Raw genomic sequence first — 72,089 nt, 5'->3', positions numbered from 1 at the left:
TAGAGTGACTAGTTCTATAGATCTTCTCATTCCTGGTTTAATTCTCTCTGGTCCTGTAGTCATGCATGTGTTTCTTCCCTTTGTTCCGGGCCCTGGGGGAAAAAAATGAAATCTCCTGAAGCCAAATCCATCAGCTGACAATGGCAGAAGAGGAGAATTAGGGGAAATGGATGGGCTTTCAAAGCTTTCTCTTTGCCTCTTTATATGCAGTTCCATAAAAGCTAAAAATGCGTGTGGAGAATGAAAGCTGCCAACCGCCCAGCCCCCGCAACATCTGGAACATCTTCTCAGCTGCTTTTCAGCATCAGGCAAATGCAGATTAAAACAAACAAACAGGGAGAACAGAGAAAGTCAACCAGAGAGCAGGAAGCTCTGAAGAGAAGGCAGAGAAATACCCTAGAGAGGAGAGGAACAGGAGAGCAGAGGAACACAGAAGCCTCTAACCCTCCCCTTCCAATTTGGAGATTGCTGAAACTAGAGCTAGAAGGGTCCTTGGAGGTCATCTAGACCAACTCCCTCATCTTACAAACAAGGAAACTGAGGCCCCAAGAGTTTTGATGACTTGTTTAAGGGCACACACGTAGCACTCACTGGTTCCTGAAAGTCTTGTTATGGTCTCTCTATGTTTGAGCAGTCTGAGAGATAATTGGAGAGTAATTGGAGGAGGGATTCATGTGGGGGTGGCAATCAGGGGGACACACGGAAAGGAAGAGCATGATCTTGGGAGATTGGATGGAAAGAATGAAGACTCTTTAGATCAGACAAACGGTGGCTGAAATATTTGTAATATTAATAATGATAATGACAACCACGATGATGATGGTGGTGGTGGTGGTAGTGGTGGTGATGATGGTATCATTGATTGTTTGCAAAAATTCATCACTTACCACATAACTGAGGAAGATAGGATCAGGTGGTGGGAATTATACGTCAAAAGCTAGCCATCCTTCACGACTAAGAGATGGCAATCCCCGTGTTACAAATACAAACTGCCAAATACCCCTGAGAATTCGCCCCACAAAATGTACCGGAATCAGATCATCATTACAGACAGAGTTGTTGCCCATGGAATTACCTAGTCGTAGCAGTGATCCATAAAATTGTAAGGATATTTTGATTAGAAATGACCATACTCATTATCTCCAAACCATGTGGAATGAAAAGCTTTCAAAACCTAGTGATCTGGTGGAAGAATTCAAATCCACGTGGGAGTAGGATGAGTTATATATCATCACCATCATCTCATCTGCTCTTGGAATTGTCCCAAGGATGCTTTCATGGAATCTGCAGAAGATTTATTCAGCTACAAAAGAAGTCATTTTATTTATCTGTAGAATAAAGCCAAGATAGGGCAGTGATGTGGCATAGTGGATGGAGTGCTGGACCTGGAATCAGGAAGACCTGAGTTCAAAATCTGACTTCAGATACTTACTAGCTGGGTGACTCTGGACAAGTCCCTTAATCCTATTTGCCTCAGTTTCTTCATTTGTAAAATAAGCTAGAGAAGGAAATGGAAAACTCCAGGATTTTTGCCAAGAAAATCACAAATGGGGTCACAAAGAGTTGGACATGACTAAAAAACTATTCAACTGAATGGGCCAGGAACTGTGCTAAGTTTGGAGGATACAAAAGGAAGGAAAAATTCCTTGTCCTTAAGGACCTCAGACTAAAGAGGGAAGCCAACACATTAAAAGAATGGAAAAGCATGGAGGGTCCCTGGAGAGAGGATGATGAAGACCTGGAACTGGGAAATTATTCTGTGGAGTTGTGAGTTTCTGAGTTGATTTTATCTTGCACAATGATGAGTCTTAGAAGCTCATGAAATTCAGGAGATCAGTTGAATGGGAAATGAAGATGAAAAGAAAGAGATGACTATCAACCATGAGCATTTCTATATAGTTAGGAAGTACACAACGCTCTTTCCTCACTGTAACTCTGTGTTAAATAGAACAAGTATATTATCCCCATTTTGCAAAAGAGAACACTAGGGCTTAGTGAGACTGAATATTTTTTAAACTACTACAGCAATTTGCATTACTATGTTATTTTAAAATTTATACATTTTCTTTCTGGTTGACAGACTCATGAGGTAGGTAGTGCAAGAATCAGTAGTCCCATTTTATGGACAAGGAAACTGACTTTCAAGGAAATAAAAGGGACTTAGTAGGTGGCTGAGCCAGCAGATCTTGAAGCCAGGTTTCCTGACTCCCAGTTGGGCATTCTTTCCACTTTGAGGCAGCTAGGTGATACAATAATTGCTAGAATGCTGAATCTGAAGGCAGAAACATCTGAATTCAAATTCTGCCTCAGATTCTTACTAGCTACATAACTCTGGACAGATCATTTAGCTGCATAACCTTAGTTTTTCCTTTTGTAAAAATGGGGTTAATACTATCTCAGAGTTGTTGGGAAGATCAGATGAGAAAACATTGGCTATTTCCAAACTTCAAAGTGTCATATAAGTGACATATTAATTATAATTGAGGATTTATTATATTATTAATTAACATTATTGTATTATGTTATTAATATTATTGAGAATGAGGGCAGAATGTAGAGCTTGGACACTCACCTTCAAGGCGTGCAAAGCTAGAAGTAGGTAGTTTGGGACCCAATTCCAGACTCCTTTCTGAGAGGTGCCCAGACTGGGCAGAAATAAGCTCCCAAAGAAGTGAGAGAAACTCAGGTGATTTGCAAACCTATCCTCACCCCTGGAGAAGGTACCAAGCCTCTCCCTCACTGAGCCACAGAGCCAGGATCTAGGGCTGAGGATGCTGTGAAGTTGAGCCTGTGATAAGTCTCTGATGATACTGAGGCAGAGAGCAGCAGATGGGAGGAACTGGGATTCTCAGGTCCTTGTAGGATCCACAGCTGCAAAGGATGTTTTTATAGGCTCAAAGACAAGGAGCTGGAAGACACCTTGGATCATTTCGTAAAACCCCTTCATTTTGCAGAAGAAAAAACAGGCATAGAGTGATTACACAGCAATATTAAGTAGGAAAGCCAGATTTTGAACTCAAATCCTGAGATTAAGTTCATTGTTCCTTCCACTGTCATAACAATAGCTAGAATATATATACATATATATGTATACATATATATATATATATAAGTATTTTAATAATTGTAAGGCACTTTACAAATATTATCTCAGCTGATCCTCACAGCAGCTCTTTAAAGTAGAGGTTATTATTACCCAGGATCACACAGCTAACAAGTGGCAGGACTGGAACTCAGGCCATGACCCCAAGACTAGTAAGAACTCTATATACTACAATATTCTTATATATAATTTGTGATTCTTGATTTTGAATGACAAGGCCTGGGCTCCAGGACTGGTTGTTCCATTTTTATGAGTTGTGTCACCTTGCACAAGTCACTTAATCTATCAGGGGGCAGAAGAGAGACTTTGTTTATAGTCATGCCTTTGTCCTTGATTCTTTGTCTAACTATGAGTGAATCATTTCCATTATCTGGACCTCACTATTCTAATTTGTAAAATTAATGGGTTGGACTTGACCTCTAATAAGTCTTCAAGCGATGTTTTTCTATTCTTTCCAGTGACTGATGCTTCTCTCGTTGGGGAAGGCAACTTCAGAATATTGTACCTCAGGTGGAACTCTACCTGGTAGGTATTTGTATCTGCCTAGCTGTCTCTTGGGTTGTTATGTCAGAATGATCCAAACTGTTCCTTCTCATTTCCTTATTGTGGCATCAACCTCCATCCCTTTTCTGATATTCTAAACCTTTTTGTTATCACCGATTCCTCCTTTTCTTCTCCCTCCCCTGTTAGATCAATTTGCCTTCCACATCCTGATTATTTCTCCTCTGAAACATCTCTCACTTTTGTCTCCTCAATTCATTTGGTACTTTCTTGCCTTGGAAATTCACCCACCTACCCACCCTGGCCTCCTTCTATTGCCCTGTTTCAAATGCTATTTCTTAGGTGAAACAAGTATGAGGAGGTGAGAGGGGCTCAGACTAAGCCATGAAGCCAACTCACTATTCCCAATCTCAGTCCTTAAAGGAGTGATTCCAAGTAGCATTTAAAAGTTATATAAAGACACTATCTGGAGAATCACTGAAGCTTTTGGTCTAAAAAGCCTGACTGATTTTTCTCAGGAGAGCAGAAATGCTGACAGCATCAGTGGGAGGCTTTTCTGAGTTGTCAAACTAGGATAGAACAAAAATCCCATTTTTTTAGGGAAATGAAAGAAGGTGGTTTGGAGCCCAGTTCGGCATTGACCTCCCTTCCTTGTTCTCTGAAAGCACCTAAACTGGGCATAAATACAAGCTTCCAAAGAGAGAGAAATTTGGGTGATTTGCAAATCCATCTTCACCTTTGGATGACATCTTGGGAAAGGTACCAAGTCTCTCCCTCACTGAGCCCTAAAATAAGTTTCAGATTGGCTCCTCTTCTTTTTGGGTCAGTTTATTTCTTCCAGGGATTGTCCTCCTGTTTGACTCAGTTTCTAGGGTTTGGGTTAGGCCCGATTGTCTCTTGAGGAATGAAATATGGGGTAAAAGTAGGACTAGATTGTAGTACTCTGGGAGTGAGTCTGGAGACTCACACTAGTTCTACTCGTGCTCCTATTATTTTCATATGCATTGTCTTGGGCAAGTCACTTCCCCATTTTGATGCTCAATTTTCTTGTCTGTAAAACTAGGGGGTTAGTCACCCTGAACACCGAAGATTCCTTCTAGCCCCAACACTCTATCCTCCACAAGCTAATGTCTCTTCCACCTCTGCCATTGCATATTCCAAGGTTCCTTCCTGGACTGGAATGCTGAGCAGATTCAAGGAAGTTTTCATTTATTTACAAGGAGATTTAATTAGGCAAACTTCATTCTGTGGATTTAATTCATTTCTACCAGTGGCTTCATTAGCTCTTCAAGTGACTGCATCTGTCATAATATTGATGGCAGCTTCATGCTTGTTTGGGGGAGAATGCCTCTGATGGAGAAGCACAGCTTGGGGGCAGCAGGGTGATGTGACTGGAAGACAGCTTGGGGACAGAGGAAACCACTAGAAACCACTAAGCCTAGACTTAGCCTAAATTTCGCCAGGACTCAGGGCATAAAACTTCATGTTACCTTTGTAATTAAAGAAACTGACTGAATTAGAAGAATATGGTATAGTAGGATGAGTCCCGCTACTTACTTTTGGTGTGACTTTGGGAAAGTTACTTAATTGGTCCTTGGTTTCCTCATTTGTAAATTATACAGTCAGTGAAGATGGTCTTAAGTTCCCATTCAGGTCCAAAACTTACGAGATTCTATAAGATCCTTGGCCTGGGAGTCAAGAGACTTGGGTTTGATTTCTCATTTTCTGGCTAATTTGCTGTATGACCTTGGGAATGATTTCTCTGGACATTATTTTCCTCTTCTATTAAATAAAAGGGTTGGATTAAATGATTTAATCCTCCAAAAAACTTACTATGAGTCCAAATTACTTACTCTGTTTAGGCTTTTTTTTCCCATTGTAGAGTGGTGACATTAATTATAACTTTGTTCCTCCCAGGGCTGCTGTGGGTTCAGAGTCTTAGAAATGTAAGTTAATATGTGAAAATATCTTTATTAACCTGTAAGAACTTGATTTGATTGTATTATGCTATTCCTCTGCTCAAGAAGTTACACACTTCTCCATGACTAGTATCATCAAATTCTTTTCCCTGATGCTCAAAGGTCTATCCCTTCTCGCCCCACTGTCTCCTATTCCTTCCTTTACTTTTTATTCATGTTAGCCTACTATTGTTTTGTCTGTATGGTCCTATAGTGTTAACTACTAAACTTAAGACTTCATGGCCACACATGAAGAAAAGATCTGGGGGTCTCAAATGAACCTAAATTCAAAGTAAACCAATAGAATATGACTCAGTTGGCAAAAACAAACAGTAACAACAAAAACAATCTTAATATCATCTTAGGTCAGTAAGTCAAGAAGGATTTATTGGACACATGCGGTGTACCAAGTGTTGGGCTAAGCATTGGGGATACAGAGAAAAGGCAAAAAATATTGTCTCTGCTCTCAAGAAGCTCATGGTCTAAATGGAGAAAACAACATGGTAAGAACTATGTTCATGCAAGCTAGATATTGAATAGACAGGAAGTGTAATTATTGTTTGTTTTTTGAAGAGGGTCATCACAGGATGATGTCTTGACTACTGAGTGAATTGGATTTAAGGAAGCACAAGGTCAACCTCATTCTCTCTTTCAGAGCCATCAAAATCCAGTGGCAAGACAAACATCAAGATGACTGGCAATGATCCCAGATGAAATGGATGATCTTGGAATTTTCCATGCCCTAAGACCTCCACAGTACCAGCTTCCATTGCCTTCATGGCCACTGGCACAATTGTTCTCATTGGCCAATTCTGCCAGAGGAAGTCTTCAGATGCTTGGGGTAGAGATCTCCTTAACTCACTGCTGGGTTTGAAGCCTGCCAATTACTCTCACCCTAGTTTAGCTCATCTGTTGAAATGGTTTACTTGGTTGTGGCTACCGTACATGCTATAGCTTCTTGGAGTCAGGTAAGAGCTGGGTAAAAAGTAGATTCCAAAGGTGAAAGAGCAGCCCTGAAAAGGACTTAGCAAGCCCTTGGGCATATGGGGTGTTTAGGGAGGATTAGTACCTCTGCCTGTATGAGATAGGAATTCCAGCAAAATTTCCAGCAATTGGAAGGATTTGGGGCTACATTAATAGAGGCGAAACTTCCAGGAAAAGAAAGAGGTAATTATCTTGCTGTCCTTTGCCTGGGTCAGACAGCAAATGGAATATGGTTTTTAGAGACTAGAAGGGATAGAATGCCAGGTCTGGAGATGGGGAGGTCTTGGGCTCAAATCTGGACTCAGATACTCCCTAGCTGTGTGATCCTGGACAAGTCACTTAATAACAATTGCCAGACCCTTAATGCTCTTTTGCCTTTTAACTGATACTTAGTTTTGATTTTAAGACAGTAGGTAAGGTTTTTTTGAATATATATATTTTTAAGTGTGACATATGACCTTAATTTCATGGGAGATTAGGAATGGTCTTCAAATGGAGGCTAGATTATCTCTTGTAGCTTTGGTTTTGGTTTTTGGTTGATGCTAAGTTTATTTAAAAGGGGGTTGGGTTTCATTTTCTATTTAAAACTAACTCCCATGTGTTCAGTGCCTTAAGGTTTACAAAGTAATTTCTTCACAACTTGTATAGTATTAATATATTATATTGTAATAGCTAACATTTATATAGCATTTTAAGGTTAAAAAAGCACTTTATAAATATTATCTCATTTTTCTCCTCATAACTCTGGCAGATAGATGCTATTATTTCAATTTTTAAGATAAATAAACTGAGGCAGATTTGCCCAGGATCACAGAGCTCTTAAGTATCTGAGGAAGGATTTGAACTCCAGTCTTCTTGATCCGAGGGGAGCTAAGTGTAAGGGGGAGAGGGTTTTTGGTCAAATATGTTAAAAGATGGTTGCCAGAGCATTGAACAATTATCAATCATCAATTAAGAATAATCTCAAGTCAGGGGGCAGCTGGGTAGCTCAGTGGAGTGAGAGTCAGGCCTAGAGACAGGAGGTCCTAGGTTCAAACCCGGCCTCAGCCACTTCCCAGCTATGTGACCCTGGGCAAGTCACTTGACTCCCATTGCCCACCCTTACCAATCTTCCACCTATGAGATAATACACTGAAGTACAAGGCTTAAAAAAAAAAAAAGAATAATCTCAAGTCAAAATTGACTTTTATGGAAGCTTATTTACAATTAAGAAAAGAGAGAAGAAATAATGAAATAAGAATCTAACACAGTAGATAAATTACTATGATCCTCTAATTAATCTAGGTAGATCTAATTAACTCTCAGTTGAGAGTCAGAGGGCCAGAGGCCTGGAGGTCACAGATTCTATAAAGGGAAGTTCCGTAAGAGAAGTTCTGGAAGATTTAATCTTTAAATTCACCATATGGACTTCTAAAGAAGATATTGAAGGTAGTCTGACCAAGGTTTCAGCATTCCAGCCAGCACTCCTCCATGAACCAGGAAAGCTAGAAGACTGAGCTCAGCTGACTGAGATCTCTTTTTAAAGGGGTCACTTATGGGTCACTTCCTGTGCCTCCCTCCTAATTTGCATGTCCAATCACAATAGACACTTTTCATAGTACTGCCTAAAGGGCAGTCAGTTGATTCTGATTTGTCACCCACTCTAGCACATGTGGGTTATGGACCTCCCAGAATTGGAGGCGCTCTCACCTTTGGTGATTAAATCTAAAGATGGGCAGTGTAGACTTAATCTAATTATCACATAAGTGGTACAGTATATAGTGTACGTGACCTAGAGATTGAAAGATCTGAGTTCAAATTCAGCTTTAGATTTCATGAACTATGTGACCCTAGACAAGGCATTTAACCATCCTCTTCCTCAGTTTCCTTATCTGTAAAATAAGCTGGAGAAGGAAATGGCAAACCACTGCAGTATCTTTGCTAAAAAAAGACAATGGAGTCACAAAGAGTTGGACATGGCTGAACAACAACTTCTTGACTCCAGGTCCATTGTTCTATCCATTTTGACCTTTAGCTTGTATATAAAGTAAAGACATTGTTATGCCTTTTTTATTGAGGACTAGGTTGAAGAGCCCATCAGGGAAGTGACTTACTATATCAAAGAAATATTGGATCATAGCGAAAGAGAATCACTGAGCTAGAGATTCTCTGAGGGACCACAGAGATCACTTAAACGAACCCCCTCAATAGATAGGTAGGTACTACAGTCCAGAGAGAAGTGATGTAATAATAAAGAGAGCCAGCAATCAATGTTAGGCATGGAAGGGGAGAGAGAGAGAGTTTATGAGGGTGAGGCTTTCTTCTAGCTCTCCCTTCTTGCCAAATATGCACTGCTGAGACTTGGAGGGGGTATCACCCTGAAACTGGGTGACTTGGATGGTCGTGCCACCCCACAGGATTTGGAAGTGAGGCTTCCCTATAAGATGAGGTATGGGGGACCCCAATCTGATTCTGAATGAGGGCAGGGTTCACGCAAGCCTCCCCTGAGGTCAGTCAACTTCACAGTGAGTGGTCTGACTCCAAGATGGAGGCAGCCAGACCAAGCTGTGATTCCCCTACCCCTTGTCTCTCAGGCACTCTGGAATGCTATCTGACTAATGAATGTCTTTTATTAATATCAACATAGGGATTGGGGAAAGGGGTGAAGGGAGGAGGGATTTTGAGGTACGCTCTTCTCTATTTCTAAGGGGTCTGTCACTTTGGTGGGAACTTTTGGGATTCCCACTCCTAAGCGTCTCCCCCTTGTCCCTTCTCCTTCTCCTTCTATTTCTATTTCTATTTCTATAATTGTAAGTTAGACTGGAAAGGGTCTTTCAGCAAGGTTGGATAATGGGGGATGAAGCCTAAGAGATGGCTCCCAAAATGGAGTCCCACACTTAGCTGACTCGATGATTGAAATCTTGCTGGGTGAGATGAGATGGGATGCCTTTGACCAGGGAATTGGGGTTTCAATGTCCAAAGAAAGATCCTTAGGAAGCCCTCAGGACTGGATTCGAGCTGAAATGTTTTCCTCTTCTCTCTCTCAGTCCTCCACTGGAAGTTCCTCCTCCTCCAGAGAATTACCCAGAATCCTCTCTGGACCCAACTGTCACCAACAGCCCTTCTTTTGGTTCTTTTTGTCCCATCCCCCATCCTTACAGTGACTAGCTCAAGGTGACAAAGTTAGGAAAAAGAAGAGCTTAGTTTGAGTCCAAGTTCTCTGACTCAAAAATGAGCCTTTGTTCCCTGTTCATTCATAGGGAGGAGGGTGCAGAGAGGAAGGACTCTGTACTCTCCACCAAAGAGGATGGATTGGGATTAGACCCCAAGTGTCGACTCTGACCACCTTCCCTCTCCTAGACCTTTGATGTGAGGAGTTAAGAGATGGAGAAAAGCCAATTGCCAGAACAATAAATAGAAAGAGCTCTCCATTCCTTTGCATACTTCATTGGCTGAAATCAGAGGCTATCATGGCTCCCAGCTGTTAATTGGCTGGTCGTAGGCACCCACTCAGACAGTGAGGGGAGTCAGTTCTCTTCAAAAGTAGCATTGTGTGGAGGGAGGGGGATCTTTTTGGTGGGGACAAAAAGCAAAATACTGGTGAGGAGGAACAGAGAGAAAGGGAATAGAGCAGAATCTAAAGGGGATAATATGATGGAGGGTAATAGAGAGTTAGTAATCATAATGTTGAATGTGAATGGGATGAATTCACCCATAAAATGGAAGCAGATAGCAGAGTGGATAAAAAACAGAATCCTACTATATGTTGTTTACTAGAAACACATTTGAGGCAGGGTGACACACAGAGATTCAAGTTAAAAAGCTGGAACAGAATTTATTATGTGTCATCTAAAATAAAAAAAAATAGGAGTAACCATCATGATACCAGACAAAGCTAAAGTAGAAATTGATCTGATTAAAGGAGATAAGAAAGGAAATTACATTTTGCTAAAGGGTACTATAAATAATGAAGCAATATCATTGCTAAACATTTATGCACCAAATGGTATAGTATCTAGATTTCTAAAAGAAAAATTAAAGGACCCCAAGGAAGAAATAGATAGAAAGACCATACTAGTGGGGGATCTCAATCTTCCCCTTTCAGAACTAGATAAATTATGCCAAAAATAAATAAGAAAAGTAAGGGAATTGAAAGAAATGCTAGAAAAACTAGAGTTAATAGATATCTGAAGAAAACTGAACAGGGATAAAAAAAGGAATAAACCTTCTTCTTAGCAGTATATGGTACATATATAAAGATCGACCATGTGCTGGGGCATAGAAATATTGCAAACAAATGCAGAAAAGCAGAAATAATAAATGCAAGATTTTTTTATCATAATGCGATAACATTATACTTAACAAAGGTCCATGGAAAGGCAAATTTAAAATTAATTGGAAAATAAATCATCTAATTCTTCAAAACTGGTGGGCAAAAACAGGAATCATAGAAACAATTATAGACTTCATTAAAGAGAATGACAATGAGGAGACAACATATTAAACCTGTGGGATATTGTCAAAGCAGTACTCAGGGTTACATTTATATCTCTGAGTGCCTATAGCAACACAATTGAGAGGGAGAAAATCAATGATTTGGGTTTTCAACTTGCAAATTAGAAAAAGACCAAATTAAAAATCCCCAGATAAAAACAAAATTGGAAATTCTAAATCAAAGGAGAAATTAATAAAATTGAAAGTAAAAGAACTATTGAACTAATAAATAAAGCTAGGAGCTGGTACTTTGAAAATACAAAGACAATACTTGTTAGTCTAATTAAAAAATAAAGAAGAGAATCAAATTAACAGTATCAAAGATTAAAAACATGATCTCACCTCTAATGAAAAGGAAATTAAGATAATTATTAGAATTATTTTGTCCAATTACATGGCAATAAATATGACAATCTAGGTGAAGTGGGTGAATATTTACAAAAATATAAATTGTCCAGATTAACAAAAGAGGAAATAGAATACTTAAATAATTCCATCTCCAAAAAAGAAAACAAACAAGTAATCAAGGAACTTCTTAATGTAAGGGGGAAAAGGGATTTTTGGTCATATATATTAAAAGGTGGTCGCCAGGGTTAATTTCCCCAATTAAGGAATATCCTCAAGTTAAAATTGACTTTTATGGGAATTTATTTACAACTGAGAAGAGATAGAAAAAATAAGGAAATAGGACTCTAACACAGTAGGTAAATTGCTATGATACACTAGGTAAATCGAATTAACCCTCAGCCAAGAGTCAGAGGGTCAGAGGCCCAGTCTCTATTAAAGGGAAGTTCCTTAAGAGAAGTTCAAGAAGATTCAGTCTTTAAACTCACCATGAGGAATTCCAAAGAAGATATTGAGAGCAGTCTCACCAAGGTCTCAGTGTCCCAGCCAGCACACCTCCATGAACCAGGAAAGCTAGAAGACTCAGCCAGAAGACTTCCTTCTCCAGAAGACCTTCTTCTCCAGAAGCCTTCACCAGCCTTTCACTAGCCTTCCACCAGCCTTCCTCTACCAGACTGCCTTCATGGCTTTTATGGTGGTTTCCTGTCCCTGCCCCTTTTCACAGTGGCCAATCATAGCTTCCAAATTGTCTAGCACTCTCCAGGGGATGGTCTTTGTGGGAACTAGTTTGCACCTTCTGGAGGTATGAATGCTCATCAAAAGGTTCACAGTTTCTGAAGGTGTGAACATGTGTCTGACTGTTGGAGTTAGAAAAAAGAGTGGAACTCTCCAAGTATCTTGTTGGCTTCTCACCTAGCACTAGGTAGGGTGTCAATTCACTAAGTGGTTTTCAACTTCTCCCACTAGTTCAAGCTTGTGTCCATTCAAAGTTATTGCCAACCAAAGTGCTAACTCCAACTAGGCAAAGAGAACAAAGGATTCCCTTTACACGAGTGTGAACTCAAAGATAACCAAGAATTCCCTTTTATACTAAAAAGAATCCCCAAGGCCAAATGGATTCACAAGTGACTTCTATTAAACATTTAAAGAACAACTAATCCCAATACTATGCAAATTATTTTACAAAACAAGCAAAGAAGGAATTTTACCAAATTCTTTTTATGACACAAATATATATCGATTCCAAAACTAGGCAGACCAAAAACAAAGAAAGAAAACTACAGACCAATCTCCTTAATGAACATAGGTGCAAAAATCTTAAATATAATACTAGCAAAAAAGACTATAGCAAGTTATCACAAAGACTATTCACTATGGCCAGGTGGGATTTATATCAGGAATGCAAAGCTGGTTTAACGTTAGGAAAACCATCCACATAACCAAACCAACAGAAATTACATGTTTATCTTGATAGATGCAGAAAAAGCCTTTGACAAAATACAATACCTATTCCTATTGAAAACACTAGAAAGTATAGGAATAGAAGGGCCCTTCTTCAAAATAATAAACAGTATATATTTAAAATCATCAGCAAGTATCATCTGCAATGAGGATATCTTAGGAGCCTTCCCAATCAGATCAGTAGTGGAGCAAGGATGTACATTATCACCTCTATTATTTATTATTGTACTAGAAATGCTAGCAGTAGCAATCAGAAAAGAAAAATAAATAGAAGGGATTAAAGTAGGCAGTGAGGAAACTAAATAACTCTTTTCAGATAATATGATGGTCTAACTTAAAGAATTCTAGAAAATCAACTAAAAGGCTAGTGGAAATAATTAACAACTTTAGCAAAGTTTCAGGGTACAAGATAAAGCCTCATAAATCATCAGCATTTCTGTACATTTCCAACAAAATTCAGCAGCAGGAATTAGAAAGAGGAACTCCATTTAAAATCACTCTAGACAATATAAAATATTTAGGAATCTATCTGCCAAGTCAACCACAGGAATTATATCAACACAACTACAAAAAACTTTTCACACAATTAAAACTAGATCAAAAAATTGGAAAAAAACCATTAATTGCTCATGGGTTAGACAAGCTGATATAATAAAATAACAATCCTACCCAAATTAATCTACTTATTCAGTGCCATACCTATCAAACTACCCAAAACTTTTTTATATAATTAGAAAAAATATAACAAAGTTCATTTGGAAGAACAAAAGATCAAGAATATCAAGGGGACTGATAAAAAATGTGAAGGATGGGGGCCTACTAGCACCAGATCTTAAATTGTACTATAAAGTAGTGGTCATCAAAACTATATGGTACTGGCTAAGAGACAGAAGGGTGGATCAATGGTATAGACTAGGGGTAAATGGCTTCAGCAAACTCATATTTGATAAACCCAAAGATCCCAGCTTTTGGACAAAAACTCACTATTTGATAAAAACTGCTATGAAAATTGGAAAACAGTATGGGAGAGATTAGGTTTAGATCAACATCTTACACCCTATACCAAGATAAATTCAAAATGGGTAAATGACTTAAATATAAAGAGTGAAATCATAAATTAGGTGAACATAGAATAGTATATCTGTCAGATCTGTGTGAAAGGAAGGAATTTAAGACCAAGTAAGAGATAGAGAACATTACAAAATGTAAAATGAATGAAAGTGAACGAAAGTGAATGAAAATGAAATCAAATTAAAAAAGGTTTTCTGCAAAAAAACAATGCAACTGGGGGGCAGCTGGGTAGCTCAGTGGATTGAGAGTCAGGCCTAGAGACGGGAGGTCCTAGGTTCAAATCTGACCTCAGACACTTCCCAGCTGTGTGACCCTGGGCAAGTCACTTGACCCCCATTGCCTACCCTTACCACTCTTCTGCCTTGGAGCCAATACACAGTATTGACTTCAAGACAGAAGGTAAGGGTTTTAAAAAAAAAACAATGCAACTAAAATTAGAAGGAAGGGAACATACTGGGGTAAAAATCTTCATAATAAGACTCTCTAACAAAGGCTTAATTTCTCAAATATATAAGGAACTAAGTCAAGTTTTACAACAAATCAAGCTATCCCCCAATCAATAAATGGTCAAAGGACATGAATAGGCAGTTTTCACATGAAGAAATCAAAACTATTGATAAGCACATGAAAAAAGTGTTCTAAATCCCTCCTGAATAGAGAAATGCAAATAAATACAACTCTGAGGTACTACCTTATACCTAACAGACTGACCAAAATGGCAGCAAAGGAAAGTGATAAATGTTGGAGGGCATGTGGCAAAATTGGTACACTAATACATTGCTGGTGGAGTTGTGAATTGGCCCAACCATTCTAGAGGGCAATTTGGAATTATTCACAAAGGGCTTTAAAAGACTCTATACTCTTTGATCCAGCCATACGACTACTGAGTTTGTACCCCAAAGAGATAATAAGGAACAATTCTTGTACAAAAATATTTATAGCCATGCTCCTTGTGGTGACAAAATATTGGAAAATGAGGTGGTGTCCATCGATTAGGGAATGGCTGAACAAATTGTGGTATCTGATGGTGATGGAATACTATTGTGCTCAAAGGAATGAAGAATTCTATGTGAACTAGAAAGACCTCCAGGAACTGATGCAGAGTGAAAGGAGCAGAACCACTGTAATGTTGTACATAGAGACTGATACATTATGGCACAATTGAATGTAATAGAGGGAGGAAAGAGAGGTGGGAAAAATTATGAATCATGTTACCATGGAAAAAATTCTAAATAAATAAAACCCAGTATGATGGCAAATGTGATGGGGGCAAGGGGAAGGGATGGGGAGAGGGTGATCTAGATAAATGAACAAAAACTCAGAACCTGTTGGGCAGCGTAACCCAAACACACATTGTCAGACTATGGGATATGTTCTCAGGATGTATGAAACACCTGTTCCCCAGTTTTGTTAATAGAGGTTGGGGGATGGAGAGGAAGAATTGCTCAGACTCTCTAGTGTTCTGGGATAGAAAAGCTCATCACAAATTCAGTGCACAGAATCCTCGAATGTCAGGACAGGAAAGGACTTTTGAAAATAGAACTCAGAATATTACAGCTCAAATAGGGCCTTAGGACACAGAACAAACTACAGAATGTCAGACTGGGAAGGGACCTCATTTCAATTTAATTCAAACAAACATTTATTAAACATCTTTTCTGCATACAATTCTAGAGTTGAACTTGGAAACATAAAGCCTGAAAAAAAATATGATAATTGCTGACTTCAAGAAACTTATAGTCTAGGGCCTTGATGGCAAATCTTTGGCATGTATGCCAGAGGTGGTACATAGCACTCTCTGTGGGCACATGTCCCCTCCCAAGTTCATTATTAGAAAGGCAGAGGGACTTGGGCAGAGCTGCTCCCCTCCCCATATCCATTGTTCCTAATGATACTTTTTCACATCCCCTCCCCTCTGCCCAGCAGTCCAACACAATAGGAGCACACAGCGGGTAAAGTGGGCAGCTCATAGGTAGCAGAGCTGGAGGGGATCAGAGTGCTTGGATCACTCCCCTCCCTTTCTTCATCTGCACTGAAGACATTTTTTCACTTCACCTGCTCCTCTCAGCTACCCAATGGGAGCACTTTCTCCCTCCCCTGTGTGGGGTAAAGGGGGGGCAGGGAGCGCCCAGCATTTAATGGGTGGGAGATGGGGCAAGGCACATGATTTATGGTGGCGGGGCATGGCACATGGTCTACAAAAGGTTCGCCATCACTGGTCTAGGGGAATGTCCACATCAGGGCATATTGAACCCATGGGAATTAGAATTTTGTCTTTTCAGATGAAGTGGTTCATAACTCTGGGCTCATGCAGACTCAATTTGGTCCTGGATGAATTGTCCCTCTAAATAGAGGGACCTAGATCTTTTCTTTGTCTTTTCTGGCCCTTTATTCTCCAGAACCCAGAATCCTGGGGAAAATGATTTAAAGTTGGCTTAGGGTTGGCTCAAGACTTAGGGTGTCTCTAAAAGGGAGGAGAAATGTACTCAGTTCTTTAGTGATAAGACAGCTCAGGGAGTCCACCAGAAGATGCAAGGAGAGAGTTCAGCTAAGGGCTTTGCATGTTCCATGGGTTGTACTCTAGCCAGAATCCATTTGAGAGAGAGAGAGGAAGCTAAAATTCCCATTATACAGGGATAGAATATGAGCTTATAATTCATACTCAAAGAAGATCAAGATGATGTTACTGGTGATGTCTTCTGACTTGAGCATAAATTGGATTTAGGTGAAGTGGAGTTGCATAGTCACCAGCCTCAGTCTTTCTTCCAGTCATCAAAGTTCAGTGGCAAGCCAAAAGTCAAGATGACTGGTGATGCTTCAGGATACAGTAAAAGAACTTTGTGCCTTTCATGTCTGCCCAAGCTATAAGCACTCCACATTGCCTGTTTCAGCTGTGTTTGTGGTGGTTGGAACAAACTGTTCTTATCCATGCCTTCTGCTGGGGAAAGTGCTCATATGTCTGTGGTAGGCACACCTCTAACTTACCAATGGGTTTGAGGCCTTTCAGTTACTTTAAATCTAATTTAAAATGCCTGCTGAGATGGTTTACTGGGGTGTGACCACCATGTATCTGACATCTTCTTGGAGCCACAGATGAGATCTGGGTGGCAGATGGACACTAAAGGAGAAAAGCAGCCCTCACGCCAGAGGTACTAGTCATTCTGAACACCCCATATACCTCACTCAATATATAGTATAGATCAGATATAAAAGGGCAATTTATTTATTTTCTGTACCTGAAAGAAAGTCAGTACATAAAAGACTCGCTTTCATCCCCTTCCTCTAAGAGAAGTCAAGGAGAGAAAATTCTTTATTCCACATTCTGTTGAAAGGAAAAACCAGTAAGAATGAGAGTTATCTTTACTTTGAAAGTTTTTTCAATGGGCACCTCTTCCTGGATCAGTTTTTCTATCCTAGCATAAGGTTCTTTAGCAATGAGACAGAGCCCATGTGGTCCACTAGAAGATGCTAGTGGAGAGTTTAGCTCAGGGCTATGCATACTCTGTAGGTTGTACTCTAGCCAGCACTCATCTGAGAGAGAGGAGGTTATTATTCTCATTAAACAGGGAGAGTATATAGTTATAATGTGGAGTGTGATGGATGCAGAGGATCAATGTGGACAAAATACCAAAGGGCAATTTGAGGAGGGAAATAACCTTTTTTTTTTCTGGGGATGTTAGGGAAGGCTTCACAGAGGGGGCATCCCTTGAACCAGACTTTGGGAAAATAAGAGGATTTCAATAGGTAGAGGTGAGGACTCAGTCAACTCCAGGCATAGGGGAGAACCTGATTGACTAGAAGTCAGAGATAGTATTTTATTAAGTTGCTTCAGTTTATCTGGAACCTCGAGTGTAAGAAGTGTAAAATAAAGCAGGACACGTAAGTTGGAGGGAGGTTGTAGAGAGTCTTCAATATCTAGTAGTTGCTATGCATTGTCATACAAAGTAAATTCCCATACTAGTCACAATAAAAGCCTACCTATGAAAGGTAGCTGGCACAATGGATAGAGTGCTGGGCTTAGAGTCAGGAGGACCTGAGTTCAAATCTAGTCTCAGACACTTACTAGTTGAGTGACCCTGAGTGAGTCACTAAATCCACTTGGCTTCAGTTTTATTCATCTGTAAAGTGATCTGGAGAAAGAAATGACAAACCAAATCCAGTATCTTTGCCAAGATAACCACAAAATGGAAAGAAGAAGGAGGAGGAGGAGGAGAAGAAAGAAGATATTTAATATCATGGGGTTTTGGCACTGAATGTCCTTGACATAAAAGGTCAGAGCTGAAAGACAATGTAGAAGTCATCTATTATCTAACTTTCTCATTTTACAGAAGAGAAACTTGGGATTCATTGAAGGGAAGGGACTTACTCAAAGTCACATGGCTAATAAATGAGAATTAAGATTCCAGCCTGGGTCTAGCCAGATCCATTTTTCTTTCATCATAGTGTTCCTTTTCTCTTCTTTAACTGGCCATCACCAAGTGATGGCGTGATACAAGAGTAGTGATGGTGAGCTCGATACTCCCAAAACAGACCATCTAACTCGAAGTTTTTCCTTACGTTGCACTGAAATTTGCCTTTCTATTATGGAAAATGTAGATACTACAAACAAAAGTTATCATCAAAGTTTACTTTTTAAAAACATGGACTCAGAACTGAACACAATGACACAAATATGGTCACAAATTCCAACAGGACAACCATCTCCCTCATTTTAAGATGAAAAAAAATTCTGGAGACTATATCTTAATTTACATATATATATATATACATATATATAATATTTTTAAAAGCTGGTCAGAGAAAGAAAAGGCACCAGCCACATATGACTGGCTGTTCCCTTCTCAAACCTCCTCCCCATGCCATCTCTTGTCCAAGATGGCACTCTCCTAGCTGCTTTCCCCAAGCCAAGTGCATGCCATACTATTGGTGCTTCAGTGCTCACCTAGCCACCTCCTCTCTCCATGATTCTGGAGCAAAAGAGAGCTTTCCTCAAGTCCCTTTTAATCTACTTGTGACATCACTTTTCTGAATCCCTCTGATTTGGCATACTCCAATGTTAGTATAGATCAGAAGTGGATCTTCTGGGTGCCAGGAGTCATGTGAGACAGGTCTCCTGGCAACTAGGGAGCCAATAAGCCTCAGGAATCCCCCCCAAAGTGTGCAGGCATCCTCCCACCCCCATAATTCAGTCAAATGGTGGGACTGAATTGCAACCTAATTCTAAAAGAGAATAGATTATTTTCAAACCCAATATCATACTTTCCTCTTTTAAACTTTAAAATCAATCTAAGGGTCCCTAGAAAAAGAAAAGGGGTGCTGTCAGGGTTAAGTTCTCATACTTTAATGATGACTAAGATGAAATCCTTTTCTTGAATGTCATGTTGCAATATTGACTCATATTGTACTTGGGATAGCTAGGTGACTCAGTGGATAGCGCTCTGGTCCTGGAGTTGGGAAGATTTGAATTCAGATCCTATCTCAGACCCTTAGTAACTGTTTGACCCTGGGGAAGTCATGTAATCTCTTTCTGCTTGGTTTTCTCCTATGTAAAATGGGGATAATAATAGCATCTACCTCCCAGGGCTGTCATGATAATTAAATGAAATGATAATTGTTAAGTCTTTAGCACAGAGTCTGACTCATGAAATAGGTGTTTTTGTTGTCTTTCTTGGAGTCTTTATTGGCAGGAGCCAATATGAAGGTTTTCACTTTTCTCTGATACTTTTCACTCAGGGTTAGAGATAGGGAAGGGAGGAAGGTAGAAAGATTAAGGGCTCTCTACTCTCAGTTCTCAATTTGGCCCAAGTAGTAAGTTAAGAATCCTTGCCTGCCACATGGGAGGCCCAGGCTCAATTCCTAGACAACCAACAGAAATTTTTAAGCAGCTGAGTGGTGTAGTGGATAGAGTAATGTGACTGGAGACAGGAAGTCCAAATCTAGCTTCAGACACTTACTACCTATATGACCCTGGGCCTGTTACTTAACTCCATTTGCCTTAGTTTTCTCATCTATCAAATGAGCTGGAGAAGGAAATAGTGATCCACTTCAATATTTTTGCCAAGGAAACCCCAAATGGGGTCAGAATAATTGGACATGAATGAACAATTGAACAGCAACAAAGCAGCCTAAGAGAGACCATCTTTGGGAACCTAATCAGGTCAATTAAGTATATGATCATTTCCTTCCTTTGCACCCTCCTTCAAGTGTTCACCAATAGACAGAGATCAGAAGTGCCTCTCTCCCCTCACCCTCCAGGGACAGAAGAAAGTGCCCACAAAACTGACCACTGACTACTGCAAAAGTGGTACTCTGACTGAGTTCTGTCTGTTCTCTGAGAAACTACTGTGCTCTGAAGCTCTAGTAAGGGACAGAAAAGATCAGTTAGAATCACCAGCCTCAGACGAGTGTCCTGTGTTTATCAGTAAGCCAGTGTATTTTTTTGAGGGGGAAGAGATCTTGATGGATGAAACAGGTAGACTCTTTCTAAACTCTTCCTAGGCTGTATCCAAGAACCACTGGGCTTCTTGGTTAAGAGATGATTCTCTTTCTGACCCTTTAGAAGTAATTAACTTTAGAATCTAAACACTAATCCCTGCAGGAATAGATGTCTTAGAACTGTGGTGGTGCATCTATGGCACACATGCCAGATGGGGCACTCAAAATCCTTTCTGTGGGCATGCACGCCATCACCCTCCAGCACAGAGTTCACTGGAGTTTGTTATTAGAAAGCCAAAGGGATGCAGGGCTGGACTGTTTCCTATACTGAGGAGATTTCTCACATCACCTTCTCCTCTTAAAGGTTTACCATCACTTCCCTAGGAGATCATAGGCAGAAGAGAACTTAGATACCATCAAAACCAACCCACCCATTTTAGAGACAAAGAAACTGAGACCTGCAAAGATATTAACAGAGAAAACAACTTAGAACTAGAAGCAGCTTTAGATAGAGATCATTCAGTTTCAAACCCTCTCTCTACTCTTCCGTTTCTCACTCATTTTATAGTTATAGAAAAGAGGGTCAAAGAGTTTTAGGGGCTTGCCCAAATTTACTCCACGAGTTAGTGGAAAACTTGAGAATTTATTTTGGATGATTGAATTAGAACCCTGGGTTTAGAAGACACGTATCTTTCTAGAGACACACTGTGTCTGTCACGTTGGGTGATTGCTTTGCCTCTCTGGGTCTCAGTTTACTTGTCTGTAAAATGAAGGGGACTGATAGGAAGTAGTCCATTTCTAAGGTCTCTTCTGAAATGCTTTATGTTTTTAAGGTCCTTCTAGCTCTCACATTTTATGTTTCTAACATTCCTATGTTTGGCAATCTAGATTCTATGATTCTGATAGATCATGCTTTTATATGTCTTATAGGAAGAGTCCAATATGATTCAACCTTTAGAAGTCCCAGTGTAATAAGGGGTTGGAGGTGGTTTTATCTTGGTACCTTAAAGTATTATAATATTTTCCCCATTTATGAGTTTTCTAAGGTTTTTGTTTTACGAACTATGAATCAGCAATATTTTAAGATTGTACCACATACAGGGGCAGCTGGGTGGCTCAGTGGAGAGAGAACCAGGCCTAGAGATGGGAGGTCCTAGGTTCAAATCTGGCCTCAGACATTTCCCATCTGGGTGTCCCTGGGCAAGTCACTTAACCCCCATTGCCTAGCCTTTATTACTCTACTGCCTTGGAATCAATACACAATACTGATTCTAAGACAGAAGGGAAGGGTTTTAAAAAAATAAAGATTTTACCACATAGCGAAAGTATACATGTTGGAAAATAATCCATATAAAATGAATATAATAAATATTAAATGGTGTACCTTTATATTAGTGTTGGCTATATTATTTTGGGTTGGACAGCAATAAAATATACTTTATTCTTTACAAAATTACCACATTCTTTGGTATAATAGTTATAACTGCATATAGGATGAGAAGTTTTCTAAAAGTCTGAGCCACCCTTATGTTCACCATGCTTGAGATGCTCGCCTCCCTTTTCTCTATCTCCCACTTTCCTGGCTTCCTTTAAGTGTTGGCTGAAACCCTACCTTCTGCAAGAAGCCTTTCCCAATCCCTCTTAATTCTACAGCCTTTCCTCTCACATTACCTCGAAGCCACCCAATCTATCTCTCATTTAGACAGTTATTTGCATGTTGTCTTTGCCATTACTTTGTGAGATCCTTGAGATCAGGAGTTGTTTTTAGCTCTTTGTATCTCTTGTTGCTATTGTTACTATTCTGTGGTTTTTGAGGAAGACCCCCAATATCGGGATGCTGCCCTGACTTGCAGGTGAGTTGGGTTTAAGTGAGACACAGATGTGCTAAGGCAAAATTAGCCTTCCTTCCTCTTTTTTTCCAGTCATTGAAGTCCAGTGGCAGGACAAAAATTAAGACAAGCGTTGATGGCCCAGGATGCAGTGGAAGATCCTGGCATCTCTGATGTCTGACTGAGCTTTAAGCACCTCGCAGTGTCTGCTTCTGCTGCTTTCCTTTCTGCTGGAACAAATTGTTCTCATTCACCCCTTCCGCCAGGGGAAGTCTTCACATACTTGGCTAGATGCTGCCCTAACTCACCAGTTAGTCTGAAACCTGTTAGTTACTGTGATCCTGCTTTAGCCCCTCTGCTGAGACAGTTTTACCCAGGATGTGGCGGTTGTGGATGCTACAGCTTATTGGAGCCACAGATGAGAGTTGGGTGCCAGGTGGACACCAAAGCAGATGAGCACCCCTGAAAAGGGCTCAGCAAGCCCTCAAACTAGGGGTGCTAGTCCTCCCTGAATATCTCTACACATTGCCTGGCACAAAGTAGGAAATTCTTATCATATTGTCCTTTAGATCACATTAGTGCTTTGTGACCTTGGGAAAGTTATCTTACCTCTCTCATGTCTTGGATTCTTCTATAAAATGAAGGTGGTGGTCCAAATGACCTTTAATGTCCCTTCCAGCCTGAGATCCAGTGTCCCTATGTTCCAAATTCCTCTGGGGACAGTTGTTATTTTTAATTCTTGCTGCATTCAGTGACGTAAGCAGACAATCCGCATAGGGGAGGGTTCCTAGCCTATTGTCACGGAGGAATAAATAAACAGCCTATGGGGGAGTAGCAGGACTGATGAGGGTGACCTTTGGATTGCAGGCTGATTAGAATGTATTGACCAAAGCTGGTGACCTTTAGAAGAAAACAGGTAACGGCTTCCTTAAAGAGAGCCATGATGAATTTTCCTATTAAATATCGCTGCATTTGAGGAACCGCTGAGAAAGGCCAGCCGGGGAATGAAGAGATGGTGTTGACTCATTTCCATAGCTCTGAACAGCCCTGAGTGGTTTCCAAGGCAGAGATGCCAGAGGAAACAATCACCGGGATGAGGGACTAACCTGCTGCGAGTATGAAGGAGAGATGAAATCAACCATAATTGAACCAAGTAGCTTTAGAGTCAGGAGACGTGGATTTAGATTCTCTCTTAGAGACCTTCTATCTGTGTGACCATGGGCAAGTGCTTTCCCCTTTCTCAGCCTCAGTTTCCTCATTTGAGGATATTTGTGATCTCATAAATCGGGTTGGGGGTAGGGTGAGAAAGGAATTGAATCATATGATCTCCAAGCTCTCCTCTAGCTCTAAAATTTTTGTTCTAAGCTTTCTTTAACTTCTAACATCCTATTCTACATTTTCTATTTACCATTTAACCCTAGAGGCTTGTTATGTTGTACTTTGGCATAAAAGGACTTCAGAAATTCTACTTTGGGGTGGAGGTGATGATATGAATGATAGGCAGGTAGGTGGCCCAGTAGATAGTGTGCCAGTCTTGGATTTAGGAAGATTCCTGAGATTCTTACTAGCTATGTGACCCTGGGCAAGTCACTTTGCCCTGTTTGCCTCAGTTCCTCATCTGTCAAATGAGCTAGAGAAGAAACAAACCACTCCAATGTCTTTGCCAAGAAAACCCAAAATGAGGTCATAAAGAGTCGGATCTGAAGGGTTCACATCCTTAAACATAAGGCCAAGTGCCAAAAGACCTAAATCTTCAGCAGAGGTCTCAGTTGCCACATCTAACACACTAGGACAAGACTTAACACAGAGCTCAGGGCAGAGGGGTCAGGTACTCCACCTGATCAAGGTCTCAGATGTCATATCTAATTCAACAAGACAGAAGACTTAGTGCAGAGCTAAATGCATGTCTCATTTGTGAGCTATCTCCTGGGAGTACTTTATGCCTAAAACACTTTACTTAAATTTGGAGTCAGGTAGACCAAAGTTCGAATTCTGCTTCAGGTACCTACTAGCTAGGGACCTTGGGCAATTCACTAAACCTATTTCATCCTCAGATTTCTCATCTCTGCATGAGGATAATAATGGCACCTATTTCACAGAGCCATCACGACAATCAATCAAAGCACTTTGCACACCTTAAAATTCATAATGTTTGCCTACTGTGGCACCTCATTACCTACATATTATTCTCTATTCATTGATCATGTTGTTTAGTGTTGGTTGCTTCCAACATGGTGGGCAAGAGGAGTCAATAGGTTCCTTACTCTCTCACTTTCACCCCAGACGTTTTCAGTCCTTTTCTTCTATCACTCAAGCCTCTTCTCTCTTTTTTTTTCAATTTTTTTTTCAATTTAGAATATTTTTCCATGGTTACATGATTCATGATACCACCCCCCCCCTTCTGCTCTTTCCTCCCCTGTCCTGAATCCAATAAACAGTTCCGCTGGGTTATATATGTATCATTGTTCAAAATCTATTTGCATGTTATTCATATCTCCAGTAGTGTGATCCTTTAACATCAAAGCCCCAATCATATCCCTATCACATTACATGATCGATCACATATTTTTCTAATCCATTTCCATTTCTACAGTTCTTTCTCTGGATGTAGATAGCATTCTTTTTTCCTTAGTTCCTCTGGATTGTCTTAGATCATTGCATTGCTGCTAGTAGAAAAGTCTATTACATTCCACTATACCACAGAGTATCCATCTCAGTGTATGAGGTTCTCCTGGTTCTTTTCCTTTTACTCTGCATCAATTCCTGGAGGTCTTTCCAGTTCACATGGAATTCCTCCAGTTCATTATTCCTTTGAACACAATAGTATTCCATCACCAGCAGATACCACAATTTGTTCAGTTATTCCCCAATTGAAGGGCATCCCCTCATTTTCCAGTTTTTTTGCCACCACAAAGAGTACGGCTATAAATATTTTTGTACAAGTCTTTTTCCTTATGATCTCTTTGGGGCATAAACCCAGTAGTGGTATCAGCCTCTTCTCTCTTGAGGTTCAATCCTTTCAACAATATCGTCTCAAGTACATCCTTGTTGCTGCTATGTGATAGCGTCTAGCTCAATCTTGCTCTTTTCTCAAGGACTTGGCTCATATTCTTCTTTTTTATTTCAACCTTTTCCCTCATACTTGAGGACTCATACATGTTACTCTCTTGTTGAACTCCACTGAACTGGACTCCAAGTTGATCAAGCTAGGAGTAATGAGAACAAACTTGGCTCAAACCTAACTGAGCTTAGGAAGAGTCTCTGAGATGGTAGCTACATCTATATATGCCAATCACTAGCCAGAGCCCATTTGGTTCAAATACAGCCTTAAAATCTTCCTAAATGTGTAGTCCTGAGCAAGTTAATTAACCCCTATTTGCCTCAGTTTCCTCATCTGTAATATGGGAATAATAACTGTGACTCTCTGGATTGTTGCCAAGTGATATTGTATTTGTACAGTGCTTAGCATGGTGTTTGGAACATAGGGGTTTATTAAATGCTTGTCCCCTTCTCCTTGATAGCTGTTGTTCCTTTGATGCATTGGTTTCTCTTTGCCAAAGAATATGAAGTACCCTTCCTCATTGAACAGCCTGCTTTGAACCCACAGGGGAACTTAGCTGTCCCATGCCTTTTTTCTCCAATACTCGTGGAGTCTTTTTCTCCACTTGGGCTACCAGCTCACAGAATCATGGAAACAGTTATAGAACCATAGGATTTCAGAGTTGGAAGTAGCAGTAGTGGTGACCTACTCCAAACCAAGCAAGTATCCTTCCTATAACATTCCAAACATAGGTCATCCAGGCTGTTTTAGGACACCATGCTGTATTGGACTGAGCTCTGGGCTTGGAATCAGGAAGTCCTGGGTTAGACTATCATCTCCAAACCTTGCTAGTTATGAGACCTTGGGCAACTCACTTAGCTACCCTGCACCTCATGATTCTTTATTTACAACAGGAGGAGATTGGGCATAAAAATGACTGATCCCTTCCATTTCTAATTTAAGACCCCATGTTCTACAAGAGGCTATGGACTTCCATGGATTATCAGGCCCAATCTGCTTTGAACAACTCTAATGATTACAAGACTGCTTCTCATCCAGCTGATAACTAATCAATCAGTCAACAAATACTTATTTATTTATTTAAAACCATTACCTTCCATCTTGGAGTCAATATTGTGTATTGGCTTCAAGGCAGAAGAGTGGTAAGGGCTAGGCAATGGGGGTTAAGTGACTTGCCCAGGGTCACACAACTGGGAAGTGTCTGAGGCCAAATTCAAACCTACGACCTCCCATCTTGAGGCCTGGCTCTCAATCCACTGAGCTACCCAGCTTCCCCCAACAACAAATAATTATTAAGTGCCTACTATGTGCCAGGCACTGTTCTAAGCTCTGAAGCTACAAAGAAAGATTAAAAACTGTGCCCTCACAAAGCAAACAATCTGATAGGAGAGATGACATACAAACAACTACAAAAATACACTATAGATAGGATAATTTAGAAATACCCAACAGAAGGAAGGAACTAGGCCTGTGGAGTCAAACAGAATACATCTAATCCTTTTTTGCCCATACGGTTCCTCACAGACTGGAAATCAATGGTTATGAACCCCTTTATTTTGTTTTCAAGTTAAATATCTCTGATTTTTCCTCTGATCCTTATGAGGCAGGTCTTCAGTCTCCTTCACCAACCTGGTAGAGTCTCTCTGTTTGACAGTTTCATTATTAAAAGATTGTGCCTAGAACAAGAGACAATGATGCCATCTAACCAGGGCAGAGGACTACTGCCTCTCATTCTTAACTGTATGACTCAGTGGATACAGTCAAAGATCCCATTAGCTTAAGTAGAAGATATGTCCAGGAACCAGTTTGATGCAGAAACTCAGTATTATCCAATAACTCCTCTTTTTCTGCTACTACCTCCAGAACCACTCAGCTTCTCTTATCCTGGAGTCACATGGATCCTTAAATGTCCTGCTGATACACAGGGAAGGAGGTTCAAGACTTAGGGATTCCTTCCTGTCTCTGAACCTCTCAGCTCTGGATTCTCCATTTACCCAGCTCTAGGTCCCCTTTCCCTTTTTAAAAATTCCAACCACTATAGTTTGAGTCTATGACTCACATGACATTATTGATTATCCTCAATGTGGTGTCAATGGGTCAATGAATGTGATGTGGCAGCTAGAAAGGCTAATTTGATATCAAGCTGCATTAATAGAAGCAGCACTTCCATGAATAAGATGGTGGCAGTCCTGATGTGCTGTGCCCTGGTTTGAGCAAATCTAGAGCAAATCTATTCAGTGATGGAAGCCATGTTAGGAAAGAAATGGATAAGCTAGAGAATGTCCAGAGAAGACTAATCAGAATGTCAAAGAGCCATTTTGTCAGAGGACTGTTTGAAGGAACTATGGAAATTTAAGGAAAATAGAATACTTGGGCTGCTAGATAGCTCAGTGGATTGAGAGCCAGATCTAGAGACAGGAGGTCTTGGGTTCAAATCTGGTCTCAGACATATCTTACCTTTGAGACTTTGTGCAAATCACTTAACACCTACTAACCCTTACCATTCTTCTGCCTTGGAACAGTTATACAGTATTGATTCCAAGATGGAAGGGTAAGAAGGAAGGAAGGAAGGAAAGAATGAAGGAAGGAAGGAAGAAAAGGAAAGAATGAAGGAAGGAAGTGAGAGAGGGAGGAAGAGAAAGAAAGGAAAGGAAGGAAGAAAGGAAGAAAGAAAGAAAGAAAAGAAGGAAGGAAGGAAGGGAGGGAGGGAGGAAGGCAAACACTTGTGGTAATATGCTAGTTGCCTTCAATTATTTGAAAGGCTGTCATGTAGCAGAGTAATGAATTATGTTCAGTTGGCCCCAGAGAATGAAACTAGGAGCAATGAGTAGAAGTTACAAAGAGGCAAATTTGGGCTTAGTGTCAAGGGAAAAAATAATGACAATAATTAAAAATCCTCTTACTTCATGCAGCATCAGCTCATGCAGGTCCTTCCATGACTTCAAAGTCATCTGCTTTCTCCTAATTGTTGGAATTTTTTTTGCAAAGACAGTGGAGTGGCTTGCCATTTCCTTCTCCAGCTTATTTGATAGATGAAGAAACTGAGGCAGCCAGGATTAAGTGACTTGGACAGGGTTACACAGTAAGTATCTGAAGCCAGATTTGAGCTCAGCAAGATGAGTCTTCCTATCTAGTTAGTATTCTGTCACCTTCCTATACCACAACTTATTCAGCTATTTCTTAATTGATTAGTATCCTTTTAGTTTCCATTTGTTTTTGTGTTGTTTTTTTTGCCACTATAAAAAGAGCAGCTATAAATATTTTTGTACATAGCACTTGCATCACTGGGTCAAAGGGCATTATGGCAGAATCCATCAACTCCACATCCTGAAGGAGCTCCTTCCACTTAACTCTTAGGAATCATAGACTCTTCGAGTTAGAAAGCATTTCAGAGACTATCCACTTCAACCCCTTAATTTTTCAGAAGAGGAAATATAGTCAAGAGAAGAGAATGGACTTGGCAATAAGGGCAAAGTCAGGGCTTTGAGTGAAGAAATCTGTATTCCAGGACTCCATCTCTAACACTCCTCCTAACTCACTGTGAATCCTTGGACAGATCATTTCCCTTTCAGGCCTCAATTTCCTTAACTGTCAAAAGAGGAAGTAAGCCCTTTCAAGCTTCTCTACCATTCTTCTAGGTGATGAAAGCTCTACAGAAAATCGATAAGAGAGTCAGAGTGAGAGACAGCATGTGTAATGGAGAGAGTGGTAGACCTAGCTAGAGTCAGAAGAGACCTATGTTTGAATGCTGGCTTTGTCACTTACTAGCTGTGTGATGCAAGTAGAGTAACTTCTCTTCTTAGAACTTCAGTTTATTTATATGTGAAAGGGAAAGATTAAAACTCTTGTTTTTCTTACTTCATAGGGTTGTGAGGGAAACACTTTGGTAGCTCTACAACACTTTAACAATCATAGAAATGGAAATTGCTGTGGCTTTTGCTATTTACTCCTCAGTGCCCAGTTAAGGCTAGGGGTTGAAGAAAGAATGAAGTGAGAGAATGCTCAGGAAACTCGTTGGCAAATCTTAAAGTGTTACACACACACTAGCTCTCATTATTAGGTAAGTAGACAGTCAACAATTAATTGAATTGATTATTAATTTTATAATAATATAATAATGAATTTAGTTAATTCTTAATGAGTTATTAATTAAATTAATGATTAAGTGCTTATTATGTGCAAGGTTTTATGCAGTGGGATAGAATACATTGGGGATGAAAAGAAATGCAGAACTCAGTGCCTGACCTCAAGGAGGTTGCAGTCTAAAGCATGCAAACAATTCTGTACAAATAAGATATCTACAGGATAAATTGGAGATCACCAATAGAAGAAAAGCACTTGCATTAAGGAAAGGCCTAGGAAAGCCTTCTTGTAATGGTGAGATTTAATTAAAACTTAAAGGAAGTCTACCTGCTTCTTTTTTTAATATTTTATTTTTTTAGAAAAATTTTCCATGGTTACATGATTCTTGTTTTTACTTTCCTTTTCACCCCCCTTCACCCCCCCATAGCCAACACGCATTTCCACTGGTTTTAGCATGTGTGATCAATCAGGACTTATTTACATATTATTGATAGTTGCACTGGTGTGGTCCTTTAGTGTCTACACCCCCAACCATACCCGTATCAACCCATGTGTTCAAGTTGTTGTTTTTCTTCTGTGATTGCACTCCTGCAGTTCTTCTTCTGAATGTGGGTAGCATTCTTTCCCATAAATCCTTCAGAATTGTCCTGGGTCGTTGCATTGATGCCAGGATAGAAGTCCATTACATTCAATTTTACCACATTGTATCAGTCTGTTCTGGCTTTGCTCCTTTCACTCTGCATCAATTCCTAGAGGTCTTTCCAGTTCACATGGAATTCCTCCAGTTTATTATTCCTTTGAGCACAATCCATCACCAACATATACCACAATTTGTTCACCCATTCCCCAATTGAAAGACATCTCTTTGTTTTCCAGTTTTTTGCCACCACAAAAAGCACAGCTATAAATATTTTCGTACAAGTCTGTTTATCTATGATCTCTTTGGGGTACAAACCCAGCAATGCTATGGCTGGATCAAAGGACAGGCAGTGTTTTAGAGCTCTTTGGGCATAGTTCCAAATTGCCATCCAGAATGGTTTTGATTTCTTTATCTGAAAATTGCCTATTCATGTCTCTTGCCCATTTATGAATTGGGGAATGGCTTGATTTTTTTATACAACTGAGTTAGTTCCTTGTATATTTGAGTAATTAGACTTCTGTCAGAGTTTTGGTTATAAAGATTTTTCCCAGTTTGTTGCTTCCCTTCTGATTTTGGTTGCATTGTTTTTGTTTGTACAAAACCTTTTAAATTTAATATAATCAAAATTATTTATTTTACATTTTGTAATTTTTTCTAACTCTGGCTTGGTTTTAAAATTTTCTCTTTCCCATAGATCTGACAGGTATACTATTCTATGTTCACCTAATTTTCTTATAGTTTCCTTCTTTATATTCAAGTCATTCACCCATTCTGAATTTATCTTGGTGTAGGGTGTGAGATGTTGATCTAAGCCTAATCTCTCCCATATTGTTTTCCAATTTTCCCAACAGTTTTTGTCAAATAGTGGATTTTTGTGCCCAAAATTGGGCTCATTGGGTTTATCATAGACAGTCTTGCTGATGTCACTTACCCCAAGTCTATTCCACTGATCCTCCCTTTTGTCTCTTAGCCAGTATCATATTGTTTTGATGACCACTGCTTTATAGTATAGTTTAATACCTGGTACTGCTAAGCCACTTTCACTTTTTTTTCATTATTTCCCTTAATATTCTTGATCTTTTGTTCTTCCAAATGAACGTTGTTATAGTTTTTTCTAATCCAGTAAAAAAAAAAAAGTTTTTTGTTAGTTTGGTAGTTATGGCACTAAATCGGTAAATTAATTTTGGTAGAATGGTCATTTTTATTATGTTAGCTCGTCCTACCCATGAGCAATCAATGTTTTTCCAATTGTTTAGATCTAGTTTTAATTGTTTGGAAAGCGTTTTGTAGTTGTGTTCGTATAATTCCTGTGTTTGTTTTGGTAGATAGATTCCTAAGTATTTTATATTGAATAGGGTGATTTTAAATGGCGTTTCTCTTTCTACCTCTTGCTGATGTGATGTGTTGAAAATATATAGAAATGCTAATGATTTATGTGCATTTATTTTGTATCCTGCAACTTTGCTAAAGTTGTTTATTTTTTTCTATTAGCTTTTTAGTTGATTCTCTAGGACTTTTTAAGTAGACCATCATATCATCTGCAAAGAGTGATAGCTTAGTCTCCTCATTGCCCATTTTAATACCTTCAATTTCTTTTTCTTCTATTATTGCTACTGCTAGTGTTTCTAGTACAATGTTAAACAATAGAGGTGATAGTGGGCATCCTTGTTTCACTCCTGATCTTATTGGGAAGGCTTCTAATTTATCCCCATTGCATATGATGGTTATTGATGGTTTTCGATATATACTGTTTATTATTTTTAGGAAAGGTCCTTCTATTCCTATACTTTCTAGTGTCTTCAATAGGAATGGATGTTGTATTTTGTCAAAGGCTTTTTCAGCATCTATTGAGATAATCATGTGGTTTTTGTTGATTTGCTTGTTGATATGGTCAATTATGTGAATGGTTTTCCTGATGTTGAACCCTCCTTGCATTCCTGGTATAAATCCCACCTGATTATAATGAATAACCCTCATGATCACTTTCTGGAGTCTTTTTGCTAGTATTCTTTTTAAGATTTTTGCATCTATGTTCATTAAGGAGATTGGTCTGTAGTTTTCTTTCTCTGTTTTTGATCTACCTGGCTTTGAGATCAATACCATATTTGTATTAATAAAGGAATTTGGTAGAACTCCTTCTTTGCTTATTATGTCAAATAGTTTGTATAGTATTGGAATTAGTTGTTCTTTGAAGGTTTGATAGAATTCACTTGTGAATCCATCTTGTCCTGGGTATTTTTTCTTAGGGAGTTCTTTGATGGCTTGTTCAATTTCTTTTTCTGATATGGGATTATTTAAGTATTCTATTTCTTCTACTATTAATCTAGTCAATTTATATTTTTGTAAATATTCATCTATCTCACTTAGATTGCTATATTTATTACCATATAATTGTGCAAAACAGTTTTTAATGATTGCCTTGATTTCCTCTTCATTAGAGGTGAGGTCTCCCTTGTCATCTTCGATTCTGATGATTTGGTTTTCTTCTTTCCTTTTTTCAATTAGATTGACCAATACTTTGTGAATTTTGTTTGTTTTTTCAAAGTACCAGCTTCTAATCTTATTTTTTAATTCAATAGTTCTTTTGCTTTCAATTTTATTGGTTTCCCCTTTAATTTTTGTAATCTCCAATTGGATTTTTAGCTGGGGATTTGTAATTTGTTCCCTTTCTAGTTTTTTAATTTGCATGCCCAGTTCATTGATCTTTGCCCTCTCTAATTTGTTAATATATGCACTCAAGGATATAAATTTCCCCCCGAGTACTGCCTTAGCTGAATCCCACAGAGTTCGGTAGGGTGTCTCATCATTGTCATTCTCTGCAATGAAATTATTGATTGTTTCTATGATTTCTTCCTTAACTAACTGGTTTTGGAGAATCATATTATTTAATTTCCAATTAATTTTTGATTTGCCTCTCCATGTGCCCTTACTAATTATTATTTTTATTGCATTATGCTCTGAGAAGCTTACATTTATTATTTCTGCTCTTTTGCATTTGTTTGTGATGTTTCTATGCCCTATTACATGGTCAATCTTTGTGAATGTACCATGTGCAGCTGAAAAGAAGGTGTATTCCTTTCTGTCCCTATTTATTTTTCTCCACATATCTATTAAATCTAATTTTTTTAGGATTTCATTCACCTCTCTTATCTCTTTCTTATTTATTTTTTGGTTTGATTTATCTAGATCTAAAAGAGGAACATTTAGGTCTCCCACTAGTATGGTTTTATTATCTATTTCCTTCTTGAGCTCAGCCAGTTTCTCCTTTAGGGATTTGGATGCTATACCATTTGGTGTTACATGTTGAGTAATGTTATTTCCTCATTGTCTACACTGCCTTTTATCAGGATGTATTCCCTGTCTCTTTTAATCATATCTATTTTTACTTTGGCTTTGTCAGAAATCATGATTGCCACTCCTGCCTTTTTTTCCTCGTTTGAAGCCCAAAAGATTTTCCTCCAGCCCTTGACCTTAAACCTATGTATGTCTACCTACCTCATATGTGTTTCTTGTAGACAACACATGGTAGGATTTTGGTTTCTAACCACTCTATTTGCTTCCGTTTTATGGGCGAGTTCATCACATTCACATTCAGATTTACAATTATCAGTTTGTATTCCCTAACATTTTGGTATCCTCTCCTAGTTCTACCCCTTCTTATCCTATTCCCTTTTAAACCAGTCCAGTCCCCCTTTTCCCCTCCCCTGATTTATTTTCCTTTCCATCCCCTCCCTTATTATTCCCATCTTTTTATTTTTAAGGCCTAATGAATTCCTTTCCTCCTCTCCTCCCCTCCTTTTTTTGACCTCCTCACTCTCCTGCTCCCCTTGGTTAATCTCTTCTGACTTTCTCAGTAGGGTTAGATAGAATTCTATATCCCAATGGATATAGCTACTCTTCCCTCTCAGGATTAATTCTGCTGAGAGTAAGGTTTAAATAGTACCTCTTAATGCTCTCTTCCTCTCTTTCTTATCCATCCCCTCCCCTTCGCATGTTCTCTTTGTGTGGTATAGAATATCCTATTTTTCTTATTCATTCAAGTTTCTCTTGGTGTCATCTACTATTCACCCCCCTCTTTTTTCCCCACCCTGTCTCATCTTAGACCATTTAGTGCTCTAAACTCTCCCTAGAAGAATAATTCTTCTAATTACTATAATAGTGAATACAGTTTTTGAAAATTACACTTAACATTTCTCCATATAGGAATACAAATAATCTGATCTTATTAAGCCCTTAAAGAAGCAAATTTAAAAATAAGAGTTTTCTTTCTTTCCCCTCTGCTTCTTATTTACCTTTTCATGTTTCTCTTGTTTTTTTTTTCTGATTGGATATCAAACTTTCCATTTAGTACTGGTCTTTTCTGTGCAAATACTTGGAAATCTTCTATCTTGTTGAATGCCCATACTTTCCCCTGGAAGTATATAGTCAGTTGTTTTTTTAAACCCTTACTTTCTGTCTTGGAATCAATACTGTTTACTGGCTCCAAGGCAGAAGAGTGGTAATAGGCATTGGGGGTCAAGTGACTTGCCCAGGGTCACACAGCTGGGAAGTGTCTGAGGTCAGATTTGAACCTAGGACCTCCCATCTCTAGGCCTGACTCTCAATCCACTGAGCTACCCAGCTGCCCCCTTATATAGTCAGTTTTGATGGATAGGTGATCCTTAGTTGTAGACCCAGTTCTCTTGCCTTTCTGAAGATCATATTCCAAGCCTTGCGGCATTTATGGCTCTCATGGCCAAAAAGGTTGCCGACCCCTGCATTAGAGACTGGTTTTTGGCTAAGATCTTTTGGTTTTCCTTTTCAATCTGGTCTAACTGGTTCTTCAAGGCCTCCAGCTGGTTGTTTCTGGTCTTCAGTTTGCTTATCAATTTATTTGATTTCTGAGCCTCACTTTTCATTTGCGAAATTCTGCCTTTTAAACTGTTATTTTCTTGCCAGATCTCTTCCATCTTTCTCATGATCTCAGATTTGAACTCTTCAAGATCTTGTGATCCATTTTCATATTTTTGGGAAGGTTTGGATGTCTTTAATTGTCCTCCTCTGTTTTCTGGTTTTTTTTTTTTCTGTGTGGAAGTCATCAAGTGTTAGAGTTTTTTTCTTTGTCTTCTTGTTTATTTCTTGGGCTTTGCTTGGCATCATTGTGCTTTATCCACCAGAAGTCTGAGTAAGGCAATCTGATCCTCTTTGTATGGAGTTAGGGAGCAGTTTTTGCCTGAGGCTACTTTGTGAGTCTCCTGGTTTCTCTAGGGACCCTCCTGGGGTCTCTGGTCTAGCTGTTTTCAGGGTCAAGCCCCTGTGTTCCTAGCCAGCTGCCCAGAGTTCAGAACTTGGCCCATGTTTGCTCCTCTACCTGGGGTTTTCCCCTGAGTCTGAGCACGATGGACTCTGCTGCTGCTATCTCTCTCAGCCTCACTCCTGTGTCCAAGGTCTGATTTTTCCAGCCACGTGGGGTTTCAGGTCTTGCTTCTCTCAGGGGCAAGCTCTTAGTGGTGCCAGTTAGCTGCCAAGGGGCTAGACTTTGTGCCCTTGTTCACTCTAACTATGGAGCACAGCATCTGCCTCTGGTACTGTGGGTGGGGAAGGGGTGATCCGCTCACATTTTGATGGGAGCTATTTCCCCCCCTTATAGAGCAGAAGTGCCCAAATCCCATGTACCTTCGATACTGCGCCCTATTGTGGGGTCCCTTCTTTCATCTGGATTTTGTTTTCTTGTCCTTTGGAGGTATGCTATATCTGTTTGTAAGGAGAGAGGGTTGCCCTGCCTCTACTCTGCCACCATCTTAACCCGAAAGTCTCTCTACTGGCTTCTAAAAGGGAATGATTCTTTCATTCATGAACAAACTTTTGGCTTTCCTAACTACCAGCAGAGTTCTATTTCCCTAATTTACAAAATTCTTTTTTTTTTCTCCAACTGTTATTTTCTATCTTAGAATCATACTAAATATTGGTCCCAAAGCAGAAGAATGGTAACAGCTAGGCAATAGGGGTGAAGTGACTTGCCCAGGGTCACATAGCTAGGAAATATTAGGTCAGATATGAACCTATGACCTCCCATCATTCTCTATCCACTGAGCTGCACAGTTACCCCTATAAAATTCTTTCTTTACCTCAGTGATTCCCAAAGTGGGCACCGCCGCCCCTTGGTGGGTGCTTCAGCAATCTGGGACAGGGGCGGTGATGGCCACAGGTGCATTTATCTTTCCTATTTATTGCTATTAAAATTAAAAAAAATTAATTTCCAAGGGTGCTAAGTAATATTTTTTTCTGGAAAGGGGGCAGTAGGCCAAAAAAGTTTGGGAACCACTGCTTTACAACAACTGTTGAAGGAAAAGAGCCTTAAGTATCATTTACCTCCTTTTACAAAGAAGGACATATCCACAGAGATACCATAGAAGATAACACAGAATTCTATAATTCATGTGATCCTGGGATTTAGGGGTCAGAAGAAACCCTTGAGTCCATCTATTCTAAGCCACAGATAAGACGAATCTCTATATAACATGCCTGGCAGACGGCCTCCATTCCTAATAGGCAACCCATTCTTCTTTTGGACAGCTATAATTGGTAAGAAGTTTTTTCTGGTATGAAGCCTAAAATTGCCTCTTTATAACTTCTACTCATTGCTTTGGATTCTGCCTTTGGGACCAAGAAGAAAAAAAGTCTAATCCCTCTTACACATGGGAACTCAGTAAATACTTCACTATGGGTATCCTGTCCTCACCTAATCTTCTCTTCTCCAAGTTAACCATCCCCATTTGCTTCAATTTATCTGTATATGCCTTGGATTAAAGGTCTTTCCAAATCCTGACTAGCCTCCACATTTTGATGTTGTTTAGTCTTTTTGGCCCCATTTAGGGTTTACTTGGCAAAGATACTGGAGTGGTTTGCCATTTTCTTCTCCAGCTCATTTTAAAGAGGAGAAACTGAGGCAAACAGAGTGAAATGACTTGCCCAGGGTCATACAGTAAATCTGAGTCCAGATTTGAACTCAGGGAGGATGAGTCTTTCTCCAGTATTCTCCTCCAATATTCCTGGACTCCAGTCCAGGGCCAATACTTTATCCACTACACCACCTAGCTGTCCTTCAGAAACTTTCCATATAATCAGTGTCCTCCTTAATCATGATGCCTGGAATTGAAGAAGATTGTACTCCAGATGGGGTCCAATGAAGGTAGAATACAAAGCAACTGTTATTCCTAGGGCTTCCCTAGGGTCACACAGCTAGAAAGAACTAGAATTAGAAATTGATCTCAGGTCTTCCAACTTAAAATCAAGGTTTTTGGAGGAATCAGGATTCCAGGATTTCATTGTTTTAATTATGGCTCCTTCTGGAAGGAGCAGAGAGTTTCAGGGTCCATTCCAGCTCTTTCAAGATATAGGCTTTTTCCTGTGGGGTGATGCTTGCCTCATTTCTTGGAAGGAAAAAGTGAGAGCTGGGATGGTCCCAGAGTCACTAACCTCAGGAGGGAATTAATTAAACAATTATATTACCCTGCCTTCACTTCTGACACTGCACAGCTGACATTAATTGGGCCACAATCAAGATAGTAATTCAGGTTAATTGGCACCCGCTGTCAGCCCCTATCAGCTGTTTCAATATGCTGCTGTCATTTAAAAGTAATTAATTACTGACGGCTTTATTGGAGGGGGGTGGTTGACAGCTGACAGTGTGGGGAAGTTGGGGGTGGGATTGTGAGAGGCAAGTCCTGGCGACTGGCAGACTTAGATATCATTGAGTCATCCAATGGAGGAGACCTTGGAAGAAGACTATTAGCCCTGGGAGAAACTTTAGCAGAGTTGTACATAAAGTTTGGGCTAATGCAGTTGAACACTGTGGGGAATGTATTAGACAGGATGGCCCTTGGAAATGTTCATCAGGAGCCACCCAGGTCATACTCTGCCTCCCTTATCTATCATTTGGTTCAGCTCCTTTCTTTGCCAAAGGAGGAACTTGGTGCTCAGAAAAGTGAAATGACTTGTTGAATGCCACATAATCGATGGCGAAGCTGAATCTAGAACCCAGATCTACTAACTCATAGGCCAGTTCTCTTTCCATGACAGCTTTATCTCTGTTCCTACATCTCCCCAGTGGCCCTACAAGCTGCTGAGGTCTAGAGGAAACACTTCTGATTACTTACCTTTCAGGTACTTTTTTCTAAATCTCAGATTCAGCAGGGAGACATAAGCAAAATGGTGATATTGGATGGGCAAAGCTCCAGATTAGAAGGAAGAATATCTTTTATATCTGCCCCACTTCCCCTCTACTCCTTAGCCCATGGACTCCCTAGTGCAAGGACCATGATTTCCCTAATCAGAATCAGAGACTTTCTGAGGACAGGGGCTCTGTATCCTTTGAGGATTCCTAAAGGCAAAGCATGTATCTATGCTATTATCTATCTCTTCCTGAAAGGCTGCTGGGTGTCCAGGGGAAAGAAGATAAGAAGCCTTGGAAGGTACAGGCGATTAGTAGGAAGTGTGATCATTAGGGGATTGTAAGTCTGCACTCTTTTTGATGACCCAGAGACATCCCAGCCCAGCCTGGTGTCTCCATCCATCCCCAAAGCTCTCCCCAAGCTGGCCAGGTGACAGACAAGTGGCTATTTTTAGGCTCCCTTGGGTTGGAGGATCAGAGGTGTGAGGCCAGTTGCTGGGGAGGAAACATGAAAAGTGGCTGGTGTTTTTCTTGGCCAGATAGATTGTCTTCCCATTCTGAGCATCATTTAAGCAGAACACACCACTCTGATGATTGCCAGCCAAGAAAGAGTGAGGCAATAACATGGTGACTCATCAAATGGACAGCAATATTTTAGCAGATCTAGCCATCAAACATCCTTTTTAGCTTCAGACTTCTATACTTCTAAGGCTTTAGTTTTAACATCATATTCTGAACTGTGGAATTCTGTGATTCTAAGTTTCTATGAATGTATGATTCCATGACTTTAACATTCCATTATTCTATGATTTTCATGTGATTTTGATTCTGAGTTTATGACTAAAATTTTGTTATTTTTATATTCTAAGATTCTAAGGACCTATGAGTCTAAGATATTTGATTCTATATTTATTTCTGAGATTCTAAAATGAATACATTTCATAATTCTAAGTCATTATTGTTGTCTCTTTTATTTTAAGATTCCATCTATGACTAGTCTATCAATCATATCACAAATTTAAATTGAATAATGACTATTTATGTTTAAGGAGCTTGGGATTTAGCCCTGTGAAAAATTCAGAAATAATTAGGTTCAACTCTCTTCCTCCATGAAGTATACAGTGTCTTGGGAAAGTTAAGATATTAATCTAAACTATCATAATAGAAAGTCAATGAAATAAACTAACAAAGGTTAAATAGCAAATAGTATAAAAGATAATAGACTCAAATCTGGTTTTGGAGGCTCAAACTATAAGTGTTTCATCAAGTCTGACAAGGAAGACCTCAGAATGGGCTAGATTAAGTAATCAGGGAAGATTTTCTACAAGACATGAAAGCTCAGTTCCTTCTTGAAGAATGGGTAGAATTTTGATATTTGAAAGGATAACCATAATAATTAATAATAACACAGTACAAAAGATAATGGCAGAAACTATAACATATCGCTAAAGTTGAACACCTAATTGACAAGGCTCAAGTTGGTACATCTAAAGCTCACTTTCTTTAGTGGACCAACCAACAGTAAATTCACATCTCAGGCATCAAATTCACAGGCATCTAAATGTCCTAGACTTAATAGTATGCATAAAAATGTTCTAGAGAATTTAACCAATTGACTTTCAAAAATTTAAAAATTTTTTTTATTATTAGCACAAACTGAATTGTTGCCCACTATCATTTGAACCCAACACTGATCCATTAAATCTCAAGAACTTAATAATACTCCTAATGTCCAAACAACATTTAATGAATAATTGTCACAATATATAAACCTACCAGATGAGACCAAAATAGTGTGAAAACATAATGAGGGGCTTATTATGCCTGTTGTCTTCTCTACTACAAGATATTTTCAGGGACCCTATGGAAGATAAAATTATGTTCTAATACTTTTATTCAAGTATAAACATTTAATTCCATGTAAAAATTCCTAGACTACTAAACAATAAATATGTCCTAGAATATGTCCTAAAACTATTTCTGTCTAGCCTTGCCCCAGAAGGTGAGAAGGATAAGATCACACCATCACCAACAATAATAACAGCCATTAAGTCCAAAATATTCTTTTTTTTCAGTCTTTTCACTTTGTTCTATGCTTCTTGACTATCTCATTTTATTGTTGAGTTCTGAAGGCTCTATTCTTTTTCAAGGAGTATTCTACTTGGGCAATGTTTATAATTTCTGTTCTAAGTTATTTGTTTTCCTTCCTTTTTTCCCTCAAGAACTCTAATCATTGATGACTTGGAAGAAAATAGTTTCAGTTGAATGATGAGGTTGACAGTCTTCTTGTTCAATTCTGAACTGAGTAGAGAAGTTATTTTTCTTTCTCTCTGGTTTTCTTTATCATTGTTACTTCTGGTGCAATTTTTAGAATGTTTTGAAGGATTAAAAAATTAAGTTAAATTTTTCTTCAATGAACAAAAACCAGTTTCCTTTTCCCCTTCTATAATGCGGTAATATTAGCCTGGGAAGGCAACCTATGATATCATGATTATTGTAAACAGTAAAACAGCTCTGTTATACAACTGTCCATGAGAAAACAATTACTTATAGGAAAATTCTCATAAACATCCCAAATAACCATGACCCATTTCTTGGTAGGAAGCCTTGTTTGTTCCATTCCTATGTAAGATCTGACCTGACCTGAGTGTGGTGCAGGGAACTGCCACTATCCTGCTGCTGCCCCCAAATGGCCTCATCCATGAAATCTTTCTAATAAGACCTGTTTACTATCCTTCTTTATTTGGTATCTTAGCATTCTTTCAGAAGTAGGATTGTCCTTTTAGACGGCCTGTGTTGATATAACTCCTCAATCAGAAAAAAAAAACCCAAAACAAACAAATAGTGAAATAAAACCCTTGGAACAAATATGTGTAGTTAATCAAAACAAATTATGCTAGGATATTATGGGAAAGCTGAGCTTTTCTAGGACCTTTAATACTGCCATCTAAACCAGAAATCTCCATGACTACACATGACATGGACTGAAGACATGAATATTTATTTTATGTGCCAGTACTATATCAGAACAAAACTGAAAACAGATAATAGACAAAAGTTTTATGCTGATTTTTGTTAATTGTGTCCTCAGCTCCAAGACACATGATAGCATATTAGTGACCAGATCAGGGTAAATATAAGGAATGACTTCATCCATAAGCCTAGATGAGATGAAATAAAAGGAAAAAAGCCAATCAAGGATCTCCTAAGATTTGAAGAGGGAAAAAGTAGAGAACCTGGAATCACTAAAGATTTTCATTTAAAGCAAATTCCAGATAGTATCCTAATAGAGAAATGGATGCCAAAACACTCTATAAAATGATTTTGAAAACTAGATGGACATACTTAGAATGGAATTTTGAAAGGTCTTAAAAAATTAACAAGTCTTATTTTTGGCAGAATATCAGATCTATTATAGCAAAATTGTATTATTTTAAAAAAAGTCATAGAATAATCATGAACAAACACATTCTCCCTGATAAGTGTTAAGGAAAAAAAATGCTCAGGATTTGTGTACAGAAATATGCTTGTGGTAGTTGCCATGGTAAGAAACATAGGAGGAAAGGTTGAGCTATCAAGGACAAGTGTCAAATATTTCCAGAGCAGGAAATGATTTCTGTGGGCTTTTGTAGATCTGTAGAAAGTCAATGGAAGATTACATCAAAATCTAGCTAGTATAGTCAATCGAAAATTTGAAAGCCATGTTGCCCAATTAAAGACAACCCAAAAGAAACACTTAGAAAAAAAATCAAGATAACAAAAGCATATTGGAAATGCTATATTCACTTAATTAGCAACTGAAAGCAAAAGAGAAAGGCTAACATGATAAAAGGAATCAATGCAACCCAAAGAAGAAAATAACTAATTCAAGATCCATCAAAATGTTTACAAGTTTGAGAAATAAAGAAATAAGAAGGGATGAGAGAGAACTCCCAAAGGAGGAAGGTGTGGAAAGTTTTTGGTCATCCATAGTCAAAAGAAATCCAACTTAACACAAATATAAGTTGGATAAAAAAGATACAGGGGGCTGCTAGGTGGCTCAGTGGATGGAGAACCAGGTCTGGAGACAGGAAGTACTGGGTTCAATTCTGGCCTCAGACATTTCTTAGCAGTGACCCTGGGCAGGCCACTTAACCCCAACTGCCTAGCTCTTACTGTTCTTCTGCTTTAGAATCAATACTTAGTATTGATTCTAAGACAGAAGGTAAGGGTTTAAAAAATGAGATACATTAAGCTTGCTCACCATCAATATAAGAATGAAAGAATAGTTCTGTTAAGGCAGGTGACTGAAACTCTAGTTTCTCTATAAAAGTGGAAAGCAGAAAGGTCAGACTACATTAATGATTATTGGTACTCAGATGCTTCAGTGTCTCACATCAACAAAAAGGTATTTTTCTCCTTACTTTCAGGGGAAGAGATCATCCCAACTTTCTTCACTGAAATGAAAATGTATCTAGAAGTTGAGAACACTAATGATCTCTTCAAATATAGGCCAAAAATTTTGTGTTCATATAGATTATACAAAGGATTAACAGCTTGACTCACATATAGGGAAACTATATCCATTTATGATAAAATTGTATCAGCAGGTGAATGAACAGGATATTCCAAAAAGTCTCTAAAGGGAATTAATAATAATAATAGTTGGCATTTATATGGCAGAGTTAGGTGGCACAGTAGATATAGTGCCATGACTGGAATCAGGAACAACTGAGTCCAAATCCAGCCTCAGATTACTACTATAGTTGTGTGAATGTGGGTAAGTCACTTAACCCTATTGGCCTCAGTTTCCTTATCAGTAAGATGAGGTAAAGGAGGAAATGGCAAACACTCCATTAGCTTTGCCAAGAAAACCCCACATGTGGTCATGAAGAGTTAGACATGACTGAAATGACTGAATAATAATGAAAAAATCCATTTATTGTTATTATTATTATTTTTATAACCCTTACCTGCCATCTTATAATCAATAGTCTGTAGTGGTTCTAAGGCAGAAGAGCAGTAAGGGCCAGGCAATAGGGGTTAAGTGACTTGCCCAGGGTAACACTGCTGGGAAGTGTCTGAAGCTAGATTTGAGCCTAGGACCTCCTATCTCTATATTTGGTTCTCAATCCACTGAGTTACCCAGCTGCCCCCCAAAATGCCTTTATATTATATCTACTATGTTCCAGGCACTGTATTAAGAACTTTATAAATGCTACCTCATTTGATCCTCATCACAACATTATGAGAATAGTATTATTATTATCTCTATTTCACATTTGATGAAATTTATGTTAAATGATTTGCCCAAGGTCACACACCTAGTTTGTATCTCAGGCTGGGTTGGAACTTAAGGGTTCCTGATTCCGGGGCCAGTACTCTATCTACTGCTCCATGAAGCTGCCATCAGAACTAGAAGGGGTTAAATATTCCAATTTCTTTCTTAAAAGAGAAGAGAATAGAGGCTAAACATTATTATAGAGCAATGAGCTTGATGTCAATTACTGAGGGAATTCTAAAATAGATCATTAAATCAATCATTAAATTAACAAGCATGTATTAAGTGCCTACAATGGCTTTGAGAGCAAGCTGCCCCCAAAGTAAAGAGCAACTTTTTATTTATTCATCAATTACTGAACAATTTGCCCCCAAATATTATAATATTTATACTTCCTTTGTTAATTATTGCAAAGCCTTCGGCTCAGTTTTTCACTCATTATTTATTCATGTACTGCAAATATGTAGACTAGACCCAAGTCTGCTGAAAAGACTAGAGTCTGTAAAGTCCACATGGAAAACTGGTCTTTCTTTAAACCATCAACACAATGAAGTCTAGGACAATTGATGTAAAGTATGATCCTTTCAGGGAGACGGTTTGAGCCCATAATGGTTCTGCCTAGCCTTAAATCCATTATCATAACTTCTAAATAGAATTTTGTATGGCTTCTAAATGAAAAGAGTATAATTAAAACATCTTATTAATCATTTGGTACAGAGAGATAACATCAAGTTATACGGCTCCACTAGAACATTAAACAGCTTCTTCCTCTCATGGAATCTTTCTCTAATGATATTAAAATGTCATTTTGATTTGGCAAATTTAAAATTCTTACTGTACACCAAGCCAAGATACAGATAGAAAGCTTTGAGTTTGAAATCTAAAGGTCATATCAAAAGAACGAATGAAGGCAATACTTTGGAATACCTTGGTCTCCTCCAGGAAAGAAATATCAAGCATAAAGGTATAGAGGAAAAGGTTTTGGCTCAATATGCTAAGAGACTCACTGGCATCCTGAAATCAAAGGTAAATGGGAAGAAGGCATTTAATATAATGAACTCTACAATAGTGGTCTTCTCACACACACATTCAGAATTGGGAAATGGACCATAATAGATTTGAAAAGCATAATAGGTGGGAAAGAAACAAAAATATATATTATATTAATAGAACATAGGGTCCATCACCAAAGGCAGCTAAAGAAAGATGAATACTTCTTTTCAAAAAAGGATTCATTCTTAGAGTAGATGATTAAGAAACAAGTCATCACTTCCATAAATATTATGGAACAAAAAAAATATTATGGAACAAGGCAGGCATCACTACTGACAAATAGTAAAGGTACCTACCATTGATTTTCTTAAAAGGAGCCCCACATGGAGGCAGCTAGGTGGCTCACTGGATAGATAGCCAATCCTGGAGATGGGGGGGTCCTGGGTTCAAATATGGTCTCAGATACTTCCTAGCTATGTGACCCTGGGGAAGTCACTTCATCCCCATTGCTTAGTCCTTGTGGCTCTTCTGTCTTAGAAACAATACAAAGTATTAATTCTAAGACAGAAGGTAAGGTTTTTTTTTTAAAGGGTCCCATATGGTTTACATTCATATAGTGTCTATGAAATAGCTAAGGTCAAAGAATGAAATCAAAACACCATCCGTAGGAAACATCAGAAAGAATATATGTGATGTTTAAAAAAAACATATGCTGGATGATGCCTTCTATGATGTAGGGAGGGGAAGGAGAGACTGAGATATTTGATAATAAATTCATTAATAAAAAAGAAAATGATGAAATTAAAAAAATGTCAAACAGATGGCTACATTATTCAAATTTATTTGTGGAAGAAAGAAAGGTTTATCATGGCCATTCAAGAGTTAGTCATTTTCATTGGAAAATTTGGAACATTATCATTATGGATTCTGGATATAGTCATCAATGTAAATAATGCAAAGAAGTGGCAGAAAATGATTAACACATTCCTGTTGGCTATAAAAATTTAGCACCTACAAAATAAGTATCTAGGAAAATATTATTTGGTAGTTAGAACTATACATCAAAATCTCCATGTCAATGGTTTGATAGATAACAAATTCTGACACTACAAATGCACATCTCAAAATATCATTTAGAATTCAAGCAGTAAACTGTTTTGTTCACAGACTAAACTTCTGCCCACAATGCCTCAGATAGTTAGATGGAAAAAACAACTCCCAAATATTAAGTTATTACTATTTTCTAGGCACTATGCTAAGAACAGAGGATATAAATGTCAGCAAATAAAATAATTCTTACCTTCAGGGAACTTTTATTCTAATGAGAGATGACCACATATAAAGGGAATCTATAAAATGTTCGGGGAAGTAATTGTTGAGGAGAAGTCTGGAGAGTGAATGGAGATGTGACTCAATGAGGCATGACTGAAATTCCTCCCAAAATAGTGGTCTAGGCAGACAATTTGCTAATCAAAAAATGGCATCTCTCAAGGCTGAGATTTTTTTTGACAGTGGGAAGGAAGCTATTGATGAGGAAGATTCCCAGAAATGACATTAATTCATATAAAATGAAACAACAATGTTTTTAGTAGATTTTGCCTTACCAAATATTTACAAACTCCAGGCTATGTAAAATAAAAGGTTTTCATATGTAACAATTTAGTGTGTCTCCATCATATGGGAAGAGTGAGAGATACTTATTGTCTTAGGTGTTACTTTAACTGTACTAAGTATGTTTTCAATGAATCTATAAAAGATGTGTTTATACCCTAATACCTTTATTCAGTGTCAGAAAGCAATTACTTTATACTGTTCAACAATCATTTGAACCTTAAACATGTAAGAATAATAGTCTTTCTTTCTGGTCTTTTTTACATGATTTATGCTAAGTAATACTGTCCTAATTTCTCTCCCATACACATGACACTCCTCTGTCTTTTAACTGAGGTAGCTAGGTGGAACAAACTCCTGCTTTTTATTTTGGGTCAGATGTTAGAGGTTACTACTGAATTTTATGTGTTCTACTCTCTTTTGTCCATTTCAGATAAGAGTGATGCTCATTTGATGCCTGATCAGCCCATCTCTTCTCTCATATACCCTTCCTCCTATATACTTTTTTTCATCTACCTCAATCATGAGAAATAACAAGTTCCACCACCTTCTTTCTAGACTAAAATTTTTTCTGTTTATTTTTTGGTCAGACTTGTGTAGGTCCAAAATGGACAAATTTAACTCTCTCACGAGTATAGTTTTACTGTCTCTTTCTCCCTATAACTCTTTTAGTTCTTTTAAGCATTTAGATGCTTTGCTATTTAGTGAATGTTTTAAGTATTGATGCTATTTATTGTGTATGGTACTTTTCAGTATAGTGCAATGTTTCTGTTTATCCATTTGGATAGTTTATTTTTCATTATTGTCCAGTCTGAAATTATCCTTGGTACTCCAACTCTTTTCAGCTAAAATATAATAGATTTTGCTCCAGATGCTTATTTTAACTCTGTATTAATCTTTGTTTCACTTCTTTATAAATGATATATTCTTAGATTTTTCTTTTTCTTCCTTCCTTCCTTCCTTCCTTTCTTTCTCTTTCTTTCTTTCTTTCTTTCTTTCTTTCTTTCTTTCTTTCTTTTTTTCTTTCTTTCTTTCTTTCTTTCTTTTTTTCATTTCTTATTTGCAGTGGTTTGGGTCTATGTTTTGTTTGAGTGTTTGAGTTTTATTTATGACTAATCCGTTTCTTAATCTATTCCATCTTACCATCCTTAGCTCTTCTCAATTCTCTCTTAGTCCCCTCTAGAGCAACATATTTCCCTATAACCAGTTCTCTCTATATGTATATATTCAACTATTATATAATTATTACATATTATATATGTATATATTATACTATTCTTTGACCAGTTCAGATGAAAATGAAAAAAAAATGAAAAAGTGTCCCCTGTTTCTCAATCCCTTTCAACTTGCTTGCATAGACCTCCACACCCATCTTCCATCTAATATGATCCCTTTTCTCTTCTCTTTCCTTTTTTTTTTTAAATAAAATCAAAACAACTAAACCACTTCAAGGATTTTGTTTGACTCTCTGAACTCAAATATATTAAAACAACTGTATCATTCATTATATGAGAATGTAAGCATTTTATCCTTGTTTAATCTCCTCTGGTTTCTCACTTGTGTTTACCTTGTTTCTCTTGATTCCTGTGTTTATATTTTAAAACTTCTATTCAGTTCTACTCTTTTCATTAGGAATGCATAGAAATTTTCTATTTCATTAAAGGACTATTTCCCCTCCAACAGTTATGTTCAATTTTGCTAGTAAGCTATTTTTGTAGGTCTGTATCTTTTGCCTTTTGAAATAATGAATTTCAAGTTTTCCATTCTTTTATTGTGGTGGCTGCTAAATCTTGTGTGATATTGACCATGGCTCTTTAATCCTTAAATTATTTCTTTCTGGCTTTTTTCTTTGAGTTGGAAGTGCTATAATTTAGGTATAATATTCCTGACAGTTTTCATTTGGGAGTTTTCTTCAGGATGTGACCAGAGAGTTATTTATTTTCATTTTGCTCTTTAGGACTAATAGTTATAGGTAATTGTCTTTTATGATTTCTTTTTGCTTTGTCTATTCATGGTTTTCAGATAGTTCCATAATTCTTAACTTATCTTTTCTTGATTTCTTTTACAGGTAAGTTTTTTTTTATGTGAGATACTTTATATTTTCTTCATTTAAAATATTGTCTCATTGAGTCGTTAATTTTTGTTTGATCTCTTTTAATTTTCAAGGCATCTCTTGCTTTGGTAAGGTTGTGCCAAGCTACAGATTCTCTTTCCAATTCTTTCTTCAACTAATCTTATTTCTTTTCCAATTCTTTCTTCTAGTGTTCTCATTAATGTATGAAATAATTTTTAATTCCTTAAAAAATAAAAACCAAAAACTCTGACTTCATTTCTTCTGGGAATTTTAGTTGAATTTGTATCCAAGCTGTATTTTTCTCTGAAGCTTTGCTTGTAGATGTTTTGGACTCATTTTCTGCTTATGGCTTTGTATCTTGGGTGCCCTTGTCATTATAATAGCTCTTTGGAATGGGATACTTTTTTAGTTTACTCATTCTCTCAGTCTTACTTCTTGAACTGGGACTTTGCATTAGGATAACCTCTGTGCATTTCTGGAAGCAATGCCTGAATTTTGCTTGGTACCATTTTGTATTCTCTTAGGATCCTGCAGTGGGTTTCTCTATCCTGTTTTCTTCAGGAATCTTAGGGGATGCTCAGACTAGGCATCTATAAACTTTCAGTGGCCCAAAGCTATTTAATCCAGGGGGAAAACTGAATTCTGCCTTCATGGTCTGAGCTGTGCAAGCTCCTCTCCCAGGTTTGGGTCTGGATAATGTATAAATGTGGATTAGCTCCTGGTTTCAGCTCAAATAGACTACTTTTGGCTTCACCTACAGTTAGCTAGCTGGAAGGTTCTACAGTTTCAGAATAACAGGATTATACAAAATGTTTGAACTCCCCATTCTGTATGCATCAGACTAGGTTGGGGGTGGTGGTGGGGAAAACCATATAGATGATATGATATATTCTTCATTTCCTACTCCTTGTCCAGAAACACTAGCTCAGGCTCATAACCATTCCCTGCCTCCATCTACTCCCTTAGAAATAGGTCCCCTCTTCAGTTAGCAGTATTTGTATATCTTTTTGCATGTGTGAGAGACCAAGAGGCAGAGATAGACAGATAAGTAGAAAGAGACAGACTCAGAGACAGAGAAAGAAAGAGAAGAAAAGTTCACTCACCGGGAAGTTCAATGAGGAACACCCATTTAATTACAATCAGTCAAATAAGTCAATCATTCGGTAAGCATTTATTAAGTACCTACTTTGTACTAGATACTTTGATAAGTGCTGAGATGAAAATGAGTTTATATTGTATAAGGCAAAACAAATTGTATGCATTTAAAGAAGTTCCTGTGTGCCAGGAATTAATTGTGCTTAGCTCTTTACAAATGTTATCTCATTTGATCCTCACAACAACCCTGAGATGTAGGCTATTATTATCCTCATTTTATAGCTGAAAGTAACCAAGGCAGACAGAAGTTAAGTGACTTGTTCAAGGTCAGCTAGTATCTGAAAATGGACTTGAATTCAGGTCTTTCCTGCACCACCGATCTGCCTCTAAGTAGTCACGTATACATAGGGGAGAAAGGTAACTAGCAACTGGCAGATTCAGGGCTCAGAAATGACATCATTTGGGAGATGACATCTGGCTAAGATGTGAAGGAAACTAGGAATTTTAAGGGTTGGGGGTGAGAAGGGAATGCATTCCAGATATGAGGGACAGTGTGCAAAAGTCCAGAGATATGAGGTAGAATGTCATCTGTGGTGAAGAGTAGAAGATTGGGGCCAACTTCTGAAGGATTTTCGATGCAGAGTACATGAACATAGATGCATTTGAATGTAAATATAATGAGAATCACTGAAGTTTGCTGACTAAGGAAGTGTTTAGAGTTAGGGTAAGATATTGTGTTCTTTCTTATACAGATTGACTTTGAGAATCCTATAGGCTCTTCCATTTGAAATATCCGATAGCTATTGGTGATGTAGGTCTGGAGTTATGATTAGAAAAACTGATCTCAGAGTCATCTGGCAGAGTTAATCAAACCTACGAGGTCACAAAGAAGGAGAAAATAGAGAGAAGAAAAGGAAGGCGCAGTACAGTGATTTGGGATATGCTCAAAGTTAGGGGGTGGCATATAGATGAAGATCCAGAAAAGGATACTGAGAAGGAACATTCAGGTAGTTAGGAGGAAGACTTAAGAGGGAGTGATGGCAAAAAAAAAAAAAACAGAGAGGAGAGAATAATCAGCAGTAAGCTGCTGCAGAGGGGACAGGAAGGATGAGGACTGAGAAAGCCATTAAGTTTATAATTGAGAGATCCTTGGTAACTTTGGAGAGATCAGTTTCAGGTGTATGTAAGGATCGTCAGTGAGATTGAAAAAGGATTTAAGAGAAATTGAGGAAGTGGGGATATAAAGTAAGCTGATAGGAGTGCTTTATTTTTTAGGAGTTTGGCTATGAAAGGGAGAGTAGATCTGGAAGGGACTTTTAAAGTCATCTACTTCAGGGGGCAGCTGGGTGGTTCAATGGATTGAGAGCCAGGCCTAGAGATGGGAGGTCCTAGGTTCAAATCTGCCCTCAGGCACTTTCTAGCTGTGTGACCCTGGGCAAGTCACTAACCCCCATTGCCTAGCCCTTACCACTCTTCTGCCTTGGAGCCAATACACAGTATTGACTCCAAGATGGAAGGTAAGGGTTTAAAAAAATAAAGTCATCTACTTTAATCTCTACTTGATAAATATCGAAACTAAGGCTGAGAGATTAATTGACTTACTCTAGGTCACATAACTGGAATTTAAACTCAAGTCCTTGACTCAAAACTTAACACTTTTCCTACTAGGTCATATTGGGTCAGAGATGTTGGGTTTGTGAAATAGGAAAACAGAAATCTTTGATTTGTAGACATCATGGAAGGAATCAATAAATAAAGAGAGAATTGTGATTAGAAACTAAAAGGAAGATGGAAGAGTCAAGATACTGAAGAAGATGGAATATGGATGGAATCAAGTGTAGGAGTTGATCTTTGTTAAGAAGGTTTATGTCCTTCTCAAATGCCTGGAGCCATGGAAGAGAGAATGGGGTTATATTGTTGAGAAGGTGTGGAATTAGGTGGAAATGGAGCTCATGATAGAAGGCCTTAATTTTTTTCTGTGAAATATGAGGAATAGTCCTCTGCTAAGAAGCAAAAGAGAGTGATATAATCAGCTTGAGAAGAGAGAGGAGGCTTGAAAGTGATTTGTGTGTGTGTGTGTGTGTGTGTGTGTGTGTGTGTGTGTGTGTGTGTGTGTCTGTGTGTCTGTGTCTGTGTCTGTATGTAGGATTATTTATGTGTATAAAAAAGAATAATTCGGAGGAAAGCAAAATCCTGGATTATGGTGATGAGGGACAAGTTGAGAAACGATATAACATTAATTTGTAGTGGGTTAATTTTGGTCAACTCAGACTTCTTCCATCATGTTAAAGGGTACATAAATAGTATGGGAAGATGCTAGGAGTAACTCAACATTGGAGTTTGGACATAGATAAATGATAATGAGGAAAGAGGGCAAAGGGATTAAAGGGTAGAAGGCAGTGTAGAGGTGAACTAGTTGACTCTGGGATCAAGATAGGAAAAGGAAGAAAGTAAGGAGGGAGTAATGGACAGGAAAAAAAGGAGAGTGGAGTGATTGAGGATTTCAGTTAGGGAAGCAGAATAGATTACCAAGTAGTGAAGTACAGGGAGAAATAGAAAACTAGATTATGAAGTTGGAACATTTGTGGAAGATGATGAGGTCAAGGAAAGAGTGGCTATCCCCATGTGTAGTTGATAGGGTGAAGGAAGATAGATAAAGATGATGAACTGAGAAGCCAGAATGTTTGAGGTGACATCAACATGGCAAGAAGGATGATGCAATAGGAAAAGTGCTAAATTTGAAATTTGATGTCAGAACATCTGGGTACAAATCCTGACTGTCACTTACTACTTATATGATTTGGGGCAGGTCACTTAACCTCTAAGTGTTAGTTTCAATTTTAAAATAAAGGGATTAAGAGTAGTTGGAATCTGAGTTGGTCTCAGAAAGGTTCCTGATGGACCATTACCTCTAAATTTCTTCTCTATATATTTAATCTCCAACTATAAGGGTAAAGACATTAAAGAAGACGATTGTGAATCAGGTACCAAACTCTTAGAAAAGAAAGAGAAAATTGTGCAGGCACCAGTAGATAACTGCCACCAAGATCTGTTGTGAATCTCAAACCAAGAAAAATTACTGAATAATGGGGTCTGGAAATGGTAATGAAAAATGAGGACAAATGACTAGTCCTCCTGCTTTGGCTTTTGTGTTGTGGGGAGGGGAGAAGTTCTACGAGAGGAGACACACACATACTTAATATATTGGTCAAGGATACAGTGTCTTTTGAGGGTGCCAAATTCTCACAATCAAAAGAAGATTAAGAAGTATAAGAGGAACAAGTCTAATATGAAAGTCAGTTTGTTATTGTTATAATCAGGATCTAGGTAGACCAATGGAAAAGAAGTAGAGAACTTGAATAATGACACAGCATTGGAGTATTAAGGCTGAGATGGATAGAAATGAGAAAGTGGGAATGATAGGAGGGGAAAAGAGTTTTTGCTTAGGTAATCTTTAGTGAGAAGAGAATGTAATAGTCATATGATGATAGATTGACATGACCTCCCTATTAGCAATAGTAGCTGTGTCTCAAGTCTAAGTTGACTTTTTATCCTGGGATGTAAGAGAGTCATCAAGATTTTTGACCTGGACAGCTCTGGACAGGCAGGTTGTAAAAGAACTGGTATTGAGACTATTGATGAATTGGAATGCCATTTATTTATTAACCATCCTTAGCAAGAACAACTCTGCCCCAAATCACAGCAAAAATGCTAGTTGGATTTGCTTTCCCTGATGGGGAGGTTCTTGAACAATGTATATTGGGAAGAAGACCACTTGTCTGATCTAGTTGGCCTAGTCAGGTAGCCTGAACATCAAATTGACAGCTGAGCATCTCTCCTTAGATTTTAAGGCCTCTTGCCACCTGCCCACCTGAAATGCCAACCTGATTTATTAAAAATCACATAGATAGTAAAAGGCAAGTCTAGGATTGGTACCCATGTCCTCTGATTGCAAAACCAAGTCTTTCTCTGTGACAGTGAAAGCTATCTTTAGTTTTGGATAGATTATGTCAGTGATGGTGAACCTATGGCACACAGAGTGCTCTCTGTGGGCATGTGCATTGTCCTCCCCTCACCCCACACTTCATTACTAGAAAGTTGCTCCCTTCCTTCTCTCCACCACACCTGACCACATTTTTTCACATCACTTGTCCCTCTGTCCAGCAGTCCCAGTGGGAGCACTTTCTCCCTCCCCTGTGTGAGATAAGGGAGGGGCTATGCCTAGCACTCAGTGGGGCAGAGGAGGTGGGGCATGGAACATGGTATCTGGGGGGTGCAGCATGGTATGTGGTCTCTAAAAGCTTTGCCATCATTGGATTATGTGGTGTGTAAATGGAAGATTTAAACACCAATCTTCTGTAAACTCTGAAAGGCAGTGGGGTATATTGAATAGAGTGCTAGACTTGCAGTTAGGAAGATGAGTTCAAATTTGTTCTTGCATATTTATTTGCTATATGACTCTGGACAAGTCACTCAATCTCTCTGTGCTTTGGTTTCCTCATTTGTAAACTGAAGGGCTTGGACTCAATGGCCTCATTTCTCTTCTAAATCAAAATTCATTATGCTGTGAGATTCTAGACTTGATCTTAGATTAGCTGCTCAAGAGAGACATGAAACTGGCAATCATGAGCAAAGACAAGAGACTAGAAAAGAAAGGAAGTCAAATGTGTTTTCTAAAGGAGGTTACATTGAGAGATCTGAGGGTCAAGGCTTGAATCACAAGGAAGGACCCCATTTAGAAGTACAATGGAAGAATAATGGGTTGGGGTCCTGATGTTTTGATGGAAAAAGAAGTGGACTTGTAGGCAGATACTACCTGGTTTCAGCTCCAAACTCATTCACTTCAATTGTGCAACCTTAGATAAAACATTTAAATTCTCTATTCCTCTGTTTCTTGATTAGTAAAGTGGTTGTGGGAGGAGGAGGAGATAAAATGCATTTACTAAGCCCCTGCTAGGTAGTTTGTTAATCACTTTTTACAAATTCTCTCATTTGATCTTCAAAAAACTCTGGGAGGTAGGTGCTATTATTTGTTCTCATTTTACAGATAAGGAAATTGAAGTAGAAAGAAGTTGAGTGACTGGCCTAGGGCCACACAGTTAGTAATTATTGGAGATCAGATTTGAATTCAGATCTTCCTGTCTTGTGCCCTGCTGTTCCATCCACTATCATACCTAGCTGCCTCAGGGAGGCAGAATATTTGTAAGGCTTGCCCCACAGGGCTATGGTGAGTGTCAGATGAGATGATGGCTATAACATTCTAATGTCAAGATTAAAAACGTACATAGAGATCAGCTAATATTAAAATATAAATAAGAATCTGCTTGTGCTTAGAGACAGTCCCACTGAGGCCTGGAAGCTGTTTACTTTCTTAGAGTTTGGATTAAGTAAACCTAGATTTGAATTATATTTCTAACTGTGTAACATTGAAGAGGAAGGTAGGAAAGGAGGGAGTAAGGAAGGAAAAAAAGGAGGGAGAGATGGGAGGAAGAAGGGAGAGAAGAAAGGAGAGGAGGAATGGAAGGAAAAGAGAGGGGAAGGAAAGGAAGGAGGGAAAGGAGGAAGGGAAAGAGAAAGAGAGGGAGAAATGGAAGAAGGGAAAGAAGGAAAGAAGGGGAGAGGGAAGATGGAAAGAAAGGAAGGGAAGAAGAAAAGGAGGTATGGAAGAAGGAAGGAAAGAGGAAAGAAAGGAAACAAATATTTATCATGTGCCTACTATGTGCCAGGCTCTGTGCTAAACATTTTATTAATCTTTCATTTGATTCTCACAGCAGTCTCAGGAGGTGGATACTATTATTATCCTCACTTTATAGTTGAGGAAACTGAGATTTGTCCAGAGTCAAATTGCTAGCAAGTACCTAAGGCTGAAATTGAACTCATGTCTTCCTGACTCTAGGTCCATCCAGCATTCTATCCACTATCTGCCTCCATTGAGCAAACATTCTCTCTGGGCCTTTTCCCTCACTTGTCATATGAGAGTTACATGAGATGATCTATAAAGTCCCTCCCAGCTTTCAAATCCTGTGCTCTAATGAATTCAAAAAAGCTTCTTGCTGAAAGCTTTAAAGCTTCCTTCTTTCCTTCTTTCCCTCCCTCCCTTAACTCCTTTCCCTACGCTCCCTTCCTCATTCCCTCCCTCTCTCACTGTCACTTTCTCCCTCCCTTTCTCCTTCTCTTCCTCTTCTCCTTCCCTTCCTTCTTTCCCTCCTCCCTTTCCTCTTCTTCCCTCCTTCTCTCTCTTCCTTCCATTCTTTACTCCTGCCATTCCTGCAGGTGTGAGGCGACATTGGGTAAGAAGAGCATAGAAGAACGAAGGCGATGGGCTAGCAGTATTTGGTGCCACCTGGGAAGGTGCTGGTCAAATGGATCTTGATGAAGGGGTGATAGAAGAAGGACTTTTGCTGTGAATCTCTGGCAGAAATCTCCAGCACCCTTCTGTCAGTACAATTTCTCTCTAAACAGGTGGTTTCTGGGGAGAGAAACCACGTGAGACACAGCAACAGGAACAGATAAAAATAAGGAAGAAAGAGCTGGAATCTGTGGGTGGGCGGGAGAAGCTAAATATAGAGGATGGGTTGAAGCACTGGGTAGGAATTCTCTTGTCTCAAGCATATGTGTGTGTGTACAGAGTGTGACTTCTGGGCTCTGTGTATGTTTCTGAATATGAATGTGTCGATATGCATAGGAGTATGTATGCACATGGACATGGGCACATGTCAATCAGCCAGAAAGCATTTATTAAGCACTTACTGTGTGTCAGGCACTATGCTAAGCCCTGGGAATATGAAGAAAGGAAAAAAAGAAAAAAAAAAGAAAACTGTCATTAGTTTGGAATGGCTTCCTTCATTGCAATGTCAAATTAATGACTCATTTAACTATTTTTTTATACCCTTACCTTACTTTCCATCTTAGAATCGATATGAAGTATTGGTTCCAAGCCAGAAGAGGGGCAAGGGCTAGGCAATGGGGCTTAAGTGATTTGCCCAGGGTCACACAGTTAGGAGATGTCTGAGGCCAGATTTGAACCAAGACCTCTCTGTCTCTGGGCCAACTTTCTAGCCACTGAGCTATCTAGCTGCCTCTCATTTAATTTCTAATTCAATAACACCGCCAGATCGTTTCCATAAGCACCATTATGTAGTAGCTACATCCTTTGTATACTATACCTGCATACTTGATTCCATCAACCCATATATGACTTTAAATTTATACCTTTATAATTATAGCTCATTAGACCAAAATCCATCAATCCACTTTTCTGCTGAGCTTTTTGATACCTCAGCCTGTATCATCTGCCAGTTGGGTATGCATGTCATGTATACATTGACTGGAGTCCCTGATACAAAATTTGAATTGAATAGCACCAAGGACAGATCCCTGGGGCATACCACTAGGCACTTCTTTTCAGGATGGTACTAATCTATTAATGGATCAAGAAACTCAAATCTATTACCATGTAGTTTCCCCTGCTAGTCTTAGTTTCATATTTTAGGGAGAAATCTGTCTAGGACAATCCCTCTTTCACATGGTAGCCCTTTAAATATTCAAATACAACTGCAAGATCACTCTGAAAGAGGGCTCTGGTTCTTTATTCTTATCATTAGCCCCAACATCTGAAATTCTCTTAGTGGATCTTTTTATGTTCTAATTTCCAATATCTTTACCAACCTGGTCATACTACTATATGGAGAATGGTTGATATCATATTCTTTGCCTGTCTAGAGAGTCAAAGAATAAACAGGAGGATGTTCAAACCTAGACTGGATTGACATTTATATGTCTGGTACTGCTCTACTGAGAGAAAGTGTTTCTGGATCAAATAAGATATGTGGAGGAGATGGGAAGGTTAACCTATTAAGGGTGCATATTGTTTTCTAGTCCTTTGGAATTCATTTCTGGCGTATCCTTTTGTTATAAGTCATATGAAAGTGCTTCAAAAGCTATAAAGTGCTGTACAAATGTGAGGTTTTATCATTAGTATTATCATTGTAAAAATATTCCTTGTGCAAATTATAAGGCATTTCTATCTTTTTCATTATAGCAGTTTTCATAGAACCTCTGACTAATAATACCTCTTTGACTTAGGGTTTTGTATTTTGTAGTGATTAGAGTATAGGGTTTAGGGCAAAGAACTTGGGTTTGTCTCCTCGATATGACATTATCTATCAGTGTGACCTTGAGCTAGTAATTTCTCTTTGTGCCTTATTTTCCTCTCAAGAATGAAGAATTTGGGTTAATTTTGAAGGTCTCTTTTAGCTCTAAATATATCCCAGAGAGTCATTTTTGTTGTTGTTCAGTCATTTCAGATTATTTGTGACCCTATTTGGGGTTTTCCTGGCATAGATACTAGAGTGGTTTGCCATTTCCTTCTCTAGCTCATTTTAAATATGAAGAAACTGAGGCAAACAGGGTTAAGTGACTTGCCCAAGGTAAGTGTTTGAGACCAGATGTACTGAGGAACATGTCTTCCTGATTCTATGTCCAGCACCATACACTGCATCCCCCAGATTGTTAACAAATTGGAGTTGTTCTTACTTGCCTAAGACTCAGGAAGATTGGGCTCTAGTCATGGCTCTACCATTTATTTGCCATGTAGCCTGGGACAAATTACTTCACTCCTCCCCCACTAGTCCCCTTCATCATACATACTCTTAATCCAATGCTCTTCCTTACAAAAGACACTTCATTTCTTGCTTCTGAGCTTTTTTACTGGCTGTCCTCCATGCCTAGAATCCTTTCCCTTTTTATCTCCATCTCTAGGATTTCCCAACTTCCTTCAAGTTTCACCTAAAATCCTACTGTCTGCAAGAAATTTTTCCTAGCCCTCCTTAATTCGAGTGTCTTCCCTCTATCAATTGTCTCCAATTTATCTTGTCAGTGTCTTACTCATTCAAATTGTTTTCATGTTGTCTTCTCTACTATATTGTGAGCTTCTTGGGAGCAGAGCTTTCTCTCTCCCTTGCCTTATATTCCTAATACTTGGGACAGTGCCTGGGCACATAGTAGATGCTTAATAAATGCTTTTTTTGTTGTTATTCCTTTTATTGGAACTTGGCTTTTATTTTTATAAAATAAGAGAGTGATTAGCAGACTCTCTAAGGTCCTTTTTAATCCTGACTTTCTAGAATTCTGTAATTCTACTCTATTTGATCAATTTCAATCAACAATGATTAAATACTTACCAAGTATAGAATTCTGTGTATGGCACCATAGAAAATATGATGACATAAGATATTATTCACTGTCCCCAATGGAACTTATCATTTAACAGGGAGAGATAACAAATTCACAGATAGCTCTAACATAAAAAGCTAAATAAAAAGGGCAGAAAAAGGTCACAGAATCACTGGATGGAAGATATAGATCCTAAAGGAACTTTAGAGGTCGTCTAGTCTAACTGCTTTATTTTACAGGGGAAGAAACTGGGGCTCAGAAAAGTTATGAATTAGAGAGTTCAAAGTGAGGAATTCTTTCTGCAAAGTAGGGGGATGAGGAAAAATTTCCTAAAGGAGGTAGCATTTGACCTGGATCTTAAAGGATGGATGAGAATTGGTCAAGTAGAAATAGAGGTTTGAGGTGGGCAAAGGTTTTTCCAGGAATTCATTCCTGCCTAAGCAAAGGCATGTTGGCCTTTGTGTGGCTCAGTTTGTCTGGAGTGGCAGAAATATGGAGAGTTGTAGAGAAATAAAAAAGAAGGAATGAAAGATTTGCATTTATTTCAGTTGTAATAAGAAATAGAGATGAAAATTAATTAAATTTTCGTCTTTCCTTTGACATCTTTATGGTTGCTCATTCCATCCTCTGTTCCTGAATATACTTATCCACCTTTTCCCCCATCTTTACAGTTGAAATCTTTCTTTTTCTTCCATGCTCAGTTACCACCTCCTTTGTGAAGATCTCTACTACACATGCACCCTAGATGTCCTCACTGTCCTTCAGCTAGAAGTGAACTCCCTCTCCTCAAAATTTTCCACAGCACTTTGCCTAGACCTCTGCTTGACCATCTCATGGTAACTTGTAGCATAATTCTTTCTTCTTCTTTTTTTAAACCCTTACCTTCTGTCTTAGAAGCAATACTGCTTATAGGTTCCAAGACAGAAGAGTAGTAAGGGCTAGCCAATGGAGGGGGTGGTTAAGGGACTTGCCCAGGGTCACACAGCTAGGTCCGATTTGAACCTAGGACCTTCTATTTTTAGGCCTGGCTCTCAATCCAATGAGTCACCCCAGCTGCCCCCAGCATAGTTATTTCTGTCCTTCTCCCCCACCCCCACCTCCTTCCACTGAACTCAAGGGTCCTTGAGAGCAAAGTCTTCCTTATTTTCCTTCTTTGCATCCCCAGAAGCTGAGCACTGGGCTTTGGACACCGAAGAGATATTTAGTATCTGGTGATGGAAAGAATGAAATATTGAGTGGACCTAGATTGTGTAAGCCCTTGATGGCCAGCTCTTTATGACTTTTATCCTGTAGGTAGTGGAGAGGGCCAAAGATTCTGGAACAGCACCAAGGATGGCATGAGAGCTGTGAGTTAGAAGACTATAAAATCCCGAGATGTTGAGTTATAAGGGATCATTGAGTCCAAATCTTCTTATTTTAGAAAAAAAAATGAAATAACAATGAAGGTAAATAACTTTGCCAAGGTCATCTGGCTGCTAATTGGCATCAGGGTCAAGTGATGTGCATGGGATGGATTTGTGCAAAGCAGAGGCTGAGATCTGTCTGGACCACTAAGAAGTTCACTTTCTAGTAGAAGGAGAGGAGAGTCACTTGAAATGATCAAAATTTGCCTCCAAATGAGAAAGAGCAGGAGGAGAACTCCCCAGAACCAAAGCATTAGACTAAAGAAAAGAGCTATAGAATATGTCCCTAAAGAATCAGCAAGCCCTGCAGTAAGGAGACCTTTGCTTTTAAAAAAATGCAAATGGATTTTTAAAGGACAAATCTTGTCAACTTAATCTAATTTGCCTCTGAGAAAGAATGACAGGCAAAGGGACGGAAGGCAGACTGACAGATGTAATTCATCCTGGCTTTGGGAAAGTATCTGACCCTGTGCCTCATTTCATCAGGAACTCAGGAGGTGGGCCCTAAGGAAAGGGAGCTGATCCCGACAGCAAAACAAGGGGGAAATTCTGGGCTCTCCTTTGTTTTTTTTTCTGTTATTGCTGCCACGATTATTTTGGACAAGACAGGCCTTTCCAGCAATTGTACAAATCCATCCCACATGACTCACATTGCCCAAAGAGTTAAAGCAAAGGCACGTAATTGGGTGATTGTCACTGATAGCACAGGTCACTTTGTACTTTTGCAGTTTACCCATGGGCGTCAGAAAGGGAAGCTGTGAGATTTTGCTTGAATCATTTGGTACCAATTCAATTCATTAAGGGTTTACTATTTATTCCATTCATTTCAATTCAGCAAACACTTATTCTTTATTCAGTTGAATTCCACAATCATTTGTTAAATGCTCTAGTATTAAATGCTCTATCCTGTGGGCTGGGGCCATGGAGAGCAAAAGCAAAGTCCCTGGCCCTAATGAGTTTACAGCTCATGGTGGTGGCGGGGCACAGGCAAGGAAGCAATCCGCTCATAGATGAGTCAATGCAATGTATATGCTAAATAACTGGGAAGAGGTTGGCATAAAAATGTACAAAGAATTGGGGGAATCAGGAAAACCCTTTGCTAGGAAGTGGCACATGTGTTGTTATGCCTTATCTTGGACCTAGGCTTTGCTGCTTTTTAGTGTCTCAGTATATTTACAGTGTTGTAGTCATTAAACCTATTGTCCCTTTGGCTCTATTTCAAGTTGTCCCAAATTCTGAATTCTTCTTGTTTGTTATTCTTTTTGGCTTATCTCCTAAAGGATCATGGGATTTAAGAGTGAAATGGATCTTAGAAACTCCCTTATTTTGTAGAGCAGGAAAGGGACAGGGCTGCCTCAAGGTCGTTCTAGGGGGAAATTAAATTGGGTACCTTTTGGGGAGCAAACAAAGTTGGTCCTGGGAAAAATTGTGAAGCTGATTAAAAAATCACTGTTGGGGTCTTCTCCCTTCCTAGTTCAGTGGCTTAGTCTCCTTTAGGGGCAGCACACCTTCTGGTGATTTTATGCTGTTCCTAAAGGCCCTTCAGTTCCCTTTAGACTCCCCTTCACCTCTGATCACTCCCCAGGTAGGCATTTTTCTAGGTAAAGAAGGATTGTTGGTTGAAAGTTCATAGAGCCATCGATATAGTCTTGAAAGGGACTTTGGTAGTCATCTAGTTTAATCTACTCACTTGATAAACAAAGAAAACTGAGGCTCTTTAAGATTAAATGACTTGCCCAAGTTCCTACTAAATTCAAGTTAGAGCTGGGATCTAAACCCAGCCATAGATGTAATAATATCAGAGTATTTAGAGTCAGAAAGGGCCTTACAGGCAATAGAGTGCAATCTCTGCATTTTATAGTTGATGCAACTAAGGACCAGTGAAGGCAAGGGACTTGTTGAAGGTCACACATGTCAAAAAAGACAATACCAGGATTTAGATATCCTAGAAAGAAGACTGGCTCTGTAGTCAGAGGACTTTGCTCAGATTCTTCCTTCACTGTTTATGACCCATGTAGTCTTAGACAAATTACTTGACCATGCCAGACCTCAGTTCCCTCATCTGTAAAATGAAGGCTTTGCACTACATGGTCTCTGAGGCTCCTTCCAGATCTAGATGAGAGATCTGCCCTGGAATCCTAGGCTTCCAACTCCAAAGTCAGTGCTTTTTCTGTTATACTATGAAGGCCCTAAGATTCCAAATCTTATGCTATATGAGGCTAGGGTATGAATATAGGCTCTGCCTCTTATTCATCATGTGGCCCTGGGCAAGTCATTTCTTCTTTTAGGTCTCAGTTTCTTACCTTTTAAGTTGAGAGGGATTGGGCATGATGAACTCTATGAAGGGCCTTTTGAGGGAATTTTTGGAATAAATTAACCTCATGAGAGTCTATGAGTTCTCCTATATAAAACCTTTTTTTTTTCACAGTATCACCCGTTCTTCAGATCTGTGAGTTGTCTTTTTATAGTTCCCTCACCAACCCGAATATGTCCTCGTGAAAGGATTATATAATTGAGCTAAGGAGAGCACATCTTCTCCTTGAGACACAGAGCTCTTGAAAGTCATAGGACCATGGAGAGCCGGAAGGGTCTCGGAGATCAGGGAGTCCAACCCTAACATTTTACAGAGGAAGAAACTGAGTCTCTGAGAGAAGAGGCCTCAAGAACTGAGATGCACGGCTCAATCCTCTGAGTCCAATTCCATAGGGGAAGGGTTATCTCATCTGTCACCAAACACGTACTTGGTGCTATCGTCTGGCATCCAAGACCGCCCACAGTCTGACTCCAACCTACCTTTCATGCACTCTGTATTTCTAATCAGACAAGATGACTAGCTATTTCCTAATTTTGTTTTGCACCGTTCTTTTATGCCCTTCCCCTCTAGCTGCTGCACTATCAAAGTGCCTTAAATAAAGTAAGTCTTTTATAGGCAGTGGCTGGATGGAAATGAATTGAATTATTGAGCTGTGGGCAATGGGCAGTGATCAGGAAGATGGAGCTGGAGAGCTTTGGCAAAGGCTGGGAAGTGGGTGTTGGAGCAAATTAAGATGAGCACCCAGACTCCAGGGGCACCTGCAATGGAGAGGTCAAGATGGGGCCAGAGGTAAGGCCAATTAGTTAGTCAGGACAACAAGAGCAGACAGAAGATGTTGGTCTGATTTTTAAACATTCTTTGCCAGTTCCTAGTACGCTCTTTTGTACATAGTAATCACTCAGTAAATATATGTTGGAAGAATAATGAATGACTGTGACAGAAATAGAGAAATTCCTGATGGGTGTTGTCTGCTTCACATGCTCCTTCTATTCTAGGGGGAGCTTGTGAGCAAGTTTCCTAGAACATTACCAACTCAGGGACTAGAAACTTGTAAGGGCCAGAATGTAAGGGGTAAAAATAAAAAGGCTGGACTAAATTTATAAGTGTGGTCACCAGGAATTAGCACTCAATTCCAAATGACTTTTTCATGGTAGTTTATTTACAAAAAGAGAAAGAGTGAAAGTAAGAAAATCAGAGAGAGTAGATATTTACTCCACCCTGATCTGAATCAGTCAGGGCTTAAGAGGCCCCAGCAAAGGAGGCTCAGAGGTAAATTAAACAAGAGTTTTTGCCACAAGGCCTCCTCCAAGACAAGGGGCCTCTCCGGAGGTTAGTACCTCTAGAACAAGCCAGGGAAAGGAGTCAGCCTTTTCCACTCACCCACGTGGTAGTTCTAAGGGAAAATAGAAAAAAAGCAGTCTGAAGTCCTCAGTTGGAGCTCCTCCAGGGTCAAGTTGAAGATGAAAGACCTTGTCAGAGGAAGTTCTTGCCACTTTTAAAGGCCATTCCTTTCATCACTTCCTGTGCCTTCCTCCCACTTTACATGGACCAATTACAGCTAAAGCTTTGCTTAGGACTGCCCAGGGGGCTGGATCAGGTATCAAAAATCTATCAAACGCCTCTTTAGACTATGAGGCATTGGAGACAGGGAACTTTATATCTCCCTTAGAACCTAGTAAGACATTAGTTACTCAGTGTGTACTCAATTAATGGACCCTTCAACCACTCCCTATCTCTGCTTTTTTTCTTGATTCTCCACTGGAATTTGTTGATTAAATTGAATACACTTTGTGAACAACTCTCTTCAGTTCGGGAAAGGGAAGGGGCTAGTTCAGACTAGTAAAAGATATTAAAACCTAAGTAAATTCAAGGCCAAAGGGGAGGAATGGTTTTGAAGAAGTAGTTGTTCTGAAGAAGATCTGGAGGTTTTAGTAGACTCCAGATTCAAGTGTGATAGTGATATGGCAACTAAAAAAATGGTTGTAATCTTGGGCTGTATTTCGATGGGCAAAGTTTCTGAGGAGAAGGCTAAATAGTTCCACACTACTTTGCTCTGATCTGATCCTATCTAGAATATTGTGTTTAGCTCTGTGGCCACTCATGGACAAGATAGTTTTTGCCATAGGGAAAAGCACAAATGGATCCTACCAATACAGATTAGGGGGAACATTTGATTGGGAGTCAGAAGGCTTTATCTGAGTCTCAGTTCTTATTCTTAATAACTGTGACTGTGGAACAAGTAACAATATCTCTCTGAGCCTGACTATCTTTAAAAGAGAAAAATAATAGGTGGAGATGAAACGAGATAATATTTATAAAGTGTTGTTCAACCTTCAAGTACTTTATAAATGCTGACTATTACTAAGGCACACAGTACCTGCCTCACAAAGTTATTGCAAAGATTAGTTGAAATATGTGGAAAGTGCTCAAACATTGTTATAAAATAATCAAGAGGTCAAGTGGAAAGAATGGGAGCTTTGGCTCCTGATGTTGTGTTATGAAATTTTATTTATGAAATTTATCGTTAGTAAAATAATAATATTTAATAATAAGATAAACTTATTAAATGCCTACTGTTCATACAAGGCCCTGCTCTAAGGACTTGGGATGAAAAGAAAGCCAAAAAGGAAATGGTCTCTGCTCTCAAGGAGCTCAGTTCAGTGATTGTTCCTTAGGTGTCTACCATATGCAAAGGGCAATGGTTGGTCCTGGGAATAGAAAGGTAAAGTGAGCCAGGGTCCACCCTCAGGAGTTTATAATCTACTGGTGTATATAATATGTAACCAGGGAAGTAAATACAAGATATTTTGGAAAGTTAGGAAGCATTAACTTGACCCTAGGAGAATTTACCAGCCCAAATGCTGATTTCCCTTAACTAAAGGGGACTTCATAGAAGTTACAGATTCTAAGAAGCTGAAGTGAGGATGTTTTAGGCATAAAGACAGTCTGAATAAAGGAAGAAAGGCAGAAAATAGAAGGCCTAGTTCAAGGAGATCAACCAGAATGGCTGGAATGTATGGTAAGTTAAGGCAAATAAAACTAGGTAATTCTGGAGAGCTGGAACCAACTTGTAAGGATTTGCTCTAACTTGGAAACTCAAGAGTATATGTATAAGTACAGGCATTTATATGAGTACATGTGCATGAATGGGCATGGGTATATAATGTATCATAATGTATATGTACATGCGTACACATGTAGCTATTACAGAGTATATATGTATAGGAGTAAACATGTGCATGTATGCTCATGTATTCTCATATATCTCAATTTACACATGTATGCTATATACATATATATTTTTTCAGAGGCATATGGAATAAAAATCACTTATTAAACACCTACTATGTGCCAAACATTGTATTAAGCATTGGTATTCAAAGAAAAGCAAAAACAGTTCCTATCCTCAAGGAACTTAAACCCAATAGGTGAGTTAATGTATAAATAACTGTGTAGAGTAGGGAAGAGGAATGAAACAAATATTTATTAAAATACCTACTATGTACCAGTTACCTTGCCAAGTGTTTTATAGATATTTTTTCATTTGATCCTCACAACTACCTTGGGATGCTGTTATAAGTTCATTTTACAGTTGAGGAAACTGAGGCAGACAGAGGTTAAGTGATTTTTCTCAGGATCATGTGACTTTTAAGAGTGTCAGGTTGGGCTTGAACTCAGGTCTTCTCTTTAGTCTCAGTGTTCTATCAACTGTGCCATCTAAGCTGGCTCAAGCAAGACATACATCAAACAAATATACAAATAAAATACATACAGGATAAACTAGAGATAACCTCAGAGGGAAAGTACTAATATTAAGGGGGAACCAGGAAAGATTTCTAATAGAAACTGGAATTTTATCTGGGACTTGGAAGAGGCTAGGGAAGCCAGGAGGTAGAGATAAGGATGGAGAGAATTCCAGGCATGGGGACAGTCAGTGAAAATGCTTGGAATTAGGATATAGCATGCCACATATGTGAAGAACAGCAAGGAAACCAATTTGCTGGATCATAGAGGATATGGAAAGATTTGTGAGTAGAAGACTGATATAGGCAGACCTGTTTTTTTGAAAGCTTCATGGGTGGAGGAATGGAGAGAGTGGAGAATAGAAGCTGGGGACAAGCGCTGCTCCAGTTTCTAACTCTATTAGCTTAGTGCCTACAGGTTGCTACTCTCAGCCTCAGTTTCCTCCTTGAAAAAATTAGTAATATTTAGAATATTTGTTTCACAGGAATATTGTGAGGAAAATATTGTAGTGGTGTGTTATTTTACAATAATTTCTTAGGATTAATAATTTATCAGCACTAATAATTATTGTTATCAGTTTATTTTCATTAACTTTAATTATTACTATATTACATAAAATTCTTAAAATTATTATTAAGAAATGACAACCAGCAATGCAATGACCCAGGACAATTCTGAGGGATTTATGGAAAAGAACCCCACCCACATTCAGGGGATGAACTACAGGAGTGGAAACACAGAAGAAAAACAACTGCTTGAACACTTGGGTTGATGCGGACATGATTGGGGATGTAGACCGGAAACGACCACCCCAGTGCAATTATCAATAATATGGAAATAAGTCTTGATTGATGACACATTTTAAAATCATTGGAAATGCATGTTGGATATGGGAAGAGTATAAAGGGGGGGGTAAAGAGGAAAATAAAAACATGAATCATGTAACCATGAAAAATTTTTCTAAAAATAAAAAAATATATTAAAAAATAAAGAAAAAGAATGGTATAAGAAAAAAATAAAAATAAAAAATGAAAACCACCTTCTCTAACTGATAGATATTACAGTCAATCACGGAGAACTTAGGAAGCAGGAAGGAAATGAAGGAACTCAAAGACTAGCATTACCATCTTGACTCACTTGGATCGATCCCTTCAGTCTCTTTTCTCTTACATCCTTCTAAAATTCATCCTGCCACTGAAGAATGATATGGGACACAGTCTAGGAAATACTAGGGCATCATAGGTCCCAATGCGCATCCTTAAGTATCATCCATAGCAAATTATTCACTCTTTATAATGTGGCACTGATGCTTAAAACTTTCTAGTTGTCTTTCATACTGCGGTTACCTAATATTTCCTTTCCTCAGCTCCTTCTGAGAATATATATTTATCAGCAATTAACTGGTCTACCTGTTTCCATTTTTTCCTTCCTCTGGTCCTTTCACACCCCTGTCAGAGTCATCTTCCTAATACTAGGATATACTCATGTCATTCCCCCCCTTTCCAGAATCCCTCAGAGCTCCCCATTGCCTGCTGAGTCAAAGATAAGCCTCTAATCCTGTAATCAAGACTCAACAGTCTGACTCTGACCTCCCTTTCCCATCTACTGCTCGCTAATCCCCTTCACATATCCTATGTTCAGCCATACTGGAATAATTTCCCTCCATCCTTCATTCTTGTCCTGTCCTCCTCTGACTCTGTGCCTCTGCTCATGTTATGTACAAGTCCTGGGAATGGATTCCTTACTACTCATCTTTGGCAGTCGCAGTCTCCTCCTCTTTCCTTTAAGTTCCAGCTTAGGTGTCCACACTGCCCCATCTCCATCTGATGCCCCATCATGAAATGTTTCCTTTTCTACTGCACATTCAAGTCAGGAAATGGTACCCATCTGCATATAGGTAGCAAGATACCATGATGCACAGAGTACTTTACCTTGAATTAGGAAGACTGAGATTAAATCTGGCTCTAAACTCTTACTTGCTGGGTCACTCTGAGCAAGTGACTCAACCTCTTTCTGCCTCTGTTCTCTCAACTGCAAAATGGGGATAATAATAGCACTATGGTTCAAGGTTACTGTGAAGATAAAATGAGATGATATTTGTAAAGCACTTTGAAAAACTTCAAAGAACTATATAAATATTCTTGTTCTTATTCTTAATTTTTAGTATTCCTCAGATTCACTGTATACAAGACAACTTCTTTTATTCTACCTTGAAGCTTATGTGTGGAACTTTGATAGTACCACTTGCAGATAGAAAAGTGCTTAATATTCAGATACAGCTATGGATCCCTCCTTACAGAAAGCCTTTCCTGGCTTGTGTTTAGTTGTTTCACCATCGTGTCCATCTCTTTGTGACTCCATTTGGGGTTTTCTTGGCAAAGAAACTAAAGTGGTTCATCATTTCATTCTCTACCTCATTTTATGGATTAGGAAACTGAGGCAAAGTAACTAAGTTACTTGAAGAATATTTGTTGATTTGGGATAGGGATTGAGTTTATGATTTTATTAGAATAGAGAAGTTACAGTGGGGAAAACCAAACCAAACCAAACAAAACTTCTACCAATGTAGATTGGTGTCTTTTCTTCAACTTCTAATCTTAGAGTGCTGCCTGGAGTATGGAAGGGTCAAATGATTTGCTCAGGGTCAAATAGCCAATATTTGAAACTGAAATAATGCAGCGGCTCTCTTTGCATACTCACCTATGTTCTTCTCTTGCCACCCCAGCATATTTTTATTTATTTCATTAAGTATTTTTCAATTATATATTAAACATATTAATATTTGTTTTTAAAATGCTAAATTCTAAATTCTCTCCCTCTTTCCCTACCCACTTTGTGAGAGGGCAAGCAATTTGGTACAGATTACACGTGCAAAGTCATGCAAAGCTTTGGTGCAAAAGAAAGCACAAATCAAAATTAAATTAAAAAACAAACAAACAAACAAGAAAAATAAAGTAAAAATAAAGCATGCTTCAATCTTAAAAAAAAGAAACAAAACCCCTCAACCAACATGTATCAAGGGTAGAACTCAAACCTAGTATTTCTTGGCTTTGAGACTGGCACTCTAACTGTTGACTGGCACTCTAACATCGCCACCATTGAACTGAATTAAATAAAATTAGTTTGGTTTCAACCCAACATTTATATAGATGAGATTGAAGGGAGTTGAGGAGGAAGGGAAAGGCCTTTAGAATGGGTCTGACCAAGCTCCATTTCTGCCACAGGGGCAGAGGACAGACAGAGGTGCTGATATTCCAGGAACTCTGCTTTTACATGAGAATGGCCCACATACAAGACCACACACTGGGTGTATAAGTCAAGGTTCTGGATTGCTACTGTGGCTAATTCTTTCTTTTTGGGAATCTTTTGCTCTAGTTCCTACTTGGTCCCTCTATCCTCATTCTTGGAAACACTGACCGTACATTGCTCCTTCTTCAGATGGCTTTTTAGTTCTCTTTGCCATCCCACCCCTATGTCCCACTCATACTCACCAAAGCCTATTTTGAGGGATCAGCCCAATAACTTTGAATGTTATGGCCAAGATTCCATGCAGAAGCTTGAAGTGAGAGCGAAAAAGTCATCAGGGGCATACAGTATGTCTGAGTCCAATTTCCTGACTTGAATGGGTAATGCAAAAGAAAAGAAAAAAAATAGAAGAAAGGGAAGAAAAAGACCCTAAACTATTACAAATATCTCTGAGAAGAGAAAAGTAAACACAAACATAATTTATCACTTTCCCAGACTCAATAAACATAATTTTGCTCTACTAACAGCTTATTGGGACAGCAGCCATCAGTTAAATAAACAAATCATTAGGCTGAGAACAGTGTTAGCATGGGTCCAAGCTTATGTTTTAATGATCCCCCCTGAGCTTTCGTAAGGATACATATACTTGGTTAAGATCTGACGGCCGCACTGTAATCCCCAGGCTAGAAGAGAAAAAGGATGAAAGTTTGGCATTGTGGACATGCCAATATTGGTGTGGGGGATTGTGGGGTGTGTACATATGTGCATGTGCTTGAAGTTCCTTCTGGCCTCATTCTAGGCTCTCTCATCCTACCCTTTCCTCCCACCACCCCCATTCAGAATCACTGCCTTTAAAGCTAGTGGGGACCTGAGATTATTCATTAAAATGGTGTGAGCATGAGTGTGTGCCTCTGTGTGTGTGTTAATATTTTTGTCACTAGGATGATGAATATTTCTACATATTCATTCATTCAGTAAACATTCAATAAGTAACTACTATATATTTAGATCTCATGTAAATGTGTGTTTCTTGAAGGCAGGGTCTCTTTCACTTTTGTCTCTTCATCCTAAGTACTTGGCACAGTGCCTGGCACATCATGTGCCAGGTTGATTGTGGAGACAAAGATTAAAAAAAAAGAAAAAATCTTTACCCTCAGGGGAGCTTATGTTATAGAGGAAAAAATATATGTGTGTATATATGTATATATATACACATATATATACATATATACACATGCACAAAATTATATATATCACATATACAAAGATTTTGGGGAGGACCACTAGTGGCTGAGGGCATCAGGAAAGGTTGAGTTGAGCATAGCAGAATCTAGAAATACGAAGGACCTAAGGTGAGCAGGGAACATTTGTGGAAAGGCAGAATTGGGAGGGAGTGTGTCCTATAAGGGGAACAATAAAGAGCTGGCACAGTATAACGTGCAATAAACCTGAAAGGCAGGATGGAGGAAGACTGTGAAGGGCTTTAAAAGCCAAACAGGGGAGTTTGTACTTAATTCTTGTGGCAGTGGGGAATCACTGGATATTCTTGAGAAAGGGAGTGATATGATGAGAGCTGTGCTTTGAGAATGCTAATTTGACCATCAATATGATGGGTGGATTTGAAAAGTGAAGACAGGGAGACAATTAATTGGGATACTATGACAATAGCCTGGGTGAGAGATGAAGAAGACTTGAATTGGAGTGGTGGATGGGTGAGCATATGGAATCAAGAAACATTGTGAGGTAGAATCAGTGATGTTTGAGAACTTGTTAAATTTAAGGAGTAAAGAAGAATGGAAAGTCTGAAGATGAATCCAAAGTTGTGAACCTGGGTACAAAAAGACCCCCAAAAGAGTGTTGCTTCCTTTCATCGAAATCAAGAATTTAGAAAGAGGAAGAAAATGACTTATTTTTTGGACATAATGAGTATGAAATGCCTACATGACATCCAGGTGATGGTGACCAATGGGCAAATGGTATTGTGGGACTAGAGGTCACTGAATGGATAAGGGCTGGAGGGGTGTGTGTGTGTGTGTGTGTGTGTGTGTGTGTGTGTGTGTGTGACCATGTCTCTGCTTCTCTGTACATGTGTGACACTCTGAGAGTGAGGAGGTGGGAGAAAGGACCAGGAAGATAATCCAGGCAAAGAGCCCCAAGCGTTTTAGCCCTCCTGTGTCTGGAGAACTACAGCACTGCATTTTTAGTAAATGATTTTGAAGGTGGCCATTCACATAAAGTGACTGAGCAGGGAGGCTGCATCCTCTTTTCGGTTGCAATGTCAGAATGTCAAAGTCACACATTCAGCCTATATGTGGTAGGTGACCTTTCATCTGCTGCAATTGCCCTGTTGTCTGGGAAAGAAGAGGCAGTTTTTTCACTCCTTCACTCCCCCCCCCCTTGCATACTCTGACAAATCTGTGCACAGAAAAGCACATATGCATCTATGCCCTGCATGCTTCCCTCCTTCTATCCCTCTTCCTCAGCCCCCATCCTCCCAGATTCCAGTAAGGAGCCTGAAGGCACGGCAGAAGTGCTTTATGGGGAGTTCCTCTTCCCAGTCCTTATTCCCACCAAATACCAGACACTCCTTTCTGTCTAGATGTTTCCTCCTCCCTCCCTCTGCTGCCATGCCCACCACCCTAGCAAATGACACAGAAATACCACTCTGCTTACCTCTGGCCCTCAGGCCCACAACCTCTTCCCCAAAGACTTGGGTAGGGAACATGGCCACTACCACCACCTAGGACAGAATGCCACTGACTACCATCATTCTGGTAAGATGGCAGATCTTACCAGACCTTTGCTATTTGCCCCAGCATTGCTTCCTAAGGAGGCATGCGTCTATACCCATAATGCAATTTATATGCCATGCATAATCATGCCACATACTTATGCAATGATATGGACATTGTGAGAATTTATTTTTCATATACTGGATTAATTCTTATGCTAAGACCTTGGAGTAGAATGGCCCCAATTCCTGGGCATTAGAGAGAATGACTATATATTCCTATATCTGGGATCTGGATCAGAGATTCCATCCAGCCTAGTATTGCTTTCTGCACTTTCTTTGTCCTTA

Source organism: Gracilinanus agilis, chromosome 1 (assembly GCF_016433145.1).
Source record: "Gracilinanus agilis isolate LMUSP501 chromosome 1, AgileGrace, whole genome shotgun sequence".
In the NCBI taxonomy this organism is placed as follows: domain Eukaryota; kingdom Metazoa; phylum Chordata; class Mammalia; order Didelphimorphia; family Didelphidae; genus Gracilinanus; species Gracilinanus agilis.
Note: the sequence above shows the minus strand (reverse complement) of the source record.